The sequence below is a fragment of the Petromyzon marinus genome, unplaced genomic scaffold (genome assembly GCF_048934315.1).
Source record: "Petromyzon marinus isolate PM22_M1 ecotype Great Lakes invasive population unplaced genomic scaffold, UKy_Petmar_22M1.pri1.0 PM_Scaffold_26, whole genome shotgun sequence".
Classification (NCBI taxonomy): domain Eukaryota; kingdom Metazoa; phylum Chordata; class Hyperoartia; order Petromyzontiformes; family Petromyzontidae; genus Petromyzon; species Petromyzon marinus.
In genome coordinates, this window is record NW_027423235.1 from 221,605 (window position 1) to 293,693 (window position 72,089).

The window sequence follows — 72,089 nt, forward strand, 5'->3', positions numbered from 1 at the left end:
TAGTAGAGACTATGGGACGAAGGGGTGTATCTACTTTATGTATTTTTGGTAAGCCGTATAATCTTGGTGGCCTGGCAGCAGAAGGTTTCAACGAAAACTGTTTAGATTGATCAATTAATGCGGTTGAATCAGAAATTATTTTGTTGGTTTGTGTGACGAGGCTGTTGGTGGGATCTCTTTTTATTTTTGTATAACTACCATCGTCGAGTAATTCTTAAATTTTGTTGTTGTATTCTATTTTATCCATGATGACAGTAGCATTGCCTTTGTCAGCTGAGAGGACTACAATATCATTCCTCTTTTTTAATTTATATAATTCAAAACGCTCATCTTTGCTGAGGTTGCTAGCTGGCATCTTAGCGTTTTTGAGGGTTGCAGCGATTTCAGATCTTGCTACGTCTGCAGCGATGTGACCCAGGCCCCTGAGAGCAATGTCGCAGCCAGCCATCGGTGGCTGGCTGCGACACTCCCGCTACCCGAACGTACGACTGCACCGTGACGCCCCGGACGCCGTGACACCTCACCCGTCTGTCCCGTGGTCGGCAACGTCGGGCTCATCCTTCTGTCACTTGATGCGCGGCCACGCGGCTCTGTATGCAAGCCGTCGAACCCAAAACACGAACGGTGACACGGTGAATTGGAAGTCAGGGTGGATGAAGTGGCACCACTGTGATATTTTTTTGTTTGAAAGCATGGCAAACTCACCTGTGATTCAACCTAGGTTATTAAGGTGTTGTAAGTTGATAGTCTCAGCCCAGTCACCAATAACTGCACCAAAAACGATATTAAATTTGGTCGTGCACTTCGATTGTTTGATTTCCATCTCTGAGAAAACTACTGCGTTTGACTGCCATGTGATGAACATTACTTTGATTGGCAGAGTGGTTGGAAAAGCACTGCCCCCCTACAATTTGGACTGCATTTCACTTCAATGGATCTTAGAAGTAGCTCTGTTATGTCTGCTCCTGCATCAAAGGGACGATGGACGGGGCCATGTATAGTCAAATCTTGGGTGAGAACCTCCTTCCCTCAGCCAGGACATTGAAAATGGGTCGTGGATGGGTATTCCAGCATGACAATAACCCAAAACACACGGCCAAGGCAACAAAGGAGTGGCTCAAGAAGAAGCACATTAAGGTCCTGGAGTAGCCTAGCCAGTCTCCAGACCTTAATCCCATAGAAAATCTGTGGAGGGAGCTGAAGGTTCGAGTTGCCAAACGTCACCCTCGAAACCTTAATGACTTGGAGAAGATCTGCAAAGAGGAGTGGGACAAAATCCCTCCTGAGATGTGTGCAAACCTGGTGGACAACATGAAACGTCTGACCTCTGTGATTGCCAACAAGGGTTTTGCCACCAAGTGCAGAGGGGTCAAATACTTATTTCCCTCATTAAAATGCAAATCAATTTATAACATTTTTGACATGCATTTTTCTTGATTTTTTTGTTGTTATTCTGTCTCTCACTATTCAAATAAACCTACCATTAAAATTATAGACTGATAATTTCTTTGTCAGTGGGCAAACGTACAAAATCAGCAGGGGATCGAATACTTTTTTCCCTCATTGTATGTGAGGAGTCTGTGGGTCGCAACAGCACGTACGGCTGGAAGTAGGACATTCCAGACTAAGAGGGTTCATAATGTCCGTGTCAACGAGACTGAACCAGCCAGCACAAATCACTGCCAATAACACATCACGTAATTCACCCTTAAGCAATTGTTCAATCAATTTATTGAATCACTACAATTAAAATCAAAGAATATCCCAGAACAAACACTTCGCACTCTCCTCCGTCAGCTACCTGCATCCACAATAGAAACGCATCAGTCCAACAGTGGATAAAACCTGGTGTGGGAGGTATGGGGGGGCGGCTTACACTTGTGGTGGACAGTAGGGGGGTGGCTGCATGCAGTAGCCATCGCAGATCAAGCGGTAGAACTTGTCATCGACTGCCAGGCGCCAGGGTAAGGGGCCTCTCCTACACCCACACACATCACACACCGAGCGGTACACACGTTACACCGAGGAGCACGCACGTCAAACCAAGGAGCACGCACGTCACACACCGAGCAGGTTGCACAGGGCTCCTTTATCAAGACAAACGTGGAGCAGATTACAACTACAACTCTACGCCTGTCACAATGCCCCCCTCTCCCCCCCCCCCAGTTTATGGGGGGGCGCGGGCCTCACTCCCCCCTTCGCGTCAGCCCCCCCTAATAAATGGTCCGGTTGCATTGTGAATGCACCACTCGAATGACGTGCAGTCCCGTGGCGCACTGTAACGGGCTCGTGATTTACTCACTAAAATTCAATGTAAAAAAATAAAAACGATCCCAAGACATTATTTAAAATAAAGTATGGCCATCGTGTGTCAGCATCACAGGCGAAAATTGGCATCTAAAAAAAAACTTCACTGCGACTCACTCAATTGGGATTGCTCGCAGCAAACAGCACCTGACCTGCTTGCAGGTTAGGTGCTGAATAACCGTGTGTCACACAGAGAACAGTTGCCACTGAGGGTGCCCTTTTCAAATGCTTGAGATGAGATGTGATTATCGCGTGTAAATGTACACACTAAAATAACGAAAAAATTATAAGCGAACTATTATCGTTTCAGGTGTCAGGGTGGTGCAGCGGTGATCTTTGACCCTCGCAACAAGAAGGGCCTTGGTTAATTATCCGACTGGCACTTTGCGGAGTTGTCTACGTTCTCCCCTTTGTTCTGTATGGGTTATCCAGTTTGCTCACATAGCTTGAAAACACACAATCACAATGTAACTGAGTATTGGCCAAGCATCCCAATGCTAAAGTTACCTGCAAATTACTTCATTGGGATGACACTCGGCAGCAGAGGCGGATGATGGCATTGCTGGGGCCCTATGCCATTGTCAAGTTTAAGAGGCCCCTTCTATGAATGCCTGTATATTTTTGTCAGCAAAATGAAAATAACTGCTTTGGAGAGTCTTTTTTTCTCACCGATCTTTATTTTTTAAACAATTGTTAAAACTTCGAAACTTCGTGTCCATTTCTTGTTTCGTATTTGGAGCCCTCCCACCTCTCTTAATGCGAGGCCCTAAGCTGTAAGTGTAGCCGATGTGAGCTCGCCTGTGATGAATCACACGTATAATTGTGCACTCTTATTTTCTCTGGGTAGCCAGGATAATTTATTATTTAAGTGAATGCAATGGTGATCAGGGGATTGGACCCAGAGCCCCACGTACACAGTAGAGTACATGGGAACGCCCACAATACAGATTTGAGCTGACCTCCGGATTGAGAAATTGACTGGCGGTGTTGTGACGTAGAGGGTGTTTCTGATCGCTATTGCGACCGTCCTGTCCCGATGGTAGGAGAGACGACAGGGTGGACCGACTACATGAGCTTACTCTCCGGCACTGCACAGCAGCAACATCGCCTCCCTACTCCTGCAAAAAACTCGGAAGGACCCTCCTGAAAATAAAAGTCTTCGGAATCAGTGAGGCCTGTCCTTGGGAGGACAGGGGTTGTCTTGGTCGTCACAAGCAATCATTTGTTTCTCCACATTAATTTGTATCCCCGGGTTACCATCAGGGCTGGGCGCTGCAAGCTTAACTTCTGAGATCTGATGAGACTGGTAGCCGTTTTTCAAAAGGTAATTTCGGCATCTGGAGCCCAAGCACGCAACAACTTTATGCAATTAAAAATAATAGTGTAAGCTAAGACTAAAATAGTCTGTTGTGAGCATGTTCTGTACTTAGGGCCCCAAATGTTTGTGGCAAGTGAAAGTTTGTCTCAGCAAAATATAAGATTTCTCACAGTAGCACGCCGTATGACCACACGTCGCTCTGCACCTTGTAGAGCCCATGGAACATTCTTTCTGGAGACATCCACTTTACAGGCAGAGGCACCTAACGGACATGACCGCATGGCCACAAGCACAACAACAATACGTTCAGTAAATTCAGTTCAGGGCGATGCTTCGCGATTCGTCATACGTTTTTTGCGTGAGGCCACATATTCACTTGGCCAAATTAGCGTCATCTAGCCCTCCACTACCCTGAAGGGTTGAATGTGTAATGACATCACGGGATGTCACTGTGTAGTGCCGGGCCGAGAGAGGCACTGCGTGTGGTGTATTGACATCGCGGATACCACTCTGGTGTGGGTGTAGTACCGGCCCTAGAGGGGCTCGGTCAGTGCTGATTGATCAGCTGGATGGCATCACGCTTGGCGTGCAGTACCAGCCCGACAGGATAGGGTGTGGGAATGCCGGCCGTATGAAAGGGGTTACTAAAGGCCATGGCACTCTGGTTGACCCGAGAGGACACGTGACCGGTTAAGTCTACAAAGGGGCCCCAAGTGGGGGCTAGGGGTGGTCACGTGGTCGGGGTCCAGATCCTGCTGCTCGAGTTTTCTAGAAGGTGGTCGTGGCCAAGGGCGGAGCCAGCCACACCACAGAGAATATAAGCTGGGTCCCCCAGAGGGACTGGCGTTGTTGTTCATCTTGAAGAAACCTTTGTCTGCGTCTACGTTCTACCGAGTCTCCAACACGTGAACCTGGACCCGAGCTGTGGTCCCGGTCTGTCGTAGCTAGTCATGTTGTAATTAGTGTAGTTAGCCTGGTGGTCACCACCACAGGTTATTCTGGGCCAGAGTTACCCCGTGTACCACATGGTGGGGGGGGGGGGAGGAGGAATGCGATTTGTGAAATTGCCCCATATTTTAAACTGTTGGCAGAGCAGAGAGATTGAATCCAATTACCGACCTCTAGATTGCAAGTCTAGGGTGGGGGGGGGGGGCATTGCACCACCGTGTGTAGCAGCACCCCCCACTCTTTTTTTTCTTAGGGGCTGTGCAAAATAAAATAAAAACATTGAGTACAATTAAAGTGATGGGCCTTCTATCCCGATGATGGTGATGACATGGGCGATACTGATAATGATGCTGATGATGCTAAGTAAGGTTAGGACTCACATTGCCCTTCACGTATTTGGGGTCAGTGTGGACGTCCCGTTCCAGCCCAAAGTCGCAAATTTTGGTGATGTGTCGATGCGTTACCAGCAATTTCCTCGCAGCCAGGTCCCCTGTTGTATCTGTGTTAGTTCCCCCCTACGTGGGTGTCTTTATATACATCTGTGGTTATGTGTTTCCTCTCTCTCGTAAATTTAGCTCTTCTGTACCTGATGATGGCTGCTTGTGTTGCAATCGAAACGTCGTACGCTATTTTGTTATTTTATTATTTCTTATTTATACGTGACTTTACCGAAAAAACCAAAGAGTAATTCCTGCAGTCACGAAAGCTTCGAATCAAGTCTGAACTACCTCTACGGGGAGGTATGAGGTTTGTGTCTTTGTGTTGTCTCTGCTTGTGTATCTGCCTTTGTGTCTTGGCTTGGATTTGTGTCTCTGTGCTGTCTCTGCCTGTGTGTGGGCCTTGGTGTTTCCGAGTGTGTGCTGCTGCACCCCCTTTGCTCCATGCATACCTCATGCTAAATTGTCTCATTGTCTCTCAGCCTTACGTTCTCTGCCTATTTAAGGCGACTTCACTGTGTGCGTGTCTGTGCTGGTTCGCTCTACTTGGATGTCTATGTGTGTGTGCGCGGTCTGTATTTTAAATTTCATACTTAACTTGCAATTTAGCAATCTTTGAAATAGCGTAATCAACCAGACTATGCGTTAATTGTGTTTTGACCGACCGTCTGTGTTGCTTTATATGGTTTCCAAATTTTGCTAAACCCTGTTTGTTTGGTATGCTTCTCTCTCTGTGTCCCCTGTTGTATCTGTGTTAGTTCCCCCCTACTTGTGTATGTATATACATCTGGGGTTATGTTTCCTCTCTCTCGTAAATTTAGCTCTTCTGTACCTGATGATGGCTGCTTGTGTTGCAACCGAAACGTCGTACGCTATTATGTTATTTTATTATTTCTTAATTATACGTAACTTTACCGAAAAAAAAAACAAAGAGTAATTCCTGCAGTCACGAAAGCTTTGAATCAAGTCTGTAGTGCCTCTTGTTAAACAGTGCTTCAGTTAAACAGGAAAATTAATAAATCCAGCAGGCATGACTTGAAAAGTAACAAATTTACATTTTGGGTGGCACTCTAAATCGTCTGGTAAATCGTGTCGCCAATTATAATGTCTGCGTTTATCTGCGCGTGTCTGTGTACCCCCAGTGGAGGAATACGTGCGCAGCTTGCTGGACAACCCTGAGTTGATTGACCGTCTGGCACTGGCCTCGGAGCAGGTGAGACTCCGTATGCGTGCATCAGCTCTGCCCCCCCCCCCTTCATATTTATGGTGCGGGCCTGTATCCTTGTCCGACCCCTCACTTCCGCGTTGCATCCAGCTGCCTCACTGAAGAAAGGGACACTTGCCTTGCGCTGAGTACGACGTTTCACTGGTTGTAATCGCCAGGGAAACGATATACTCGATTTGTAAGTGTTGTGGGTTTACTCTCCAATACACTGGCGTGCTGCTGTAGTAACTAATTGACATGTTTTGTTTTACGTAACAAACCTTACTAATTGGCTGTACCGGGTTAACTACACACATTTACGCGCTCTTACCCAAAAAACCTTTATTATGGATAATATTGGTCGCAAGAGAATACGTGTTAAACAGCTCCCTTTTAGAGCGTCTCATCCTCACCAGCAATGGTCAATCAATCAAATAAATCCTAGATTTATAACGTGGCATATTTAGCAAAAAGCAGAGACGGAAGGGTGAAACTCTAGAGGTAGTTCTATCACATCCGCTTTTGTGGAACGTTCTCTTACACGGATGGCCGTACTGATCTGAGATAAATCAGACTGGATCCTTCGTCTCGTTACGTGATGGCGGTTGCAAAATTGTTGTTGACGCGTGCATGTGCCGTGCGTGTGCTGTGTACGTGTGCAGGATGTGGTGGAGTCCCGGGTAATCTTCCCCGAACATCTCCCGCTGTCCCAGCTGCAGCAAGGTGTGCGCTCCGGCCGGTTTGTCCAGGGAACCTTCCTTGCGAGTCGTGAGAATTACCTGGAGGGGACTCTGAGGGTGCGAGGGGACGGTGACAGTGATAAAGAGGTACACGTTTCACAAGCCTGCGTCTGGAAGGAACAATGCTGTTCGATCGTATCTGTGTGAGTTTTAAAAACAAATTTATAATGAAGCAGTAGCATAGCGTTCTTGGCATGAGCAGTAGCTCTTAACCTTTACTGCAAGGCTGCAGTAAAGGTTAAGAGCTACTGGGCTAAAATATTTGTATTTTGAACGTCTTTTGCACCCTACGTAGGTGTCGTAGTCTGGCTCCTGCCCCCCCGGCCTGTGGGTCCTGGTGCAGTTGCACTGCCTGCACACTCGATAGCTATGCCACCACAACCACAGTATATACGTTAATTGTGACTACTTTAATAATAGGGTTTTTCCCTTTTTTCTGGCAACAAAACTGAAACCTTTTACAAGGAATCATGTGTGCATTAACCACAATACTTGTGGTCAAAATGCAAACAAAAAACGCACTATGATAATATATGCATTGTCCTTGAGACTGATTGCTCCACACCAGGGACGGCTTTCTTTTGAGCCTCGACCCAATTGGTGCGAGACCAGAGGACGCCAAAAGGCGTACGCATATATTGCAAATATTATCAGTGTGTTTTTGTTTGCATTTTGACCACAAGTATTGTGGTTAATGCACACCTGATTCCTTGTAAGAGGTTTCAGTTTTGTTGCCAGAAAAAAGGGGGAAAACCCTATTATATTTTGGTACTGGCAAAGGAGGTCTAATGATGGTTGTGACTATTTTGTTAACAAAATGAATGGTCTATTTCCACCTCCAAAATGTAACGTTAAATAACAATTAGGTACATTGGCCCTTTGTTGGAAAAAAAAAAACCCAGTCTAGAAATTGCCCTACTTGAACATATGTTACTGAAAAACATTGGTTTCAGAAGATTCATGGGCTCATAGTCCTACATTTTAAATTGTTTATTCGTGGTATTAAAACTCTTGTACAGTAAAACCTTGGATTGCGAGCATAATTCGTTCCGGAAACGTGTTTGTAATCCAAAGCACTCGTATATCAAAGCACTCGTATATCAGTTGTGATCACGTGATGCTCGGCAGTACAAAGCTGCTCGTATTGCAAGACCCTCGCTCGTTTATCAAATTAATATTCATTAAAAATTTTGCTTGTCTTGTAAAACACTCGCAGACCAAGTTACTCGCAATCCAAGGTTTTACTGTATATGCTGCTCTCTAACAGCACTTTGCCCAGCGGTCTGTTAAGACTATACGGGGGATCTTTTTTGTCTGCGTGCAGGTGTTGATCCAGGGCCTGCAGCATTTAAACCGCGTGATGCACGACGACATCGTGTGCGTGGAGATGTTCCCCGAGGAGCGCTGGGTTGCCCCCTCCTCGCTGGTCCTGCACGATGAGGGCGTCGCAGGGGACGTTGCAGAAGAGAATGAAGAGGATGTGGTGAGTGGAGCGTCAACACTGCCGAACCAAAATCAAACCCAGACACCTGCAGTGTGCGTGTCTCTCTCCCCGTGGTCGCATGGATTTTTCTCCAGGTCCTCCGGCTTTTCCCTCCACAGTTACAATCTGACATGCACTTAGAGTATGTGGCTGCTATCAATTTCAAATGTGATAAGATACTTCACTGAACGATCATTTGTGGCCAGGTCACTTAAAAAGAGCTATAGAGCTCTCAGGGTCCTTACCTGGTAAAGTTATTTAGTTTATAGTTTTTAAATAGTTTTAATATAAATTTTGATTTAAAGCTTTCGTGACTGCAGTAATTCATATTCTTAGTTTTTTTTCGGTAAAGTCACGTTGAAGGGAAACAACAAAATAATAAAATATATAAAACAATAAAAAAATTCTCACGACGTTTCGACCATAACTCAAACGGTCGTCTTCAGGTGTGTTGGTTTGCATAAATTTATTTTTAAACGGCGCATTTATTTATTTATAAAAACGTTAGCGCCACGCGCAACGATTTGGCAGTTTATTTAGGACTAGCCCATCTATATTCTGAAAAGAGGAGGGGGGAGACAATTTTTTATAATGTATGCTGTCTGAAAGCCACTGTAAGCGTGAACAATCAATTAAGACCTGAAATGGTTTATCAAATCTTTCCAATGATTGCTAAGATAGAATCCATCTTCTCGGTTGAAATTGTCTCTGTGCTTGTATATGTGGATAGCCTCATGAACGAATCTCTCATGGAAGCCAGATGGCTTACAAAGAACCTCTGTCTTGGAAAAGTCAATGGCATGTGAGCCTACTGAATTAGAACAATGATCTGCCACGGCCGAGGTGTTGGTCCTACCGTGTTTAAGGTCTGCTTTGTGTTCACGAATGCGGTCCGAGACATGGCGTTTGGTTTCTCCAATGTAACTACTACCACAGAGGCAACTTAGTTTGTAGACACCAGGGTATTGTATGTCCGGAATCACATCTTTTACAGACGGAACCAGATCACGGATTTTATGTAATGTGTTGAAACGGACCTGGATCTTGTGTTTATTTAGGATTTTGGAGATCTTTTTTGTGACCCCCGCAATGTAGGGTAAAGTGATGGTTTTGAAAGGCTCCTCAAGAGGGTTCTTCTTCATGGTTTGAGTGATAGCTTTGCGGATTGTATAGTCGGAGTAACCATTAGCCCTAAGAGCTTGGTGTACGTGCTTGAGTTCACTGCTTATGTGTTCCTGGTCGGATATGCATTGGGCTCTATGATACAGAGTCTTGATGAGAGAATTCTTCTGTGATGGATGGTGGTGGGAATCCGGTTTCAGATAAGCATCCGTATGGGTAGCTTTCCTGTAGACAGAGTGGCTCATTGAACCATCAGGTCTCTTTTTAATTAGGACATCCAAAAAAGGTATCTTGCCATCTATTTCGACTTCCATGGTAAATCTGATGGCTGGGTGTATGAAATTGATGTGGTCGAAGAATTGGTCTAGAGCAAGCCGGCCATGTGGCCAGATGACAAAAGTGTCATCACGTACCTCTTCCATAAGGTTGGGCGCAGAGTGGCAGTCTGGATGGCGTCAATCTCAAATTTCTCCATGAAAATGTTAGCTATAACTGGAGAAAGGGGGGAGCCCATTGGGGTGCCCTCAGTTTGTTTGTAGAAAGTTCCATTCCAAGTGAAGTATGTATTGGTTAAACAGTGTCTCACCAGGGGGGGTACCTCAGTGTTTAGTCCTTGATGAACCAAGTCTTCAATGATTGCAATGGTGTCAGGTACAGGAACCTTGGTGAATAAGGAAACTACATCAAAACTGATAAGCAGGTCGTCTGGGGACAGGGAAATACCCTTGATTGTCGATACCAGGTGAGTCGAATTTTGTACCACAGAGGTGGTCTTTCCAGTGAAAGGACGCAGGATTTCAGACAAAAAACGAGCTAGTTTGTAGGTGGGGGAGCCGATAGTAGAGACTATGGGACGAAGGGGTGTATCTACTTTATGTATTTTTGGTAAGCCGTATAATCTTGGTGGCCTGGCAGCAGAAGGTTTCAACGAAAACTGTTTAGATTGATCAATTAATGCGGTTGAATCAGAAATTATTTTGTTGGTTTGTGTGACGAGGCTGTTGGTGGGATCTCTTTTTATTTTTGTATAACTACCATCGTCGCTCATCTTTGCTGAGGTTGCTAGCTGGCATCTTAGCGTTTTTGAGGGTTGCAGCGATTTCAGATCTTGCTACGTCTGCAGCGATGTGACCCAGGCCCCTGAGAGCAATGTCGCAGCCAGCCATCGGTGGTCTCAGCCCAGTCACCAATAACTGCACCAAAAACGATATTAAATTTGGTCGTGCACTTCGATTGTTTGATTTCCATCTCTGAGAAAACTACTGCGTTTGACTGCCATGTGATGAACATTACTTTGATTGGCAGAGTGGTTGGAAAAGCACTGCCCCCCTACAATTTGGACTGCATTTCACTTCAATGGATCTTAGAAGTAGCTCTGTTATGTCTGCTCCTGTGGGTCGTCCTTGACCACGAAGGGTTTGTATAGATTGCTTGTCTTGTGCGATACCATTAACACAATGAGAAACAAAATTGGTGAAAAGTTAAATATATTGTTAAGATGTATTCTTTGGGTTGTATCTTTGTTTAAACAGATGTCGGTTAATATTCTACATAATGTACGTTAGGTACAAGGTTGGCATTGTGGTTGTGCTTTTCATACCTATTTGCCACTGCACAACCGAGCGACACCATGGCTGGCACGGTTTAGTAGGCTGCAGGTTGTTTATCCACTGCAAAAGCGGATCCATGCCATGGACGGTCAATGCTTTGAACAAGGCTAGGCACGTGCAGATGACGCTGTGGTGCCACGTCCCCGCGGTGTACTGACTGCCGTCACACAATTAACGTGTCGCTAGCCCCGCCCCTGGCCCTGCTCGGCCCCCGGATATATTTGGATGCCTTGTGGGGCCAGCATACTACGGTTTGGTTCTGGTTCGACACGGCAAAAAGCCAGTGGGTGACCACAGACACTTCGAGAGATCTGCACTGTCTGGGTTCCATTGTACCAGTGGAAAAGGGATACCGGTGACGATTGGCCACGTATGTGCATATGCATGTTGAACTTCTTCCGTACCATACGTAGACAACCGTGCTAATCGTCGGTGTGCTTGTGCAGGGCCATTTTGTGCGCTCTCTGGGCGAATGTGGGGATAAGGAGACGGAGACGGAGGTGCTGCTGCTGGAGCACGACGTGCCACACCAGCCCTTCAGCCATGTCGTACTTGCATGCCTGCCCCCTCCCACGTTCAGCATCACAGCAGAGGTACGCATGAGACGTGTGACGATATGTCAAATCATCGATTGAGTTCAATTCTTACGCCTGCGGTGTGTTGGTGTGCTTGGTCGTGCATGTGAGAATCCTTTACTTCAATGTTCTTTATTACAAGGCCCACGGGCCACTGGTGGCCCCTGGGTGGCCTTTGGTGTGGCCCATGACGTGTGGCCCCCGACGTATAGGCCCCCGACAATAGACAAATGCGAAAACAGCCCCCATCATCATCATCGTGCTGTCAAACCTCAATAGTTTCAAGATGTTTGGCCTGCGTAGAATACCTTCTAGAGGACCTCTCTGGAGCTCTCCCTCCAGTCGAGGTCCTTCCGCTGCACTGGCATGAACGAGAAGCCACGGGGCTCTACACCTTTACCGCAGACCGTATATAGAAAAGCCGTCGACCTGAAAGAAAGTCGATGGCTCGGACACATCATCGTAAGAAGAGAGGAAATTCACATCGGAGGAAGGAAGGCGACGGACTTATGGAAGCACCAGGGCGGAGACCCGAGAGGCAGGCCTCGAGAGATGCGGATCAAAGTCGTGAGCCAGGATGTGGAGGACTCTGCAGTAGCCGTGGAGATGGTCCAGTACAGAAATGAATGGAGCAAGGGGACTACAGACTTTTTTCCTATAACGCTGTACTTGCGTTCCTGAAGAACACCGAATTGTGGAAAAATCGCATAATAAATAAGATAGGGTAAAGCACAGTCCGCGATAACACGTGAGATGCGTACGCAGGCTTAACAAAGACTTCGGGTACGTGAGTAGCATCTAGAAGCATCCAGAAGCATCCCACCTTGTGTGATGCTACACCGAGGCAACCGTACAACCGCTTATTCTGCCTCGCACAACGCAGTTCTGTTCACTCGATCGCCTTTTATCCAATTCGCATCCATGTTATGAAAAAAATGTGTTCCCTAATGCATTCATCGCATTATATCTAATTCACGATATGAAAACACGCGGAGTTATAGGAGAATGGACTGTACTTTCAAAATATTCAGTCGCCTATTGAGAAGCTAGAACGCCATTAGAATGAAGTTGGTTTACCCATGTATGGCTCACCCTGTGTTTTGTTTGTTGTAAGGCAGCGTTTTGTTGAACCTGGTGCTGTGTGTGTCCCGTACAAGGACCAGGCTGGCAGGGAGGACCTCCGTGTGTTGTCCATCTGCAGTGTGGATCCTCCAGGCTGCACAGACATCGACGATGCCCAACACTGCAAACCGCTCGACAATGGGAACGCCGAGGTATTCATTTGGTGGTGGTAATCGTGGTCACGGTCGGGGTAATTCGTGCCTATTCCTTTCATGGTTTTGTCAATGCTAGCGGAGGTGACAAGGGGAGTTTAATGACACAATGATAAGTGCACTGCACATTCATCCTGTCAAGCTGGTTTAGTTCCAGTCATGGCTAACACCGGTACAGAGTGATATCTAAAAAAACTGCCCAAGTTCTCCCCTTCACCACCTGCATTGACCATCGTAACAAAGCAAGGTCAAATGACAATCGCGACCCATTACGGCATGGAGAAGCCCTCATCCTGCAGTGGATTGACAAAGGGGTGGACAATATTCCTGTTTTTAAGTTTCCAAACATTGTTGCCTTAGTGCCCGTATTCTTGGTCTCTGCTCGGCTCAGGACTGACTTCAACATGGCTCGGTTCTGGCTTGATCTGCTCCGTTGCCTCCAAAGAAGCATGAGTGGCTCAGCTGTGCCTTGGCTCACGCTCAGCTCACAGAAATTCTGAGCGTGGCTGGGAGCATGCAGGGATATACGAGGAGGCACAAGGGACACAGAGGCTCAGGGCTGGAACCATGCTTAGAGGCAGCTCGGGTTTTAAGCATTGCTTTGATGTGGCTTATTGAGAATTAGAATCAGAATATTTATACTGGAGGAATCCGATGAGCTATAAAGCTATTTTTCACATGTCCAGTAGAGGCGGGTAAGAACGTTACAACAACAAACAGTACAAAACATAATAGTAGTGCAAAGTACAAGAAAGACAAACAAATAACCCAAACACAAACAAATACAACGAAACCATCCCCATCCTACCAGGCAAAGCCCACTGAGGTATTGATTTATTTTTGATTAGTGACCTGGCCACAAATGAATAGCTGAACAAAGTGGCCCATCATTTGGACATTTATAGCAGCCAAAATAATAGAAATAATCTCAATGCATGTTGCGCGAGAGCCAAGCCTGAGCCAAGCCATAGCTAAGACTCCACTGGCCTAAGTGTCCACGTCACTGGCCGAATGCCTGGTTCACAATGAATGCACCAGGTGGTAATGGGTGTGCATTTCATTTCACATTATTGTGCTTTGGTTGGAGTGGCTATGGTGGAGGTTATGCATGCATGTGTAGTGAGCAACTTCCGACAGACGTCTAGTAGAAGGCGTCTTATTTATTAGAAGCACACAGGGCGATACACTTCGTAACGCGGCTACACCTAGGCTGTACAAACACGCAGCCCATCTCCGTCCTGCGTAGCTACGCTGGTTGGTTGACGAGCGTAGCGGCGGAGACAGAGCTGCTCTTGCAGAAGAACCAGCCACGTGGTCGAAGACGAAGAGATGACGACGGTAGCGACGCAACCAGGACCCAGACCCCACGCTAACAGCCCCGAAGTTCTGATTCGGTGCTCTTTATATCTGCCTGGAGTGGCCAAGCTCCACCTCTGGCCACGCCCCCATTCTAGAACCTTCTAGGCCCTTCGGGATGGTTCCCGGAGCTTCTCGACTGACTCCGCCGTTGACCTTTACCCCAGATACGCCCCTTCATAATAAGGCATTATGTAATGCAGCTATAACCTTAATTACCCTTACAGGCCGGCAGGTATCACCCTGTCATTACACATCCATGCATGTGAGGGTGGTGACGGTGTATTAATGTGTGTTCTAGGTTGGGGTACACATCGCCGATGTGAGCTACTTTATCCGGCCGGGGAATGCCTTGGATGAGGAGGCATCTCTGCGTGGTACCACAGTTTACCTGTGTGAGAAGGTGAGATGTGGATTTCTTCTTGCCACAATATCAAGTGTTTTACAACCCGCCGATTTCATCCTTTCATTCTTAACTTTACGACATGATGTAAAATATTATGATGTAATGATCATCGCGGTACCAGTTTCCCCACAACTGTAATTGTAGTTGACATTTTCACCACATTTTTTTGTGTGCTTTTCAGTACTTACCGTATGAATAACAACAATGATAAATATCTCTCATGATGTATTAAACGAGGTGATTTTTGTGGATTTCTTATCATATGATGTACCGTCACATCATGAGCGACAGGCTATCGGCGCAGTGTAACACTCGTGCCTTGCAGCAAGGAGACGCTGGGTTTGATTACTCAACTCTTGTGCCTTTTTGCTTGCTGTTTTGTTTGTTCTCCCCCCTGTTAGTGAATGGGTTTCCTCTGGATTAATCAGATTTCCTCTAAATAAAACCCATACAATCTTAACTGGCATTCGCGAAAACATCCCCTTGCTGAACAGTTACATGCAGGTGATTTAATCATGTGTGGGTTTGCTTGCAAAACACTCGTTGAGTTGGTGCATATGTATTTGCCAGATTGTGTTTATTGATAGAGAAGTGGTTGCGTTTATGTGTTTTTGCACCTGCAGAGGATTGATATGGTGCCAGAGTTATTGAGCTCAAACCTGTGTTCCTTGAGATCCAACGTCGACCGGTGAGATGCACCAACAACTGTGAACTCGCGAGTGCGCACATTGCAACCCATACTCAGCAGCTAACGTGCGTTGTTGCCAGGTGCACATGTAATCCCATGATGCGTGGTACTGCAAAGCTTTTGCAGTCGAACAATGGTTGCTACGTATATATTCCAGTTGAGTAATTTGTAACAACCCAAACCGGTATTTGGCCAAACATCCCGCTGCTGAAAGAATGACTCGACTACCAAAAACTTGGCAAGACCCTCCTGAAAAAGAGTCTCGAGACTTTGCGAGGCTTTCCTGAGTGAACACCCTGCACCACTCCAATGTCGACGACTCCGCCACTCGACGGTGAATGGCGACGGTGCATGTGCTATGCGCGTGCAGGCTGGCGTTCTCGTGCATATGGGAGATGACTCCAAAGGCTGAGATCGTGAGCACACGTTTTACCAAGAGCATCATCAATTCCAAGGTGATTCCCTCCCCCCCCCCACAGACGTTCAGTTTTTGTAAAACTCTCGTTTGCTTTCACGTTTATTGTATCAGTGCCTTGCTATGTTAGTGCAGTTGAGGTTTCCGGATGGCTGAGAGGTCAGAGCGTTGAGCTTGCACCTCTGGGTTCACAAGTGGAGCGAGATGAACCGGGTTCACAAGTGGTAGTATGTATGTTGAACTTCTTTTGCACCGTATGTAGCCAACTGTGCTAATCGGAGGTGCGAGGTAGGACATGAAAGTAGTGAGTTGATGGTCTCTGTCCAGTCAACAATCACTGCACAAAACACAGAACATGCCAATTCGTCACGAGTACAGCACACCGGTGTGTTGTACCAGTGACGAATTGGCCACGTTCTGTTTATGTGACAACCCTTACTAGTCGGCTGTGTCGGGTGGTGGCGGGTTTAACGACACATTTATGTATTTACACAATCTAACCCAAAAAACCTGTATTATGGATGATATTGGTCACGAAAGCCTACGTGTTAAACTCACTGCACAAAAGACCACCAAATTACATTGCACTAAATTTGGTTAAATTCCAGCTTTGAGAATTCAAAAAATATAAATGTTACTGTCTTTGGGTGAGCATAACCCTCAGTGGTCATCGGGCGCCACGTAGACATCTGTTGAGTTCTGGCTTGGGCTTGGATCAGGCGTGGGCATTGTGTAATTGCGAGGACCCCATGGTTCACCCGTGGTGTGTTCATCGTATCCCCGCAGGCGTCTCTAACGTACACAGAGGCTCAGCTAATGATGGACGACGCCGGGCGGAAGGACCCGGTCACCAGCAGCTTGCGTGGCCTCAACTCCCTGGCCAAGATCCTCAAGCAGAGGCGCATTCAAAACGGGTAACTCATTTTCAAGATCCTCATCCCCTCCACCGCCTCTGGAGCGCTGAGCAGTATTAATGGGTGCACCACATTTAGTCGATCGGCAGGTCGCCTGTGGCGCGGTAAAGTGTGGTTACTCCCGTGTCTTCTAAGACATCCGGCCAGCGTGGAAGAGTAGGCTAAAATACATTGAGAGGGACTGTAAAAGGGTGTATCTCTAGAGGGGCCCCCTCTTATGGGAGCCCCCTTCCAGCAGTGGCTTGAGCAAGCAATTGCAAAGCTGCACCTGTAGGTTTTTTTGACCCCATGATGCATGAGGCTTGGGTGAATACCATGCACAAACAAGTGTTACAGGATTCATACTCTTTGTTTTTTTTTCAGTAAAGTCACGTAGGTAAAACTATAAAATAAAATAACAACTAAATTAAATCACGACATTTCGGGCGCAACACAAGCGTCCTTCTTCTGGTGGGACAACCACAGCCAGAAACAATTGCTGAAGTGGGCAAAAAAGGGCTGTTGTAACAGGCTATATAGGTAAGAGAGTGGGGGGGAGCAAGGGGGGAGAGATAGAGAGGGGGGTGTGGGATAGGGGAAGTGGGGTGCTGCTAGAGGGATTAAAGGGGCGAGCACGGCAAAATGCCGGGGGGGGTGGGGGGGAAGTGAGCGGGGCTGGGAGTGGGAGGCTGAAGAAGCTGGAGATGCGGAAATGAAGGCAACAATAAAGAAGTTAAGGTTTTACCTGGTTAATAACATCCTTCTAGATTGGAGTGTTACAGGCTGCTGCGGGGCTACATTGTGGGCAATAGAGGACAATGCAGTGACATAAATTGTTTTACTCTACTTAATGCTCCCATGTCTGTGCTCCCCCACCTTTGCCAGCGCGTACTGACCACCACGGTTTAGTACGGTAAAACCACCCCACGACTCGCATGACATGGGGGTGGCCCTCATCCAGCAGTGGATTGACTTAACGAGCTCTGCATGTTCAACTCAAATATCTGAGTTTGTGAAGTGTCTTATATTAAGATTCTGTGTTGTTTTGGCTGGACATGATAATCGCTCATGTCCCTTCTCCACCCGTAGGGCATTGACTCTGGCATCCCCTGAGGTCCGATTCCACATGGACAGCGAAACCCATGACCCGATCGACCTGCAGACCAAGGAACTCAAGTGAGTCTCGTCAAGAAGACACCTCCCATGACTGCAATCCGACTGTTGTGCAGACCTCTCTATCAGAATCAAAATATATATTTCTACTGGAAGAATCCGATGAGCTATAAAGTTCTTTTTTCACAGATGTCCAGTTGGGGCAGGTCACAACGTTACAACAACAAACAATATAAGCACACGTTAGGATTGCAAAGTATTGGAAAGGTAAACAAATAACTTAAACAAATATACAAATAAAACTAAACTATTTTTATCTTTTTAAAAAATCTTACCTGACCACAAATGATAGCTGAACAAAGTGGCTTATCACGTGGGAAATTTATTATCAGCAAAATAATCTAAGATAAAGATTCTTGACCCTTGTGATTGATGTGTTGTGGTGGCAGAAACTGGTGCGTGTACACAGGGAGACCAACTCGATGGTGGAGGAGTTCATGTTGCTCGCCAACATCTCCGTGGCAGAGCGCATCGTAGACGAATTCCCCGAGTGTGCGCTGCTTCGACGCCACCCGGCGCCTCCGCCTTCCAACTACGACATCTTGGTGAAGGCGGCGAAATCAAAGGTAGAGTTAGAACCCCTTTTAACGACCACCCTTGTTAACTAATCGCTTAACAACGGACCTCCATAGAGCTCAATGTGTAGGCTTAACCGACCATTTCCCTGTTAACGACGGGCTGTTGTAGGTACAGTAAATATGAATTAATGCCACGTAGAAGGGAAACAATAAAATAATAAGAATATAAAAAATTAAATTCTCACGACGTTTCGACTGCAACACAAGCAATCATCATCAGGTGTGAAAACCACAACAAGAAAATTTGAAAAAAGTGGCAGTTATTTTTAACGTTAGCACCACGGAGAGAGATTTGACAGTTTGTTCAGATGGACGAGTCCATCTATGTTCGGAAAAGAGGAGGGGGGAGACGAAAAATAATGGATGCGGTCTGAAAGCCACCTTGAGCGTGATCAATCAATTAAGACCCGAAATGGTTTATCAAATCTCTCTCCGTGGTGCTAACGTTAAAATAACCGCCACTTTTTTCAAATTTTCTTGTTGTGGTTTTCACACGTGATGATGATTGCTTGTGTTGCAGTCGAAACGTCGTGAGAATTTTATTGTTTTATATTTTTATTATTTTATTGTTTCCCTTCTACGTGAATTTACTGAAAGAACCAAGAATATGAATTCCTGCAGTCACGAAAGCTTTAAATCAAAATGAATTCATGCATTTATTAACAGTGTTTATTTTAATATGATGTGTTTATAATGTTAGTATCTTTATGTATTCATATCCATTGTTTAAATATTATAAAATACGTGTTTTGGGTGAACAAGGGAAACTTTCGATGCTCGTGTTCGTGGAACCAATTACCGTCTTTAAGAGGGGTTCTATCGTCTCTAGATTGCTGTTAACCTTCCTTCAATATCATCCTCCTCGCAAGGAATTCAGAGGTCGCCGGGTGGCTCAAATTTTTGTTTGAGGTCTTTTGGTTTAACCGGGTGAGAACTCAAGAGACCATAATAGTCTCATTTGCAAGGGTCACCTGGGTCACCCTATGACCCAGAGATTACAGCTGGGACCCTGGCTTCAAAATCCAGCAGCCGCATTGAACACACTGTGTTATCAAGTGTAGGGAGTTGAAGGACTCGGCTCGTTTCCCAGCTACTCCACAGAAATAAGCAACAAAAAACCATCACGATAAATGTAGTACTGTATTTAATTTTAGATAAATTCCAGCACTGAAATGTTGAAATATCAGGTCGACTTATTGTGATGAACATTGTGCTCAAAATGGGTGGGAATGTGCTACCCCCTACTGTGAAGCAGAGGTGCCTTGAAACGATGTCAGTATTGGCCTGAGCGAGCAATTGCAGGGCTGCACCTTTTACCTTTATCTTGAGATCTAGCCGTATAGGTTCCACTCGCCCTTAGAGGCAGAACAACTCAAAAGGTGTGACGAACCACAGACAACGCTGGAAGGCAGCCAGGCACTGTGCCAGATGTAGATTAATCCACTTGCTGTACTGCCTTCTCCTGGCAAGCCAGGTTATGGAAACCTGAATGCCCACAGGAAGTGCGCGCATCCTGGCCACGCGCTGCGTGATGCAGGCCATCTACTTCTGCTCCGGCATGGAGCCCGACACCCACCACTACGGGCTCGCCACCGCCATCTACACCCACTTCACGTCGCCCATTCGACGGTGACGTGCTCTGGCGTCAGGCACACGCGTGAAATCGACCTTCGCGATTATTGAGGGGACTATGTTGTTGTCTTGGTGTGGTCTGGGACTGTGTTGCCTTTCCCAAGTTTAGTAATTTATTAATTAATTGATGTACTTATGCAATGTTAATTTGTCATTATGGCACACCTCCGATTAGCACGATTGGCTACGTACTTGTATATCTTTTTTCTATTATTTACTTTTAGTGATTTGTTTACCTTTCCTATTCTTAGCACTCCTATCATCTACCTACTGGACATCTGTCAAAAAGAGCTTTTATCGCGAATCGGATTTCTCCAGGATAAAGATTCAGATTTTGACTTATTTTTCTAAAAGGTCCTTTAAACGGGAAGTTTGGCCAATTCCTTAAATGGTTGTTTGGCTTGTGTTGGAGAAAAACTAGAGGATTCGGAGAACACCGACGCCTACAAGGAGGGTGACAGTGTTCCACGTGCAGAATCAAGAATCCATTGCCGTGTTGCAGCGGCGGCCAAAAGTGAATTGCAATTCTGCCATGGATCGCTAACGATTTTGTTGTGGATCTTAAATAAGAACACAGATATGAGCAGGCAGCAATTTGCGTTACATCTGATGACAAATAAAAAGTCCTCAACAAAGAATTAAATTCATACATTAACAAAGATAATTTCCACCAGCAGATGGTGCTAGAACGTGGTATGGCCAGAGTACAGTATTCTATCAGGGTTAAATCCATCTGAGTCATTGTTTGCGTAGCTTTCTGGTGGATCGTGAAACCCGCTGAGATCCAACAGAATAAATCGCGGTGCTTGGTGGATTAATACCGCTGCTCCGTTGGCATCTCGTGGCCATACCGCAGCCTGTATCTACTGTAAATTTAATCTTCATATTAAATAGAGGCTACAACAAATGTGAATATTGTTGTTGTTGTCTCCCTGTACCGTTACAGATACTCGGATGTGATTGTGCACCGGCTGCTGGCCGTGTGCGTGGGCGCCGACCCCACGTACCCGGCGCTCACCGACAAGCAGAAGCAGCAGCAGCTCTGCAACAACCTCAACTACCGCCACAAGATGGCGCAGTACGCCCAACGCTCGTCTGTAGCTTTCCACACGCAGGTGGGAGGCGGAAGTGTGGGCCACGTGGAGCTTGCACGGCGTGTGCTTAGGCACCTGATAATGAGTCCATTCGTCTCTTGAAAACCATTTTTAAGGTCACGAAAGCAGGCATCGTATTGTGCGTGTAGTAAGAATCAATTGTTTTCTATTCACACGCTTACGTGTGGTGGTGCCGTGGCTGTACTGGTGGCTACACTTGACATTGCTTTTCAGCATTCTTCTGTGTTTGCTGAAAAACCTCGTCACTTGGCACATTTGCCCATGATGTGACAACTTTATTTGATTGGCTCTGTCAGGTGATGGAGGATTATAGTCAATACAATTGACATTGTACCTTCACGATTGAACTCAAAATAATCCCCATGACATGATGCCAATAGCACAACTGGAATAAATTAGCGGGGGGATGCGGAAAATTACCTTAAATTTTGTTAAGTAATTATGGGCTTGGTAAGTGATGCGCGTGTGTCTGCTCTTGGCCACGTAGCGGTGATTAACGGCTGTTGTTGTTGTGGTCTCAGTTGTTCTTCAAGAGCAAGGGAGTGGTGAGCGAAGAGGGCTTCGTGCTGTTTGTGCGCAAGAACGCCGTGGTGGTGCTCATTCCCAAGTACGGCTTGGAGGGGATGGTTTTCTTTGACTCCAAAGATCTCAAGCTCAACGTTACCTTCGACGAGGAGGTAGGGCATGTGTTCACTTAACCGGGAGGCATTGGCATTTCCCGAACGGCTGAATTCTGCATTTAAACCCAGGACTGGCTTAATGCACTGGGACCCAAGCCCACTGACCATCTCTCTACGATTAGGTTTCTATCAGACACACAGACACTTGGTTTAAGGTGGAAGAACGCAGTGAGATACGAAGCTCCGTTTTTTTTGCCATTTGGCAGTGTGGACTATTACAGAGGAAGTTACACCGGTGGATACATTAGAGCCGGATGGCTCACAGGGCTATACCAAAATAAACTGAAACTGAATTAAATGATGTAAATGCGTTTCAAATATAAAACGGTCACAATTAAATTTGCTTTGGAAATAACTGCCATGACTGAGCCCGTATTGTCTCGGAGAGGACATCACATTAAAAATACAGTAAAATCCCTCAGATCCGGAAGAATTATAGAGAAAATCTAATGCTTTCTGTAAACAATGAGAAACTCGAAGGGCAGAAAAGTACTTGTAGAATAAAAACAAATGAGGGAAATAGTAGTTGATGCAAAAAGTGATCTCTAGATGGCAAAAAGCACATTTGTGATCAGTGGATCCGGTCCTTTCCAGCATGCCTTGTATGCCGCATTACATTGTCACTCTGTGTGGATAATGCACACAGCCTAATTTGGACCAGAAGCTCAAAAGGGTCAACATTTGCAGCCATATTTTAGGTATGTTCTTAACTGCAATTGTACACTCCATATAACCTAAGGGGGGTTGCATCTACTCCTTAATGATGGCCAAATAAGGCTTTAAAATTTCTTGGCTGGCCCGCACATCACGATCCCTCGGTTGGTTTGGTCATTGCAGCCATCGGCTTCTCATGCCTGGTTTTCAGCTCGCGGTGAGGTGGCCCAAGCGGTATTGCATTCGCTGTGTGTTGTGGAGGTTTGCGTTTCAAACTCGGTGGCCACTCCGGTTAATACTGTGGTGTGTATTAAGCGTAAAATATTTACAGGCTATCCGCTTTAACAGTGGACGTTAAAAGATCCTGTAACGTTATTCGTGTGCCAGCATCATGGTCCAAGGTTGGCAAATTACATGCAAATTACTTATTTGGGGAGCACATATTAATCGTTCGCCTCCTTTTACAAAAACGTAGCAGTGACCTTGAATGCAAACGTTTTGAGAATCAGTGAGGCTTTTCTGAGTGACCCTTGTAATTGTATGAATAATAACGTTGGGTTCACGTCAATCCGTACTTGTATGCAGGGCACTTGGCAGAGAGCAGTCAGCGGTAGTGTAGCGGTTAGCGTTCTGTGCTACAATCCTGGCGACTTGGGTTCGATTCCTTCGCACGGTCAACACCAGTGATGATTATCTGAACCGGTCCTGGGCCTCCCCTAGGTTGACTCGGAACTCAATTGAATGCCTGGTGCGGTGTGTAAACATCGCCACTGGGGAGACAAAGGCGGCCGGGCATGGCGCTGGCAAACCACCCCCTTGTGTGCTGTGCCGGCCTTCATCTGTGCTCCTCGCCAACAGCACTTGCCCCAACAGTCTGTTAAGGCTACATTAGAGATGTCTTTGTGTTTTGTGTAGGGCCTCACACTGTGCGTGGAGGGCATCGCGCTGAACATGTTCGACCGCGTGCGCGTGTCGCTGGATTCGTCCAACCTGCAGCACCAGCGGATCCGCATGCACCTCGTCCGCCCGGAGGTACTCACCGTGCGGCGCGACGCGCAACCTCGGAATACCACCGATTTGTATTGTGACCATGCTGCTGTTGCTGCTTGCTGCGCCAGCAGTAGTGCACAAAAAACAAACGCTCGCCGCATCGGAACGTCAGCGGGCCGAAAATTAATGACACAAGCCACAGCATAGCGCTTGTTGCCATGCAACCCAAACTGTGGGACCGTATAGTAAACCCATAGAGACACAGAGATACATAGGAGATACAGAGAGACCCATTATGATTCCTAGAGATTCATAGAGACTCATACAGATACATAGCAGTGCATTAAAAACAAGCTCCTGTACGATTGTGGCCATGCAACCCAAACTATGGACCACATTTTACACCACTGTAGTCTGCGCTCCTTCAATGGAGGGGGTGGCAAGATGACACAAACTCTCTCCTGAGGCTCTCCCGTGGCTATCAGACCCATCCATTGGCATTTAGCCCCTGAACTTAATACCCTTATAACACAGGAATAAAATATAAACTCCGGTCTTGGATGGAAAAAATATATGTATAGCTAGCATTTTGAGCTGCAGTCTGTTGTCCTATACCTCCTGTAACTGGCAAATTGGATATAACGCGATGATGAATGTATGAGGGAACGCATTTTTTTTGTATAACGCGGATCTGAACTGGATTTAACTCGGTTGAATGAATGGAACTACGTCGCGCGATTAGGAATAAGCGGTTGTGTAACGGCTGCCTCGGCGTAGCATCACACAAGGCGGGATGCTGCTGGATGCTTCTAGATGCTACCCACGTTCCTTAGTCTTTGTTCAGCCTGTGTTACGCATCTCACGCGTTATTGCGGAATGCGCTTTACCCCATATAATATATTATTTATTATAACACGATTTTTCCAAAACGCGGTGTTCTTGAGGTACGCAACTACCGTATTATAGAACAGACTGTATATCCAAAGCCTATGGGATACTATCCCTACCTATATCAGTTGTGACTGTCCGTGTGTTTAAATCCAGCTTGAAAACGTCGTTATTAATTGGCTTTTCCTGGATTCTGATTGGTTATTACTGTGAGGGGAATCATTATGATTAGCTTTTATTACATTTTGCATGCTGTGTAAAGTGTCAGTATCACTGTCATTATTGTTATTATCGGCTTTTACTTTATTTCTATTGGCTTGTATCTATACTTGAGTAGTTTTTTAATGTCCAGTGCTTTTTTGAGATATTTCGATATCCAAGGTGCTGTATAAATTAGATTTTTATTATGGCCCTAGTTCATTACACAAGAAGGGCCATTATCTGAAACGTGACCTATTTAAATGATCGTTTGGGGCTGTTGTTGATGAATGCGAGTTCTCAAAATACCAAGCTAAGTCAGGGTATGGGAGCCTTGATAGATATCAGATGTCTTAACAAAACTCCATGAGTCTGTTCTGCATGGGTTTCCTCCGGGTTCTCTGGTTTCCTCCCATATCTAAAAAGAATCATGTGTTGAAACTGGTATTAAGGTAGTTTACGTATCGCCATGGGCGGCAGGGTGGCACATTGGTAAACCCTTGCGTCTTGCAGCAAGAAAACTGGGTTTGATTCCCAACTAGAGTGTTACTGTGTGGAGTTGTCATCTTCTCTCCCCCTGTTCCTCAAAAGTCTTCAGACTTGGCGAAGTTTTTCAGTGTTAATAAGTGTAATAATAACGTATCACTTGTGTTGGAAATACTCGCATGTGTGTGTGAGAGCATTGGTGTAGTGGTTAGCACGCTGCGCTATGAACCCGGCAACCCAATTCCCACTCACCGCCAACACCAGTGAGGATTATCTGAACTGCTGTTTTGCCTACCCAAGGTCAACTCTTTCTTAAATGAGTACCTGGTGCAGTGTGTAAACATCAGCACTGGGGAGAGGTGTTGGCCACTTACCCCCTCGTGGGCCATGCCGCCTAACAGCAGCACAGTCTGTTAAAGGCTTATTTGGGTGACTATCTTCGTTGTACGTTTGTGCCATTTGTGTGTCCGCTGTCACAGATTCCAGGCTACAACCCTGCGGAGTCCACCCCATGGGGCTCGCCTTCTCCCCGGCCTAAGAAACCCAGACAGCACTAGTGTATCGTGGATGCGGTGTCAACAAGATGTCGGAGGAGGTGCATGAGTGGGCACACACTCTGGGTTTTACATCTGCAGAGTTAATTAAGTGTACATTGTGCTCGCAAGCAGAGGTGAACAATTGAAAAAAAAGCAGTGGCGGTTATGAGAAATGTTACCCTGAAGTAACAGACGGTTTGCACTCTGAACTTGCAATCCAGAGGTCACCGGTTCTTCGTTCTCCTGTCGCAGCGGTTCAAATGGTAGTACAATCAGCCAATGAAGGTGTATACGCGTCAAGATGTATGAAAGGTTTAGGATATCTTATGCCCCACTTCTTTGCCAGCCAAGACACTGACCCCCTTGTGATGAAGGTGATTTCACAAAAATATTGGTTACTGAATCGGTGGTGTTTATTGACTAACGCAGCAGTGTCCAACCCACAAAGCACTGTGATCCATTCTGGTATATCTCAACATGTTCCGTGATCTACCAGCAATATATGACCAACAGTTACCCGGATGGATTTAACCGACTAATAGAACACTGTAGACATGCCAAGTGCTAGTGCGATCTATTGGTTTAAGATATATATTATTAATCCATTAATTCTTAGTCGGGGATTTTGTTTTGCCATCTGCTATAACAAGAATTGCTTTATATTAGAGGTGTTAATTCCTATTTGTCCAGAGATCCACAATCAAATCTTTTGCGATCATCCACCCATGGATCGCGATTCACATATCGGCTACCACTGATCTAACAGTTGAAAACCAGTTTAACACGTAGGCTTTCGCGACCAATATCCATAACACAGGTTTTTTGGGTTAGATCGCGTAATAAATATTTAAATGTGTCGGTAAACCCACCACCACCCGACACAGCCAATTCGAAAGGTTTGTCACATTAACAGAACGTGCCAATTCGTTACTAGTAACATCACACCGGTGTCTTGGAGAGCAAAGCCCCAACATTTATAATCTAAGTACAATGTTTCACCAGTAATTACAACCAGCTTCATCAGGCGACAGCCAGATTCGTGGCGAATCCTCGTTCCTTAATGCGCATGCATAATGTGTGTTGATTAACATATAAATAACCCAATCGGCAATGGATACCCGTAGTCATATGCATTCATTGATTCCCCTCCCAATTCGCGAAAGAAGTGCTCACAAGTGATGGCTGTCGCCTGATGAAGCTAGTTAGTGCTGGGGAAATGTTGTACTTAGATTGTAAATGGTGTGGCTTTGCTCTCCAACACACTGGTGGACTGTACTAGTAACGAATTGACATGTTCTGTTTATGTGACAAACCTTACTAATTGGCTGTCGGGTGGTGGTGGGTTCAACAACACATTTATATATTTAAACGATCTAACCCATAAAACGTGTATTATAGTTGAAAACCTACAATTGTGCCAAGTTTGGCCTGTCGGAGTAGGCCATTAGGGTGGCCACTCGGAGGGCAAAGCTCTGGGGAATCCGAGCAAGAGCTTCGAAGTATGATTGTGCACGGTGACACCCGCAGGGGTCTCGTGATGGATGGCAAATGGAAGATATTTTTTATCGCGAGAGGATTCCCTGCAAGGGATGTTAGGTTACTTATTCTTGTGAGGATGCCATTTACTGTATGAAGGGGCAGCGGTCAGCTGCATAGAACAGAGTATAAAATTCCCCGAGCTGTTGCTGTTTAAATCGTCGGTTTAATGAAGAATTTCACATCAGGTCTTTTTTACACAGCTACCCCACCCCTCATCGGACTCTGTGCAATCACACAAGGAATGTTTTTGGAAAAAATGTCGGTGTCAGAAAATTTTAAGGTTTAATCGTTTACAAATGCGCATTTCGTTACAGCTTCTCTTGTCCTTTAGACGTGCAAAGATAATTTCTGACAAAATATTGACACGTTTTCAAATTGTTTCGTAAATGGTTATAACTTTGCTCACGTATATACAGTACTTGGGCAATAATTCTGAGCTCCTGGAGTAGTGGTAAAGATTTAAGGGAGTTGATGTCTTTGCGACTTTGTGTAAATGTGTTTTACATTTTTTAGCTGAATCGTATATTCACAAGCATGTACACATGAGTTATACGCGTTTATATACAAAATTAAACCGATTTCTTTTCCATGCATCTTCTGTTATTTTGGTTACTTTAAGTTACGTTTTCCACTGCTGGATGAACATCTCGCCACGTGATGTTGGATGTCAGGTTTAGTTTGACCATACTTCACCATGCTGGTCACTGTTGGATGATAATAATGTCCACTTGCAATGCACCACCGCGCAGTATTCACTCGCCTTCGAATCGAGTCCTGCACCGCCGTTTCACATGCAAATTTGATTCTCAATCCCTGGGCCAACTTGCTCCTGATTAGCATGCGATTTGCCACATTTCGATCTCGGAGGTGATTAAATGCGCCGGCTTCCAGGCTTGTTGAGCCGCTCGGAGCCCAATTAACGAAAATTGTTGCCAAAGCAAAAGCGTGAGCTCGAATGTTTGTCCGTGTTATTTTCAAACCACCAGTCGAACGCCGGCCTCTGCCCACTCCGATTGTGCGGAGGCCCTGGCCGTCGGGGAGGCCCTCATGGTGCCACACGGCAAACGTGGGGCCTGGGTGGGCGCGTCGACGGTTGATCGCGTACAGGCGGTGCAACTCCCACAAATGAAACATCACACCTTGCTGATCTCGTGTCCAGGAGCATAAACGATCATCACGCAAACTCCGGTCATCCTCGCAGCAGCAGCTCTTGGCCATCGAACAAAGACGATCACCGCTTCCTTCCGATATTAGAAGCCACGAGCTATGAACGACTCGGAGGTTCGAGCAACCACAGCCGAGTGGGAAGGCAGCAGCAGCCCAGGCAGTGAGCCAGCTCCAAAATCCCCCAAGCACTGAAGTTCTCGATTTAGTACATTGAAAAACACGACGGTAAGTGAAACAACGTAAATCGAAACCAATTTTGCCATTCACTAGAGGGGCCGTCCATAAATGACGTCACGCAATTTTTGACCTCTCGTCACTCGGCGTCACAAAAAGTCAGACCCCCCCCCTCAAATATGACGTCACAAAGCTCTGCCCCCCCCCCCAAAACCATATTTCCATTTTGAAAATAAAACATGCTTCAACTATTGTCATTGTAGTGCGTGGCGCTGCACTGATGTTGTAGGAGTGTTATAACAATTAGTGTTATAACAATTCTATACTTAAAGTTGCGCATTTTGATGTGACGTCACATTTCTCAAACCCCCCCCTCCCCCTCGTCACAAATGTCTGAACCCCCCCCCGAGGTGCATGACCGCGTTACCGTGTTCATTCTGTGGTGAAGGGATGAGGAAAAGGAAGAGGGAAAAGCATCCAGTGTCGCCGCACGCAGGCAACGTGTTTATTACACAGTGGTCAAAATATAAAAATGCATATATATGTAGTGGGTTCCACGGACACTGGAGACGTCTTTAGAGGCAACACGGTTTATTTGTAACTTTGAACAGAACTCCCCTTAACTCCCACTATCTAGGGAGGTACAGCCTCCGGGCTAGCGTGCCCTCGCACTGATCAAACCTGGCTCTCAGCCCTCTGGCTATCTGTGCCCTAGGGGAGGCTAACTGACCCGACCCAGCCAAGGTACGGGTCCTGACCACTGGTCCGAGCTCGGCCCAGCCCTTACAAGGACGTCGGACTCGAGGTCCCAGGGTCCTAGCTAGGGAGGCTACTCTGACCCGACCCAGCCAAGGTGCGGGTCCTGACCACTGGTCCCCGCTCGGCCCCGACCCTTATAAGGATGTCGGGTCCCAGTGTCCTAGCTAGGCTGGTCTTCTGTTCTTCGTCTTCGGAGCACTGCCCCGAGCTGTCCCAGAGGTGCCCCTTTAATACACCTCTCGGGGGCTCTCCGCCCCCGGTACCGCCCCCTCTCTAGAACCTTCCAGGGGGCTCTGGAAGAACCCCCCAACCCCTCACCTGGGGCCTGGCTCAGGGTGGCACCCCCTATGGGCTTGTGCCCGCAAATGCAGGTAAGTATACCGACGGTATAGGATGTGCATTTATGACGCTACATATATGCGAGAGAGTTTGTGGACAAGAGTCTGCTCTGCGGGAAGCAAGCATTGCCATACGAATGAGATGAGCTCGCGTTTGATGCGGGCAGTCTTGAGGACGACCGTCGACAGGCACGTGTGGAGGCACGCCGTGGTCACAGCGCAGCGCCGACTCGTGTAGGTGGTGATGGCCCAGTTGTAGAGAGGAATGCTGGAGCTTGGAGCAGATGTAGCCGAATGTAGGATAGAGCATCTTGAGGAGCGTTGCCCTCGACCCCCTCCGGGAGGCCGTATGGTTTACTTGGCACTCCCGTCCCTTAGAGTCCAGTCTGATGTAAGCCTCCTCAGGTTCCAGCAGCCTGGCTTCGTAGGTCTTCATTGCACCGCTCTGCTCGTCTAGCATAGTCTAAAGGGTCATATGTGGCTGCCTCCTGAATCTTCACCGTCCTGCAAACCTTACTCGACATCTCGTTGAGGACCCGAAGAAGGGCAGTATTCTCTTTGTTTTTGTTTTTTACAAAAGGGCTTGTAAGAGCTCTCGTTCCTCCCACCGCGATCTCTGGTGTCAACTTGAACGGGGGGGGGAGGGGAGACAAAGCTATGGCTTTTTTCCCAGGGGATCTGTCTTCCATGGAGCACAAAGATACAGGCGGAAGGTCCCCTTGGCCTAGCCATGAGGTCAGGCTCGAGTTGCTTACTGAGGACCCTACACCTAAGGAGGCTGTGGATCGTCCTAGGAAGCTCCAAAGTAGAAAACCAGCTTTCCAAGGCCCCCTATAAAGTGCCTGAGTCCAGGTAGAAAAATAGGAAAACTATCAAACAGGAAAGCGAGTGGTTATGTTGGGTCGAAAAAGGTAATGTTCTAATAATGTAGGGGTTGGAGCGGTCATTGCTGCTTACTCGGCCATGACGTCACTGCAACTCGTTTGATTAACACTTTTAAAATAAAAAATCACGACGCGTACTGAACATATTATTCCGAATCGGTTTTACCACCACTACCACCATGACACAGTGGCAAGGCTGGCACATCGCAGTGCAGCTGCTACGCTGAATCATATGAATAAATATAATCAAATCTAGAAATATCCTTTCTGTACCCAGGAGAGCCACATTGAGTCTCGAGACTCATTATTAGCTCCGTGCTGCATTGAGATGTTTGGACAATTTCAAGCATCAGGGTTCGGCACGTAGGAGGAAACCGGAGAAACGCGCAAATGTTGTGAAGCTGGCTTGGTGGTAGAAGTCAGTCCAGAACATTTGGCCCCACACCTATCACTGTAACGAATCAGTGTTCTACGGGGGCATTCTAAGCGAGGACTGATTGTATTAAAATCTACTTTGATCTACGAATCGTAATGTATCAATAATGTTAACGTGTAACATGCCCCACGGTTTTTCTTAATCTGGAAGGAGAGAACAACGGATGATCTGTGTGCTGATGATGTTGGTGATGATCTCGTAATGGCTGTTCACTTCGAGGAGTGGGAGAGTCTGATGGTGAACCTGGATCGTGCCAATAAGAGGTAGGGCCTTACCATTCGCCCTACCAAATAAATCAAAGCAGTACCTGCCTTGATATTTTGTATGTCTTCAAGGACTCCACCCCCTCAACTCCGCATGATAGGTAGTTGTGGAAAGAGTGGAGGTATTCCCATATCTGGGCAGTTGTTCATGACCAGCTCCAATTTCAGAGCGAAGGTCTTACTCTGAATTAGTTCAATGGCATATCCTTTTTTCAGCTGTTTAGCGCCGTATAAAAGTTACATGGCCTATCACTTCATACAAAGCTCTGGTTCTTTTCTGCCAAACTTGTCCTCTCCCTCCCAGCTATAACCTCCCGAAAGCAACATGTGACCTTTGTTTTGGCGTGACAAACACCAGTGAAAGCAAAACACCGAAAGTGTAATGACTACACATAATGCAAGAATCTCAATTGTATTTCTCAACGGGTATTGAATATGAAGTCCCAGGAGTGGTGAAGGTGCATCAGCCTGCAGACCCACAGGTGGCAGCGGTGGATTGGCTTGCAGACGTTGGGGTGGTGGTGGATTGGCCTGCAGACGTTGGGGTGGTGGTGGATTGGCATGCAGACGCTGGGGTGGCAGCGGTAGATCGGCCTGCAGACGCAGGGGTGTCGGTGGTGGATCGGCCTGCAGATGTAGGGGTAGCGGCGGTGGATCTTCCAGCAGTAGCCGACCAGTGAAGTTCTCGAATAAATTTACGCAATTTGCCGAACCTGGTGGCATTGGCACAGGCGGTGGTGGTGGTGGATCTCCCAGCAAAAGCTGGCGAGGCAGTGGTGCATCTGCCAGCATGAGCTGGGTTGGGATGACAGCGTTGGATCTCCCGGCAGCAGCCGGGGTGGTGGTGGCGGTGTTGGAGATGCCAGCAGCAGCCGGGGTGGCAGCGCTGAATCTGCCAACATCAAGCGCCATGGCGGTGGGGGTGAATAATATGCCAGAAGCAGTCGGGGTGGGGGTGGCGATGCATCTCCCAACAGCATCCCTGGTGGTGGCGGCGGAACTGCATGTGGCTGCCAGGATGGCGTTGGAGGCAGTGGTGGTGTTGGTGGAGACCGTGGCCGTGGCTTTCTCCAGCTCCTTGAGCTATCGATGCATCATTTCCAACTGCAGATGGCGCTCCACATTCTCCCGTTTGTATACTTGAGTGCAGGGAAATCATCGACAGTTTGGTCAACATTAGCCCCTACACGAGCCTTCTAATCATCGCAACTCTTCAAACTATATCGCTTATATAATGTACATAATTTCAGTCACAACAAAAATTACATATAACACATCGGGGCTGTGAAAATTACGGCTTCGTATTGTCATGCGAACGGTGAGGAATCAGCCCAGAACTACACGGGAGGATCTTGTCAATGATCTCAAGGCAGCTGGGACCATAGTCTCCAAGAAAACAATTGGCAACACACTACACCGTGAAGGACTGAAATCCTGCAGCGCCTGCAAGGTCCCCCTGCTCAAGAAAGGTCATATACATGCCCGCCTGAAGTTTGCCAATGAACATCTGAATGATTCAGAGGACAACTGGGTGAAAGTGTTGTGGTCAGATGAGACCAAAATGAAGCTCTTTGACATCAACTCAACTCACCGTGTTTGGAGGAGGAGGAATGCTGCCTATGACCCCAAGAACAGCATCCCCACCGTCAAACATGGAGGTGGAAACATTATGCTTTGGGGGTGTTTTTCTGCCAAGGGGACAGGACAACTTCACCGCATCAAAAGGACGATGGACGGGGCCATGTACCATCAAATCTTGGGTGAGAACCTCCTTCCCTCAGCCAGGGCATTGAAAATGGGTCGTGGATGGTTATTCCAGCATGACAATGACCCAAAACACACGGCCAAGGCAACAAGGGAGTGGCTCAAGAAGAAGCACATTAAGGTCCTGGAGTGGCCTAGCCAGTCTCCAGACCTTAATCCCATAGAAAATCTGTGGAGGGAGCTGAAGGTTCGAGTTGCCAAACGTCAGCCTCGAAACCTTAATGACTTGGAGAAGATCTGCAAAGAAGAGTGGGACAAAATCCCTCCTGAGATGTGTGCAAACCTGGTGGTCCAACTACAAAAAACGTCTGACCTCTGTGATTGCCAACAAGGCTTTTGCCACCAAGTACTAAGTCATGTTTTGCAGAGGGGTCAAATACTTATTTCCCTGATTAAAATGCAACTCAATTTATAACATTTTTAACATGCGTTTTTCTGGATTTTTTTGTTATTCTGTCTCTCACTGTTCAAATAAACCTACCATTCAAATTATAGACTGATCATTTCTTCGTCAGTGGGCAAACGTACAAAATCAGCAGGGGATCAAATACTTTTTTCCCTCACTGTATGTGAGGAGTCTGTGGGTCGCAACATCACGTACGGCTGGAAGTAGGACATTCCAGACTAAGAGGGTTCATGATGGCAATGTCAACGACACTGAACCAGCCAGCACAACTCACTGCCAATAACACATATCACATAATTCACTCTTAAGCAATTGTTCAATCAATTAATTTAATCACTACAATTAAAACCAAAGAATCTCCCAGAACAAACACTTCGCACTCTCCTCCGTCAGCCACCTGCATCGACAATAAAAACGCATCAGTCCAGCAGTGGATAAAACCTGGCGTGGGAGGTATGGGGGGGCGGCTTACACTTGCGGTGGACAGCAGGGGGGTGTCTGGATGCAGTAGCCATCGCAGATCAAGCGGTAGTACTTGTCATCGACTGCCATGCGCCAGGGTAATGGGCCTCTCCTACACCCACACACATCACACATCCAGCGGCACGCACGTCACACCGAGGAGCACGCACGTCACACACCGAGCAGGTTGCACAGGTCTCCTTTATCAAGACAAACGTGGAGCAGATTACAACTACAACTCTTCTACGCCTGTCACAATGCCCCCCTTTCCCCCCCTCCCCAGTTTATGGGGTGGCGCGGGCCTCACTCCCCCCTTCGCGTCAGCCCCTACTAATAAATGGTCCGGTTGCATTGTGAATGCACCACTCGAATGACGTGCAGTCCCGTGGCGCACTGTAACGGGCTCGTGATTTACTCACTAAAATTCAATGTAAAAAAATAAAAACGATCCCAAGACATTATTTAAAATAAAGGATGGCCATCGTGTGTCAGCATCACAGGCGAAAATTGGCATGTAAAAAAAACTTCAATGGGAATCACTCAATTGGGATTGCTCGCAGCAAACAGCACTTGACCTGCTTGCAGGTTAGGTGCTGAATAACCGTGTGTCACACAGAGAACAGTTGCCACTGAGGGTGCCCTTTTCAAATGCTTGAGATGATATGTGATTATCGGGTGTAACTGTGCACACTTAAAAAATTATAAGCGAACTATTATCGTTTCTGGTGGCAGGGTGGTGCAGCGGTGATCTTTGACCCTCGCAACAAGAAGGGCCTTGGTTAATTATCCGACTGGCACTTTGCGGAGTTTTCTACGTTCTCCCCTTTGTTCTGTATGGGTTATCCAGTTTGCTCACGTAGCTAGAAAACACACTATCACAATGTAACTGGGTATTGGCCAAGCATCCCAATGCTAAAGTTACCTGCAAATTACTTCACTGGGATGACACTCGGCAGCAGAGCCGGATGATGGCTTGCTGGGGCCCTATGCCATTGTCAAGCTTAAGAGGCCCCTTCTATGAATGCCTGTATATTTTGTAAGCAGAATGAAAATCACTGCTTTGGAGAGTCTTTTTTTCTCACCGATCTTAATTTTTTTAAACAATTATGTTAAAACTCGAAACCTTGAGTCCATTTCTTGTTTCGTATTTAGAGCCCCCCCCCTCTCTTAATGCGAGGCCCTAAGCTGTAAGTGTAGCCGGTGTGAGCTCGCCTGTGATGAATCACACGTATAATTGTGCACTCTTATTTTCTATGGGTGGCCAGGAGAATTTATTATTATTCAAGTGAATGCAATGGTGATCAGGGGATTGGACCCAGAGCCCCACGTACACAGTAGAGTACAAGGGAACGCCCACAGTACAGATTTGAGCTGACCTCCAGATTGAGAAATTGAACTGTGTTATGACTTGGAGGGTGTTTCTGAACGCGATTGTTACCGAACCGTCCCGAAGGGAGGAGAGGGGACAGGGTGGACCGGCTGCATGAGCTTACTCTTTGGCACTGCACAGCACAACATCGCCTGCCTACTGCAAAAAACTCGGCAGGACCTTCCTGAAAATAAAAGTCTTCGGAATCAGTGAGGCCTGTCCTTCGGAGGACAGGCGTAGTCTTGGTCGTCACATTTGTTTCTCCACATTAATTTGTATCCCCGGGTTACCATCAGGGCTGGGTGCTGCAAGCTTAGCTTCTGAGATCTGATGAGACTGGTAGCCGTTTTTTAAAAGGTAATTTCGGCATCTGGAGCCCAAGCATGCAACAACTTTATGCAACTTCTTGGTTCTTTCGGTAAAGTCACGTAGAATGGAAATAAAATAATAAAAATAAAACATAATAAAAAATAAAATTCTCACGACGTTTCGGCCACAACACAAGTAGCCTTCTTCAGGTGAAGGAACAGACCTGTCGGGACGACAGCGCTTCAATAACTGCTGCTAAAATTCGCAGGGTCTTTTAAGTTAGGTGGGAGAGGTAAAGCGCCTTGACAAAGGAGTTTACATATCAAACAGGATAATTTAGCATTGAAATAGCTGTGTTAAAGTGTTGGATCAGCAGGGTGTTAAAGTCAGAAATTAGCATGTAACTGGGAGATTAGCATGATGTTAATGTGAGGGATTAGCATGCGACTGGTCACGGAAATAGCTATGTTAAAGTCAAAGTTTACATATCAACAGAGGCATTTAGTATATGGACGCTAAAGGACTGCAACAACCCAACTATTATACAATGAAACCGATGTGAAAAAAAACTAAGTATAAACTACATCAATATAATAAATGTACTCAATATATTCTTCAATAAGTTGAGCTATAAACATAAAGTAACTGGGTATACACTACACTATATAATGAATACCATATAGTAAACGAATTAACAAAACTAAAATATAAAATAACAAAACTAAAATATAAAATATAAACTACATCAATGTTATCAATAAACTCCATATACTCTCCAATCAGCTGAGCTACTAACAATAAGTCATTATACATTACAATGTCCTATGGCGAAAAAATTGGTGGCGTTTTTTTCCTTCTTTCCAACGTTAGCACCACGGAGAGCGACGAGCCTCGTTCAGACGGACGAGTCCATCCATGCTCGGAACGGAGGAGGGGGGAGAAACAGCCACGATGCGCTGCTCTGTCCTGTGTTGCGTTACAACCATGCCATAAACTAGACTACTATACATTGTAATGTTATACCTTCCAATCTAAACTACATTGTATTATATCGTATACACAGCCCAATGTAAGCTCTAACATTATGCAGTATATTGATATGTCTCCAACTAAAATTTTCCAACATTACACGACTATTCACCATAATATACACTACCATAGACAAACCCACCCTTGAATTATAAAATGCGTTACTTTACACTAACCTATACTTTAGACTGTAAAATGTTAGACTTGTAATATTACACTATGTATTATTCTACCAACCCTACTGTATACCACACTGCTGTATATTCACTATACAATTACGATACTATATATTGCCTTATGAATTATGTTAAACATTACAATGTTATACTATTTATTATTATATAACATGCTATAAACCATACCATTGACCGTCGTGTGAAAGGTATTAAGAGGCAGTGCCAGTGAATGGACTGCGGTCTGAAAGTCACCATAAAATACAATCAATTAAGAACCGAAATGGTTTATAACATCTTTCCAATGGTTACTAAGCCAGAATCCATCTTCTCGGTTGAAATTGTCTCTGTGTTTGTATATGTGGATGGCCTCATGAACGAATCTCTCATGGTAGCCGGATGGCTTGCAGAGAACGTCCGTCTTAGAGAAGTCAATGTCATGTGAGCCCACTGAATTATAACAGTGATCTGCCACGGCTGAGGTGTTCGTCCTACCATGTTTCAAGTCTGCTTTATGTTCACGGATGCGGTCCGAGATATGTCGTTTGTTTTCTCCAATGTAACTGCTACCACAGAGGCAACTTAGTTTGTAGACGCCCGGGTACTGTATGTCTGGAACCACTTCTTTTACAGACGGAACCAGATCACGCATTTTATGTACTGTGTTGAATCGGACCTGGATCTAGTGTTTATTCAGGATTTTGGAGATCTTTTTTGTGACCCCCGCAATGTAGGGTAAGGTGATGGTTTTGAATGGCTCCTCAAGAGGATTCTTCTTCATGGCTGGAGTGATGGCTTTGCGGATTGTGTAGTCGGAGTAACCATTAGCCTTGAGAGCTTGGTGTACGTGCTTGAGTTCACTGGCAATGTGTTCCTGGTCGGAAATGCATTGGGCACAATGGTATAGAGTCTTGATGAGGGAGTTCTTCTGGGATGGATGGTGGTGGGAATCCGGTTTTAAGTAAGCATCCGTATGGGTAGCTTTCCTGTAGACAGAGTGGCTCATTGAACCATCAGGTTTCCTTTTAATAAGGACATACACAAAGGGTAGCTTGCCATCTTTTTCGACTTCCATGGTAAATCTGATGGCTGGGTGTATGGAATTGATGTGGTCGAGGAATTGGTCTAGAGCAGGCCGGCCATGTGGCCAGATGATAAAAGTGTCATCCACGTACCTCTTCCATAACGTCGGGCGTAGAGTGGCAGTCTGGATGGCATCAGTTTCAAATTTCTCCATGAAAACGTTGGCCCCCGTGGTGCCTCACCACAAACGTGGGGCCCGGTCAGCCGCGTCGACTGTCGTGATCGCGTACAGGTGGTGAAACTGCCACACATGAACCATGATACCTTGCTGATCTCGTGTCAAGGAGAATAAACCAGCAGCCCGTCGTTAGAAATGGGAATGATCGGTAAGGGAACACATTGGTCTCTACAGAGGCACTCCACTATTATACACCACTACTATACAGTAAACATTGGGCTCTATGGAGGCCTATCGTTAAGGGATTACCCGTGAACATGGGGTGGTCGTTAAGAGGGGTTCTATTGTATATAACAAGTTTAAATATTTAATAAGTTAATAGAGAGTACTCAACTGAGATGGCGGAGGAGTTTGCTAAACTCACAATACAAAGGCCACTGTCCCAGCCTCTGTGGTTGGACCATCTCTAGCTCCACCCACCTACCTTGATGCACCTATCTCAGGCCTATATAAGACCTTGTCTCAGCAACTTTCTCTCTCACCTGACCTGAAGACGATTGCTTGTGTTGCGATCGAAACGTCGTGATATTTTTATTATTTTTTATCTACGTGGCTTTACCAAAGGACCCATAGAATATAATCATAAACAGGTTACGTCCTCTACATGGACCCCCCCCCCCCCCTCATTATTAATCATGAGCAGGTGACGTCCTCCAAATGGACACCCCCCTCCATTGATAATAATTAGCGGGTGACATCACTCCACATGGGGGGGGGGGGGGGGGCGAGGTGCCTCCTCTCCCCTCCTAAGCGTCAACTTATCAACTCACTACAAAGGCAGAACCCTCACGTAACGCGATCTCCATAACGCTATTGAGACATCTAAGTAAAAAGAACGTCATGATGAACAAGGGATTATAACCTTTAAAGGAAATAGGTCTGTCACCACGGCCTTACAAATTGCACACAAATGGATGCAATTAATATCACTTTGCGGTCTGCTTTGCGCTTGCAAGTTTCAGATTTACTGCAATACACCCATGCTTGGACGGGCAAAAGGCTAGTAAACAAATAATCCCCTCGCCCACTCCCCACCACGATATCACACAATGATATAGTAATTCCTTGTACAGTATACCCAATAAAGACCAAATCTAATCCCCATGATAGGTAAATTGATATACAAAGAGCTTGCCGGCGATAGGTCTAAACCACGAACTATGAACTCGTGATATTCAAGGGTCTCCCGTATTTGGAATTTGCATGTTCTCCCCATGGTCACGTTGAGATAATGACTATGAATTTTCACATAAGCCACCTCGTTGAGCAATCATATGTGGCCAGGCTGCTTCTGGAAAAGAGCTATATATCTCAGTGGGCCTTACCTGGTCAAATAAAAATAGGTTGCTTACAGGAGTTGAATGGATTGCCACATCACAGGGATGTGAGGAATCACAGCATGGAGAGGGCTTCATCCAGCAGTGGATTGAGTGTTCTTGTTGAAACGTGTGTATTTAATATTTCTCTGATGTTCTTTTAGTCTCGTGCTGATCATTCGTCCTGTTTGCCCAAGATAACATTTGCCACAAGTGCAGTGAATCCTGTACAAACCTTCTGTTGATAGCTTAGGTAATACATATTTTATACCAGAAGTCGAGTTCAAGAAACATAAGTACGTTTTTATTTCAACTGAAATGTATATATACATATATAAATATACATGTCCATACAACCATGTCTCAATGTCTATGTCTGGGAGAACATGCTAGTTTCTCCCTCTGTGGAGTCTCCACCACTTCTCTTTCTTCTTGTTTCCCAGCTCCTCGTCTTGGTGCTCCTTCCCTCTGTCTCCTCCTCGTTCATTCTCCTCTTCATCTTTCTCCAGCTGCCGTGTGCAGCACATGAAGCTCCAAATTGCCCAACGCCAGAAACTGTTCTTTCTCTCTCCCTTAGTAGATGGGATGTGCTTAATCTCTTTCTTCTCTTCCTGAACACTCTCTGCCCTCCAAGATTGCTCACATCTTCCTTCCTCATTCACCACTTCCTGCTTTGTATCGTCTTCAATCGTGTCGACCTCCTTCAGCTCTACCTCATTTGCCTCTAACTCAATAGCTCCTACTTCTTTTGCGTCTACCTCTATTGCCTCTACATCATTCGCCTCTACCAAAATCGCCTCACTCTCCTCCACCTCAAAATCCCCTACCTCCACTTCTACCTCAATCACCTCTATGTCATTCGCCTCTAACTCATTCGGCTCTACCTCCATAACCACCTCCTGCTTGGCCTCTCCCTCAATCTCCTCTACCTCTTTTGCCACTTCCAGGATGGCATCTACTTCATATGCCTCGACCTCATTTGCCCCTTCCTGCTTTATTTCCTCCACCACGTTCTCAACTTTTTTTGCCATTTCCTGTTTGGCCTTTAGCTCATTCGTGTCTACCTCATTGATCAAGACCTGCATGGCCTTTTCTTCGATCGTGTCGACCTGAATTGCCTCGACCTGTTTCACCAATTCCCGCTTTGTATCTCTCTCAATCCCTTCTACGACATTGGCAACAACCTCTTTCACCACTTCCTGCTTGGCCACTGCATCTACCTCAATCACCGCTACCTCTACCTCACTCGCCACTTCCTTCTTGGGCTCTACATCATTCCCCTCTCCCTCAATCTCGTTTTCCTTCATCTCTTCTACTTCCCGAAATTTCATCTCAGTCCTTCGTAGCTTCCTATTCCTACGTTTCCTCTGAACACCATCCTCTCCTTCTTTCTTTGTCTCCACAACATTATCAACTTTCTTAGCCACTTCCTGTTTGGCTATTCCCTCATTCCCATCTACCTCACTTGCCTCTACCTCTTTCCCTAAGTCCTCCTTGGCATCTCTCTCAATCCCTTCTACGACAATGGCCACTACCTCTTTCACAAATTCCTGTGTGGCCACTGCATCTACCTCAATCACCGCTACCTCTACCTCATTTGCCTCTACCTCACTCGCCACTTCCTTCTTGGGTTCTCCATCATTCCCCTCTCTCTCAATCTCGTTTTCCTTCATCTCTTCTACTTCCCGAACTTTCATCTCAATCCTTCGTAGCTTCCTATTCCTACGTTTCCTCTGAACACAATCCTCTCCCTCTTTCTTTGTCTCCACAATATTCTCAACTTTCTCCGCCACTTCCTGTTTGGCCATTCCCTCATTCCGATCGACCTCATTTGGCTCTACCTCTTCTGCTAATACCTGTTTTGCATCTCTCTCAATCCCCTCTATGACATTGGCCACTATATCTTTCACCACTTCCTGCTTGGCCACTGCTTCTACCTCAATCACCGCTACGTCTGCCTCATTCGCTAATTCCCGCTTGTCATCTCCTTCTAATACCTCTACCTTATTCAACTCTACCTCATTCATCACATCCTCCAAAGCCACTGCCTCAATCATCTCTACCTCAATCGTCCCAACCTCCACCACTTCCTGCATGGGCTCTCCCTCAATCCCCTCTCTCTCAGCCACCTCTTCTTTCACTGTCTCCAGAACTTTCTCCTTGTTCTTGTGTTTATTCCTATTCCTACGTTTCCTCTGAACACCATCCTCTCCCTCTTTCTTTGTCTCCACAACATTATCAACTTTCTTAGCCACTTCCTGTTTGGCTATTCCCTCATTCCCATCTACCTCACTTGCCTCTACCTCTTTCCCTAAGTCCTCCTTGGCATCTCTCTCAATCCCTTCTATGACATTGGCCACTACCTCTTTCACAAATTCCTGTGTGGCCACTGCATCTACCTCAATCACCGCTACCTCTACCTCATTTGCCTCTACCTCACTCGCCACTTCCTTCTTGGGTTCTCCATCATTCCCCTCTCTCTCAATCTCGTTTTCCTTCATCTCTTCTACTTCCCGAACTTTCATCTCAATCCTTCGTAGCTTCCTATTCCTACGTTTCCTCTGAACACAATCCTCTCCCTCTTTCTTTGTCTCCACAATATTCTCAACTTTCTCCGCCACTTCCTGTTTGGCCATTCCCTCATTCTGATCGACCTCATTTGGCTCTCCCTCTTCTGCTAATACCTGTTTTGCATCTCTCTCAATCCCCTCTATGACATTGGCTGCTATATCTTTCACCACTTCCTGCTTGGCCACTGCTTCTACCTCAATCATCACTACCTCTGCCTCATTCGCTAATTCCCGCTTGTCATCTCCTTCTAATACCTCTACCTTATTCAACTCTACCTCATTCATCACATCCTCCAAAGCCACTGCCTCAATCATCTCTACCTCAATCGTCCCAACCTCCACCACTTCCTGCATGGGCTCTCCCTCAATCCCCTCTCTCTCAGCCACCTCTTCTTTCACTGTCTCCAGAACTTTCTCCTTGTTCTTGTGTTTATTCCTATTCCTACGTTTCCTCTGAACACCATCCTCTCCCTCTTTCTTTGTCTCCACAACATTATCAACTTTCTTAGCCACTTCCTGTTTGGCTATTCCCTCATTCCCATCTACCTCACTTGCCTCTACCTCTTTCCCTAAGTCCTCCTTGGCATCTCTCTCAATCCCTTCTATGACATTGGCCACTACCTCTTTCACAAATTCCTGTGTGGCCACTGCATCTACCTCAATCACCGCTACCTCTACCTCATTTGCCTCTACCTCACTCGCCACTTCCTTCTTGGGTTCTCCATCATTCCCCTCTCTCTCAATCTCGTTTTCCTTCATCTCTTCTACTTCCCGAACTTTCATCTCAATCCTTCGTAGCTTCCTATTCCTACGTTTCCTCTGAACACAATCCTCTCCCTCTTTCTTTGTCTCCACAATATTCTCAACTTTCTCAGCCACTTCCTGTTTGGCCATTCCCTCATTCTGATCGACCTCATTTGGCTCTCCCTCTTCTAATACCTGTTTTGCATCTCTCTCAATCCCCTCTATGACATTGGCTGCTATATCTTTCACCACTTCCTGCTTGGCCACTGCTTCTACCTCAATCATCACTACCTCTGCCTCATTCGCTAATTCCCGCTTGTCATCTCCTTCTAATACCTCTACCTTATTCAACTCTACCTCATTCATCACATCCTCCAAAGCCACTGCCTCAATCATCTCTACCTCAATCGTCCCAACCTCCCCCACTTCCTGCATGGGCTCTCCCTCACTCCCCTCTCTCTCAGCCACCTCTTCTTTCACTGTCTCCAGAACTTTCTTCTTGTTCTTGTGTTTATTCCTATTCCTACGTTTCCTCTGAACACCATCCTCTCCCTCTTTCTTTGTCTCCACAACATTATCAACTTTCTTAGCCACTTCCTGTTTGGCTATTCCCTCATTCCCATTTACCTCACTTGCCTCTACCTCTTTCCCTAAGTTCTCCTTGGCATCTCTCTCAATCACTTCTACGACATTGGACACTACCTCTTTCACAAATTCCTGTGTGGCCACTGCATCTACCTCAATCACCGCTACCTCACTCGCCACTTCCTTCTTGGGCTCTCCATCATTCCCCTCTCCCTCAATCTCGTTTTCCTTCATCTCTTCTACTTCCCGCACTTTCATCTCAGTCCTTCGTAGCTTCCTATTCCTACGTTTCCTCTGAACACCATCCTCTCCCTCTTTCTTTGTCTCCACAACATTATCAACTTTCTTAGCCACTTCCTGTTTGGCTATTCCCTCATTCCCATCTACCTCACTTGCCTCTACCTCTTTCCCTAAGTCCTCCTTGGCATCTCTCTCAATCCCTTCTATGACATTGGCCACTACCTCTTTCACAAATTCCTGTGTGGCCACTGCATCTACCTCAATCACCGCTACCTCTACCTCATTTGCCTCTACCTCACTCGCCACTTCCTTCTTGGGTTCTCCATCATTCCCCTCTCTCTCAATCTCGTTTTCCTTCATCTCTTCTACTTCCCGAACTTTCATCTCAATCCTTCGTAGCTTCCTATTCCTACGTTTCCTCTGAACACAATCCTCTCCCTCTTTCTTTGTCTCCACAATATTCTCAACTTTCTCCGCCACTTCCTGTTTGGCCATTCCCTCATTCCGATCGACCTCATTTGGCTCTACCTCTTCTGCTAATACCTGTTTTGCATCTCTCTCAATTCCCTCTATGACATTGTCTGCTATATCTTTTACCACTTCCTGCTTGGCCACTGCTTCTACCTCAATCCCCGCTACCTCTGCCTCATTCGCTAATTCCCGCTTGCCATCTCCTTCTAATACCTCTACCTTATTCAACTCTACCTCATTCATCACATCCTCCAAAGCCACTGCCTCAATCATCTCTACCTCAATCGTCTCAACCTCCACCACTTCCTGCATGGGCTCTCCCTCACTCCCCTCTCTCTCAGCCACCTCTTCTTTCACTGTCTCCAGAACTTTCTTCTTGTTCTTGTGTTTCTTCCTATTCCTACGTTTCCTCTGAACACCATCCTCTCCCTCTTTCTTTGTCTCCACAACAGTATCAACTTTCTTAGCGACTTCCTGTTTGGCTATTCCCTCATTCCCATTTACCTCACTTGCCTCTACCTCTTTCCCTAAGTTCTCCTTGGCATCTCTCTCAATCCCTTCTACGACATTGGCCACTACCTCTTTCACAAATTCCTGTGTGGCCACTGCATCTACCTCAATCACCGCTACCTCTACCTCACTCGCCACTTCCTTCTTGGGCTCTCCATCATTCCCCTCTCCCTCAATCTCGTTTACCTTCATCTCTTCTACGTCCCGAACTTTCATCTCAGTCCTTCGTAGCTTCCCATTCCTATGTTTCCTCTTAACACAATCCTGTCCCTCTTTCTTTGTCTCCACAACATTCTCAACTTTCTCCGCCACTTCCTGTTTGACCATTCCCTCATTCCCATCGACCTCATTTGGCTCTACCTCTTCTGCTAATACCTGTTTTGCATCTCTCTCAATCCCCTCTATGACATTGGCCACTATATCTTTCACCACTTCCTGCTTGTCCACTGCTTCTACCTCAATCACCGCTACTTCTGCCTCATTCGCTAATTCCCGCTTGCCATCTCCTTCTAACACCTCTACCTTATTCAACTCTACCTCATTCATCACATCCTCCAAAGCCACTGCCTCAATCATCTCTACCTCAATCGTCCCAACCTCCACCACTTCCTGCATGGGCTTTCCCTCACTCCCCTCTCTCTCAGCCACCTCTTCTTTCACTGTCTCCTCCAGAACTTTCTTCTTGTTCTTATGTTTCTTCCTATTCCCACGTTTTCTCTTCATACCATTTCTCTCCCCCACTTTCTCCATCTCTTCAATCTCGTTCTCAACCTTGTTGCTATTCTGACATGTCTGCTTCACATCCTCATTATTGGTGCTGACTCCTGCCTGCTGCTGCTCTTCTGCCTTTTGCTGCTGCTGGTGGTGGTGGTGGATGATGAAGCTCTTCAGCTCGGTGCTGTTCTGGAATTGCAGCAGCTCCCGCTGATATTTGGCCTGCTGCTGTGCACAATGATCCAGCAGGATCATCTCAAGCTCCAGAATCTGGCGCTTAGCTTCTAGTCTTGTGTCAACGAGGAACCTCTTTCGCTGCCCCTTCGAGCGACGGTCTGGGGAGTCACATGGGGAGGAGAGAGCAGCACCACAATTGATTCGTTAATGGGTATTTGAGTATTTCCTGTATGATAATAGGTTTTTCCCGTTTTTACTGGCAACAAAACAGGTGTTAAGATGTTAAAACACCAAACTGAAACCTTTTACAAGGAATCATGTCTGCATTAACCATGATGCTTGTGGTCAGAATGCAAACAAAAAACATACTCTGATAATATATGCATTGTCCTTGAAACTGATTGGTCCACACCAGGGACAGCTTTCTTTTGAGCCTCGTCTCAAACGGTGTTAGACCAGAGGACGCCAAAAGGCGTATTTCCTGTATGTTATTTTGGTAAAGAAACTTGGCACCATTGACAGGAATCTAACTTAACTTGAGACCGATGTAACAATGATAACACTGTAGGGAGGTCTGGAGGTTGACTCATGTGCCGGAGACACCTCCTCCTCCAAATAACTTCATTAGGATTATGGGCTGGTTGGGGAGGCCATATTAAGTTTGCGAGGTCTGGAAACTCCACGGCAAACATAGATAAACTTCCGTTATCTCAGAAAAAGTAAGATGGATTGATGGGCAAGCTGTGGAGGTCTGGCTAAATTTATAAGATGTCCATTGTTTCACAAGAGAGAACATGAATTGGATAAGAAATACACTATTAATTCTTATACACTGGTCCATTCATACAATTAGTATATTAGTGGGCTACGTTAGAGAAGATAAAGGGAGGAGAGGAGAAGAGGAGGGCCGGGGTGCCCGGAGCCCAGAGAGTGCCCAGAGGGGCCAGAGAGCCAGGGGCAACCCTGATGTTTCTGTTGGCTGGATAGCATGTGCTCCCGTGCATGTGAGGTTGCTCTCAACAGAAGTCATTCCTTGCACGAGAATGGCTGAAACGCTGAGTAACCACTCAGAGGTATAGTGGTTAAGCAGTGGAGATGGTATAGTGGTAAAACAGTGGAGATTTTAAAAGCAAAGTTTAAGATTTGCATTTGTCAATTTATATTGAGCCGATACATATGGCAAGTGAAATTAAGAAGACTTAAAGTGAGTTTTGCAGAAAGAGAGGATACATGTGTGTCTCTTGGAGAAGGAAAGGCATTGCTCAAAACTGTGCTGCAAGGTCACGTGCCATGAATCACATGAGTTTAGAAAAAACGTGACTGTAAACCAACAAGCCTGTGAATAATTATCATGGTGAAGACACCTCTATACGTTGGATACTGAAGGAAATCCATCGTGCTACACATCGTCAAAGCCCGACAACACCTGACATTCGAGAAAGAAGTACAATTGCATCGTTCTACACATCGTCAATACCCCACCACATCTGGAGAGTCACCAGCTGCATCAAGCACCTGACTGTTGTATTGTTCGAAAGACACTGTGTGTAACGACTTTACATCCGCCGGCACTGCGGGTTTCTAAACGCCTGCCATGTCACCTTCTCAACACTAGCGTCTGAGACCGTCTGATACAGACTGAAAGCTTATTTCCTTTGTTGCACTGTTTGTCTTTTCATGAATGTCATATTGTGCACTGGGTTATGCCTTATTAACCTAAATTCTGAATTTAGCTATTCATGTATTTCTATTACAGTATCACATATTCTTTGGACCAAGTGTCAATTGCCTATTTGATGACTGGTACTCTGATTCTTTTTTTTACAAATCAGGGACTTGTTTTAATTAAAATGTGTCTGTGTGTGTGGTTGAACGGTGTAACAAATCCATGCGTTACATGTGTAGTGTTGCAGCGCCGACCTGGTCAAGGCCTATGATACAATCAGTAGGCCAGGGCTCTGGATTGTTACTCGTATTTCCGGAGTCCCTAACCCTCTGCTCACAATCATTAAGGACCTTCACGATGGTGGGCAGGCCCGGATAAAGTTGCGTGCCCAGGAGTCAGAGCAATTTCCTGTTTACAGTGGGGTGCGACAGGGATCTACTCTGGCTGACACATTATTTAGCATCATCTTCGACCACATAGTTCGAGAAGTTTTTTTTTATGGCTGTACCGGTGGATTTTTTAATATTTGCTACAGATACAATGGGAGGCTGATTGATGCCTGGGTGAGGTCAAGGGATGGCTCCCTACTGGTCAACCATGTTATGTACACTGATCATTTGGAAGTTGATGCTCACACTGAAAAATAGTTGGAGGTTCTGCTGCTAAGCCTGGAGCGTGTGACAAAGAGGTGGTGCCTTACCATCAGCCCCACCAAAACTAAGCACCCGCCTGAGTATTTTGTGTAATTTAATACTCCGCCCCCTCAACTACTCTTGAGTGATGGGGTAATTGTAGAGAGAAGTTTACGTACCTGGATAGTGTGCTTATGCAAAAATTCTGGTTTGGCAGCAGAGGTCTCACTCCGAATCGGTCAAGTGGCATATTTTCATCAGCTTCGTAACACTTTGGGGTATCTACCTGGTCTGTCACTCGACACAAAACGCTGGGTCTTCTTGGCCAATGATAGAATAAATGAAAAATCTGAACCAGCTTTACACTTTCAGACTTGCCTGCCTACGATCCACCCTGGGTTTAACTAGGCTGGAATGTGTGAACAGCTCACAGTGAGCTCCACTGGTGGGCAGGGCTGCATTGCCTGGGTCATGTAGCCTGCTTGCTCAGCCACCGCATCCCCAAGCAGCCTCTGTTTTTCCAGATAGAGGGGGCTAAATGGGCGTGGCACGGCCTGGAGAAGAGATGGACTGATGCAGTACACGAGGATACGGAACTAAGTGGACTTGCCAAAGACTGGTACCACTGGTGTCAAGATCTGCCTCTATGGAGGAAGCTCGTGAAGGATGCTTATGGGAAGTTGGTGGCAGTTGCCCTCAAGCAAAAAAGGAGGGTGAGAGGAGCGACGCTCACAACAACAGACGGTGCACTGGATGACTAAAACGCAGCAAGTTGGCACAGTAGGATGCAAAGGTGGTGCGTCTGCCAGTCATCTCAGTCAGTCAACCCATCGCACTGGGGTCTGTCCCCTGATCTCCTGTCGGCAAGCCTTCGACACTTCAAGTGGCCTCGGAGTGCACCAGGCCTGGCACAAGCGCCATGGTGACGTCTCCGTCACTTAGTGGCGAATGAGGGCTGTTGTTGTTATCTGAGTCGGTTAGGGGCCTCCCCTAGGTCCACTCAGCCTCAAATAAGTATCTGATACGGTGTGTAAACATCGCCACTTGGGAGACAAAGACGGACAAGTGTGGTGCTGGCAACCCACCCCTCGTGTGCGGTGCCGGCCGTCATAGGTGCTCACTAACAGCACTTGCTCCTACAGTGTTTCAAGGCTATACACAAGATTTATGTCTTTGTTTGTGTCTATGTGCAGTGTCTGTATGAGTGGTTGGGAGCAGTTGTGTCTGTGGGGATCGACCTGAGTTCGATTCCCATTCACAACCATCAGTGACTAATAAATAAAACCGGTCGTGTGCGTCCCCTACATCTACTCAAACTTAAAATAGTACCTCGTGCAACGTATAAACATCAAATGTGGGGAGACAAAGGCATCCGGATGCGGTGCTGACCACCCACCCCATCATAGGTGCTAACTCGCTAACAGCACTTGACTCAATAGTCTGTTAAGGCTATACGGGGATCTGTCTTTGTATACAGGTGCATGTGTCTGTGTGTATGTCTGTGTGTGGAATTACAGTACTCACTTCCCGTCGGCTTGCTCATCTCTCCACCCTGCAACAAAATCACAGCAGCGCACGTGAGACTCTAATCATATCACAGCTTACAACCACCACCACCATCATCATTACTGTCCTCATCATTAAACATTTCGAACAGACACACATTCACATATAGATGTTCTCTCAGATTAATGTTATCCTGATACAGCGCGCGTGTGGATGTACTCACGGAAGACATCGCCTTGAAGGCAGAACGAGAAGTCACGGATGGTCACGTTTTGTCAATAGATTTCGTTAACTGTGTTAATGAAGTGTTCAACCTCACGGATGTTTGTCAATGAGGTTTACCAAGTAATTTAACCGCGTTATCGATGTTCACTGACGACGTTGTCGAAGTGTGCTCCCGAATGCGATCTTTAAGCACACAGAGCGCGCGTCCACCTCCGTCTGTAAAGATCGACCGTTGCTAAGGAAGTGACGTCACTTGTTAAGGTAACGAACCCCGGAAACCACGTGGTCCACTGTATCCTCCAGGCCTGATTAGTTACACGACTGTCAAATTTTTACTTTAAACTTTCGTAACTTGCAGGAATTCATAATTTTTGGTTCTTTCGGTAAAGTCACGTAGATAGAAAATAACATTTTAAGTGAAGGCAAAAAACCCACGAGGTTTCGGTGGCAACACAAGCGGTCTTCATCACGTGTTGCGATCGAAACGTCGTGGGTTTTTTGCTTTTATTTTAATTTATTTTTATTTTATTGTTATTATTTTCTATCTACGTGACTTTACCTGAAAGAACCAAGAATATAGTAGCGATTGTACCCTGGTCGCCACGGATGAAGAGGCCGAGCGGGCTCGGTTCAACTGTTGCCAGGTACCTCCACCACTCAGCTCGCAGCACACACACACACACAGTGTCCACTATGTAAAAATCAGGCTAAACTAAACCTTTCTAGAAGCTACTAAAATAATGCTATAAAAACAATGCAACAGTGATCATAAGAAATGTGATTGAAAGTTAACAATAGCGACATATATAACATATATTACTAAACCTAGCACCCTTCGCTAGCTGCTTGAGTCAATCCATAATAGCAGGAGTAACAATTATGTATGTTGATTAACTGCGAATAACCCAATCAATAACAGATATCCATTGTAATTTACATCAATACATTACCCCCCCCCGTCTTCGTATCGGATCTGCTTACAAGCGACGACGTCACATTTATCCCCCGTCTACGTCTATTAAAGACCGAAACAGGGGAAGGATTTCACCACAACTCTGGCTGTCACCTGACGAGGCGGGTTGTTGTTGTAGTTACAGGCGAAACGTCACGGTACTTGAATTGTAAATGTTGTGGGTTTACTCTCCAACACACCGATGTGCTGAATTAGTCACTAATTGGCATGTTTTGTTTACGTGACAAACTTGACTAAGATTTACGCGAGCTAACCCAAACAAACAAAAACACCCTCTAATAAGTAAATATTTGTATTAATTCCACGAATGGACCTTGGCCTGGGACTGTGCGGATTGAGAAGTTATGGATGCAGCTTCTGTTTGTGCTGCCATCAGAATGACCAACAAATAAATAAATAATACACACGGATTGGTGACTACAGTACTAGACCCCCAGTGCTTTTATATTTAAAAGTGTATGTGCTTTGTGGTTGCTTTATTGCGCATGTTGTTCATAGTGTGTAACACTTGTTTGAACGCAGGTGATGGGGTTGTCCATGTTGGGTGTCATTACAGCCAAAAACAAGCAGCAGTACGAAGACCAGGACGCCGTGGCCGACCATGAGGACGGAAATTGGCCTCGCCCGGTCACAACGTACGACAGCAGTACAGGTTTCCCTCCACACATGCACACACCTACGAGTTTCCCACTACAGAGACGAAGATCCCCCATATAGCCTTAACAGAGTGTTGTGGCAAGTGCTGTTCGCAAGCACCAATGAAGGTCGGCATGGTATACCAGGGGGTAGGTGGCCAACACCACACCCGGCCGCCTTTGTCTCCCAAGTGGTGACGTATACACACACCGCTCCAGGTATTCATTTGAGATTGAATCGAACCAGGACCAGTTCAGATAAATAATCGTTATTGGTGTTGGCCATGAGCGGGACTCCAACTCGCATGTTTACGGGGTTCGGAGCGTAGCGTACTATCACTGCGTCACTGCTACCCTCACATAACGCACACAGAAACAACACACAGGGACCCACACGCACGGACACACAGGGGCCTGCTCAACATTGAAATGTGCAGCCCTTGTGTGGCGGCCTGCATTGAATTGGGCGTTCATCTCGTCACCCATACAAAAGGTCTCGACACAATCAATGGCAGTCCCCCTTGCCCTGCCTGGCACGCACATCGGGCCAGTCACCCCACGCACAGCGCACACAACGTGCGCGTCGCGTATGCCAAATCAAGAGTTGTCCCCGAGTGTCCGACAAATTGGACCGACTATCCCGGGTCCCGCACTTCGGGGGAGGCCCCACGTGTAGACATCAGTGTCACATGTAATGCTTCCGGTTTAGTTTGAAGGCATCGGGGGGGGGCCCACGCACCCCCTATGGACGGCCCTGGTCAAAGCACACGGCAGCGCGGAGCACGCGCGTCACGCGCACGGGCCACGTGCGTCACGGGTACGTGACATCTACAAGGCAAGCACCTGCATCGCGTGGTCATCACTTGTAAGGCATGCCCTTTGTGCATGGGACGTGCGTAGTGTGTGCAACACGTGGCACATGTATGTCACACATGCACATCGCAATGTGATGTCATGTGTACGTGGACATTTGAATCGCATGTAGCTGTCTGGTGGGCAGGACGGATCTACGCGTGGGCAAGTAAGGGGGTGGCTGAGTAAGACTGATACGGAGACACGTCAAGCCACACACTCACCACACACTCACCGGCACACTCACACACACCACATTCACCGCACACTCACTTACCGGCACACTCGCACACTGGCACACTGGCTGCACACTCACACACCGCGCTCACCACGCACTCACTTACCGGCACACTGACTGCACATTGACACACACTCACCGCACATTCACCGCACACTCACCACGCACTCACTTACCGGCACACTGACTGCACTTTCACACACACCGAACACTCACCACGCACTCACTTACCGGCACTCTGACTGCACATTCACCCACACTCACCGCACACTCACCGCACACTCACCACGCACTCACTTACCGGCACTCTGACTGCACATTCACACACCCTCACTGCACACTCACCACGCACTCACTTACCGGCACACTGACTGCACTTTCACACACACCGCACTCACACCGCATTCACACACACTCACACACACACCGCACTCATTCACTCACACACACTCACTCACACACACTCACACACATTTACACACACTCACCGCACACTCACACACACTCACTTACACACACCGCACACCGTCACACTCACCGGCACACTCGTGTGCAAGCACACTAGTGAGCTTCCACAAAATGTTCTGCACATTAGTGAGGCCACACACCAAAGAGCACACACCAGCAGGTTTACACATCAGTGAGCTTACACACTAGTGTGCACACACACAGTCGTAAGCTTACAGATTAGATAGCTTACACACCAGCTCACCAGTGAGGTGAGCTACACACTGGTGAGTTAACACACCCACCTGTTTGCGTGCGCAAAGCTCTTAACCCTAAAACTAATATATCCCAAATGTCATGGCTAAAGTTATTTTACATACGCACGTGCATACACACGCACGTGCATACACGCATGCGCATATGAAGGCATGCATGCACACATACGTGCACACAAACACACATGCACGCACATGTTTAAACATATACAATTCCATGGCGTTGGACTTGAGACTCCCAGAAGTGGAATCAGGACTCCTGAGTGTGCGATATAGCTTAGTGGGCCTTACTTGGTAAAATTGAAATAATTAATTTAGTTTCAGGATGTAGGGTTCTGAAGATATTTCATCTTTCAGTCCTTTCTGACCGTTTGAGTGTGGGTGAGTGAGTGACAACTACTTATGCATTTTTTTTTATTACAAATACAAGCATTTCCAGCTATTGACATGAAATGTATTAACTCTGGAAGATGATGGTGATACAGGTGGTGGGTAGCGGTAGTGTAGCGTTTAGCACGCTGCGCTATGAACCCGGCGACCCGAGTTAAATTCTCGCTCATGCCCAATGCAGGTAACGACTCTCTGAACCGGTCATGGGCCTCCCCTAGGTCGACTCAGCCTCAAATGAGTACCTGGTGTGGTGTAAACATCACTACTGGGGAGACAAAGGCGGCCGGGCGTGGCGTTGGCCACCCACCCCTCTTGTGCCATGCTGGCCTTCACAGGTACTCGCTAACAGCACTTGCCCCAACAGTCTATTCGGGCTATAAGGGGGTCTTTGCTTTGGTGGTGATGATACAGATGGTGATTGATTATACAGATGGTTGGGATGATGATAATGATACATTTGGTGATGATGGTGGTGATGATGGGACTGTAAGAGTGGTCCTTGAAGATATTTACTGTGTAATATTAAGACACACTAATCTAAAATGTAATCATTAAAGCACAATATATAACATTTGTAATTTCTGTTGAAAGCATGTGCTTATAATGGTCACATGTATTTGTACGTGGTTGTGCATGAATGCACGTGTTTTTTATTTTCTGTATTAGGTGCTTGACGACAGCACTTGGCCCAACATTCTATATTGGTTGTACAGCAAATCTTTGTGTTTTGATTTGCGAATGTTCCATTCACGAAATTTAGTGAAAACGAAATTGACAAATTAAGGATACTTTTCGACTTACGAAATAGAATTTCAGCGGAAACAATATATCACATGGCACGTGCCATGAGATCATCAAGCAAGAAGCTGTCATCCATCCACGACAGTGTCACGGTATCCCCATAGTGCAAAAGTAACGCCTCGTCACCTCTCCAGTCACTCCAACATGCAGATCTTTTGGTGAGTTCCTTGAAGATGTTAATTATTTTTGTCTTAAATTGATTGTTATTCAACCGTTATAATATTTGTTCTTAATTATTTTTTGTATTGTGAAATATTGGTGTATATTTTGGGTGTAGGAGCATAGCAGAAATGACTGTCTGAAACACATCGCAAGTTTTTCGTATTCAATTAATGGGAAAGGCCATTCCGATTTACGATATTTTGTTTTGCGTGCGTTTTCAGAAGAACGCATCCCTTTCGTAAATAGAGGCATACATGTACAGGAATCCATTTCCAACCGCGAATTTACCAACCACGAGATTTTAGTAAACACGGATTGACTACTGGACACCTGTTTACTAAACACGAGCATCTCGCTTTGAGTATTCGCGAGTTGCGCCGAGTCGTGAAATCAAAACAACACGATGTACCTTATGGGGGGGGGGGGGGGGGGTTCTTGTATTTGTTCTTGTATTTGTACGAGCTGTTGTTTGTTTATGTTACCGATGTTTACGGGGAGCGTTAGTGCAGCGGGTTAGCGAGGTGTACTATGAAGCCATAAATCCTGGCATAATTCCTGCTCATGGCCAACACCAGTGGCAATTATCTGAACCATTCCTGGACCTACCCTCGGCCTCAAATGAGTACTTGGTGCATTGTGAAAACATCAGCACTGGCAGAGACAAACCCCATATGCTGTGCTGGCCTGCATAAGTGCTCATAACGGCACTTACCCAACAGTCTGTTACATGGGGGGATCTTAGTCTTGGCGTGTATGTGAGAGTTTGTGGACTTTGCATGTTCTTCCCCTGTTGTAATCTCAGCTCGTTACCTGTATCAAAGACATCTGGGAGCCAGAAATCTTTCTGATTGAGAGGGGGTCAAATACTTATTTCCCTCATTAAAATGCAAATCAATTTAATAACATTTTTGACATGCGTTTTTCTGGATTTTTTTGTTGTTATTCTGTCTCTCACTGTTCAAATAAACCTACCATTAAAATTATAGACTGATCATTTCTTTGTCAGTGGGCAAACGTACAAAATCAGCAGGGGATCGAATTCTTTTTTCCCTCATTGTATGTGAGGAGTCTGTGGGTCGCAACAGCACGTACGGCTGGAAGTAGGACATTCCAGACTAAGAGGGTTCATAATGGCCTTGTCAACGAGACTGAACCAGCCAGCACAACTCACTGCCAATAACACATCACGTAATTCACCCTTAAGCAATTGTTCAATCAATTAATTGAATCACTACAATTAAAATCAAAGAATATCCCAGAACAAACACTTCGCACTCTCCTCCGTCAGCCACCTGCATCCACAATAGAAACGCATCAGTCCAGCAGTGGATAAAACCTGGTGTGGGAGGTATGGGGGGGCGGCTTACACTTGCGGTGGACAGCAGGGGGGTGGCTGCATGCAGTAGCCATCGCAGATCAAGCAGTAGAACTTGTCATCGACTGCCATGCGCCAGGGTAAGGGGCCTCTCCTACACCCACACACATCACACACCGAGCGGCACACACGTCACACCAAGGAGCACGCACATCACACACCGAGTAGGTTGCACAGGGCTCCTTTATCAAGACAAACGTGGAGCAGATTACAACTACAACTCTACGCCTGTCACAATGCCCCCCTCTCCCCCCCCCCCCCAGTTTATGGGGGGGCGCGGGCCTCACTCCCCCCTTCGCGTCAGCCCCTACTAATAAATGGTCCGGTTGCATTGTGAATGCACCACTCGAATGACGTGCAGTCCCGTGGCGCACTGTAACGGGCTCGTGATTTACTCACTAAAATTCAACGTAAAAAAATAAAAACGATCCCAAGACATTTAAAATAAAGTATGGCCATCGTGTGTCAGCATCACAGGCGAAAATTGGCATGTAAAAATAAACTTCACTGCGACTCACTCAATTGGGATTGCTCGCAGCAAACAGCACTTGACCTGCTTACAGGTTAGGTGCTGAATAACCGTGTGTCACACAGAGAACAGTTGCCACTGAGGGTGCCCTTTTCAAATGCTTGAGATGTGATTATCGCGTGTAAATGTGCACACTAAAATAACGAAAAAATTCTAAGCGAACTATTATCGTTTCAGGTGGCAGGGTGGTGCAGCGGTGATCTTTGACCCTGGCAACAAGAAGGGCCTTGGTTAATTATCCGACTGGCACTTTGCGGAGTTTTCTATGTTCTCCCCTTTGTTCTCTATGGGTTATCCAGTTTGCTCACATAGCTAGAAAACACACAATCACAATGTAACTGGGTATTGGCCAAGCATCCCAATGCTAAAGTTACCTGGAAATTACTTCATTGGGATGACACTCGGCAGCAGAGCCGGATGATGGCATTGCTGGGGCCCTATGCCATTGTTAAGCTTAAGAGGCCCCTTCTATGAATGCCTGTATATTTTTGTCAGCAGAATGAAAATAACTGCTTTGGAGAGTCTTTTTTTCTCACCGATCTTAATTTTTTTAAACAATTATGTTAAAACTCGAAACATCGTGTCCATTTCTTGTTTCGTATTTAGAGACCCCCCCCTCTCTTAATGCGAGGCCCTAAGCTGTAAGTGTAGCCGGTGTGAGCTCGCCTGTGATGAATCACACGTATAATTGTGCACTCTTATTTTCTATGGGTGGCCAGGAGAATTTATTATTATTTAAGTGAATGCAATGGTGATCAGGGGATTGGATCCAGAGCCCCACGTACACAGTAGAGTACAAGGGAACGCCCACAATACAGATTTGAGCTGACCTCCGGATTGAGAAATTGACTGGCGGTGTTGTGACGTACAAGGTGTTTCTGATCGCTATTGCGACCGTCCTGTCCCGACGGGAGGAGAGAGGACAGGGTGGACCGGCTGCATGAGCTTACTCTCCGGCACTGCACAGCACAACATCGCCTCCCTACTGCAAAAATACTCGGCAGGACCCTCCTGAAAATAAAAGTCTTCGGAATCAGTGAGGCCTGTCCTTGGGAGGACAGGCGTAGTCTTGGTCGTCACAAGCGAACATTTGTTTCTCCACATTAATTTGTATCCCCGGGTTACCATCAGGGCTGGGCGCTGCAAGCTTAGCTTCTGAGATCTGATGAGACTGGTAGCCGTTTTGTAAAAGGTAATTTCGGCATCTGGAGCCCAAGCATGCAACAACTCTATGCAACTTCTTGGTTCTTTTGGTAAAGTCACGTAGAATGGAAATAAAATAATAAAAATAAAACATAATAAAACATTAAATTCTCACGACGTTTCGGCCACAACACAAGTAGCCTTCTTCAGGTGAAGGAACAGAACTCTAGGATGACAGCGCTTCAATAACTGCTGCTAAGATTCGCAGCGTCTTTTAAGCTAGGTGGGAGAGGTAAAGCGCCTTGACAAAGGAGTTTACATATCAAACAGGAGAATTTAGCATTGAAATAGCTGTGTTAAAGTGTTGGATCAGCAGGGTGTTAAAGTCAGAAATTAGCATGTAACTGGGAGATTAGCATGATGTTAATGTGAGCGATTAGCATGCGACTGGTCACGGAAATAGCTATGTTAAGTCAAAGTTTCCATCTCAACAGAGGCATTTAGTATATGGACGCTAAAGGACTGCAACTACCCAACTATTATACAATTAACCGATGTGAAAAAAACTAAGTATAAACAACATCAATATAATAAATGTACTCAATATGTTCTTCAATACGTTGAGCTATAAACATAAAGTAACTGAGTATACACTACACTATATAATGAATACCATATAGTAAACGAATTAATAAAACTAAAATATAAACTACATCAATGTTATCAATAAACTCTATATACTCTCCAATCAGCTGAGCTACTAACAATAAGTCATTATACATTACAATGCCCTATGGCGAAAAAATGGGTGGCGGTTTTTTCCTTTCCAACGTTAGCACCACGGAGAGCGACGAGCCTCGTTCAGACGGACGAGTCCATCCATGCTCGGAACGGAGGAGGGGGGAGAAACAGCCACGATGTGCTGCTCTGTCCTGTGTTGCGTTACAACCATGCCATAAACTAGACTACTATACATTGTACCGTTATACCTTCCAATATAAACTACACTGTATAATATCGTATACGCAGCCCAATGTAAGCTCTAACATTATGCATTATATTGATATGTCTTCAACTAAACTTTTTCCTACATTACATTACTATACACCGTAATATACACTACCATAGACAAACCCACCCTTGAATTACACAATGCGTTACTTTACACTACCCTATACTTTAGACTGTAAAATGTTAGACTTGTAATATTACACTATGTATTATTCTACCAACCCTACTGTATACCACACTGCTGTATATTCACAATACAATTACGATACTATATATTGCCTTATGAATTATGTTAAACATTACAATGTTATACTATTTATTATATAACATGCTATAAACCATACCATTGACCGTCGTGTGAAGAGGCAGTGCCAGCGAATGGACTGCAGTCTGAATCTCACCATAAAATACAATCAATTAAAAACTGAAATTGTTTATAACGTCTTTCCAATGAAATTTTGATTTAAAGCTTTCGTGACTGCAGTAATTCATATGCTTAGTTCTTTCGGTAAAGTCACGTTGAAGGGAAACAACAAAATAATAAAATATATAAAACAATAAAAATTCTCACGACGTTTTGACCATAACACAAACCAATTCCTCGACCACATCAATTCCATACACCCAGCCATCAGATTCACCATGGAGGTCGAAAAAGATGGCAAGCTACCCTTTTTGGATGTCCTAATTAAAAGGAGACCTGATGGTTCAATGAGCCACTCTGTTGACAGGAAAGCTACGCATACGAATGCTTACTTAAAACCGGATTCCCACCACCATTCATGCCAGAAGAACTCCCTCATCAAGACTCTATACCATAGAGCCCAATGCATTTCCGACCAAGAACACATTGCCAGTGAACTTAAGCACGTACACCAAGCTCTCAAGGCTAATGGTTACTCCGACTACACAATCCGCAAAGGCATCACTCCAGCCATGAAGAAGGATCCTCTTGAGGAGCCATTCAAAACCATCACCTTACCCTACATTGCGGGGGTCACAAAAAAGATCTCCAAAATCCTGAATAAACACAAGATCCAGGTCCGATTCAACACAGTACATAAAATCCGTGATCTGGTTCCGTCTGTAAAAGATGTGGTTCCAGACATACAGTACCCGGGCGTCTACAAACTAAGTTGCCTCTGTGGTAGCAGTTACATTGGAGAAACCAAACGACATATCTGGGACCGCATCCGTGAACATAAAGCAGACATGAAACACGGTAGGACGAGCACCTCAGCCGTGGCAGATCACTTATAATTCAGTGGGCTCACATGACATTGACTTCTCCAAGACGGACGTTCTCTGCAAGCCATCCGGCTACCATGAGAGATTCGTTCATGAGGCCATCCACATATACAAACACAGAAACAATTTCAACCGAGAAGATGGATTCTGGCTTAGTAACCATTGGAAAGACGTTATAAACCATTTTGGTACTTAATTGATTGTATTTTATGGTGACTTTCAGATCGCAGTCCATTCGCTGCCACTGCCTCTTAATACCTTTCACACGACGGTCAATGGTATGGTTTATAGCAGGGGTGTCCAAACTTTTTTTCCCGAGGGCCACATACAGAAAAATATACGAAGGATTGGGCCACTCACTAGACGTGAGGTATACTGCCTCACTTCTCATGCACTAATATTGTCAAAATCAATCAAATGCAGGTCAATTACGTTTGATTATTGAACATGTTTGAAGAAAAAAAGCCTCCATCATAGCTCTTCATTAGTAGATATTAATTTTATTTTTTACAAAAAGGTTGGCAGGTAATTCTCTCAGTGACAGCCTCAGATTGGTTCTTAGGGTGCTGATCCCCCTTCATTGTCCATATGAAGGGAGAGACAAGAAGACAAATAGGGGATGTGGATATTTCAACCTTATTACACAAATAAATTATTGGGCTTGTTAACACATCAACTAACGTTTGTTAAAACAATTGTCATCAACTTTAATTGACTGAATTTATGAAGTAATTGGGCTTATTAACAAATGAAAACGGTGTGTATATTTTTAACTCACCTGTAATGGGAATAATGTTACGCTCAGTGGGAGCAGTGATGCTGCACTTTGGTCTGAAAGATAGCTGGCAGGTCAGGAGTAAGTTTGGTGGTTGAGATGCGAAGGACGTCACGGAGATGGCTGTCGGTCGTTCTGGTTCTCAGCCTGCTTTTGTTCAGCGTTAACAGAGAGAATGTCTGCTCACTTATGTATGTTGAGCCGAACAGACTCATCATTCGTTTTGCATGGCGTCTCGTCGGAGGAAACTTGGCCTTTTCCAAACTCCGGTAGAAGTCAGGTAGGGAGAGAAGCTGATGCTGATTCTTCAGAGAATCATCACACTGAATTTCGATCAGTTCTAATTGCAGACTCTCCTCCACTTCTTTTGCATCCATTGAAAACGGAGCCGCAAACAGTGTGATTTCCTTCTCAATGACAGAAAAATCTTGGAAGCGCTGACTGAATTCTGTCATGAGAGATGTGATCACAGACACATATTCTCCCATTTTTGCAGAGAGCTTGGCATTTGGAAATGCGCATTGATTTCGGTCAGCGTGGGGAAGTGCGCTACATTGAAGTTGCGCAGTTGTGACTCGAAGAGACGGAGCTTCGCACGGAATGCTTTCATGTGCACATACAGCTGTGGTACCAGCTGCTCTTTGCCTTGTAGTCTCGTGAGATCAACTAAAAAAGCCAGGCCTGCCAACCATAAAGGGTCACTGATCTCATGGAGAGGTCTGCCCTTTTCTTTCAAAAACTTGTCGATATTTGATCTCAGGGAATAAAACCACTGCAGCACGGAGCCGCGACTGAGCCAGCGCACTTGGGAATGGTAGAGTAGGTCCCCGTATTCAGCATCGACATCAGAGAGGAACGCTTGCAATTCTCTGTGGTAAAGCCCTCGGGCCATAATTTTTTGACATTTTTCACAACTGTGTTCATCACATCGCCAAGCTGGATTATCTTGGCACAGAGGGCTTCTTGGTAGATGATACAGTGCATTTTAACAGTCTCACCTCCGCTCTCCTGCACCTTGGCACTCACCATAGAAGCCATTCCTTTGCGCTCGCCTGTCATTGCTGGAGCCCCATCCATTGTAATTCCACACAGCTTGTCCCATTTAAGTCCAGCCTGGTTAATTGAATCTGACACAGCTTCAAAACATATCCTTCCCAGTTGTTGTCCCCTTTAGACTCCGAAGATCAAGCAGTTCCTCCGTAATGCAAAAATTCTCATCAACTCCCCGCAAAAAAATTAACAGCCGTGCAGTGTCCGTGGCATCTGTGCTCTCATCACATGCAATCGAGTAAAAATCGAAAGCACAAGCTTTATCTGACACTTGCTGTTTTAAGTTAGCCGACAAGTCTTCAATTCGCCGCACAACCTTATTTCTGGACATACTAACATCGTTAAAATCCTGCATTTTCTCCAGGCACATTCCCACGACTTTAGTGAGGCACTGTTTGATGAAGTCACCGTCTGAGAAAGGTTTCCCGTGTAGGGCAATGAGTTGAGCTACTTCATTGCTGGCTATTGTTGCATTTTCTTGAGCTTTGTTAGCACGGAAAAAAAACCCTGCTGCTGCGTTAGCAGGCTAGCTTGCCATTTGCTTTACCTTCTCTCTCCGCTCGGCGCCAGTGTAGGACGTGAAGGTCTGATGTTTCGTTTCATAATGCCGTCATACATTGTACTCTTTCATCACGGCAACACTCTCATTACAAATCAAACAAACACACTTCCCCTTGGTTTCTATGAAAAAACATTCATTTTTCCACCGAGTCTGAAATTTTCTGCACTCGCTTGCAATCTTGCGTCTCTTCGGTTCCGGCATTTCTGGTGACCCTGAGCAAATGTTTTCTTCGATTGCTTGCTTTGTGGAGACGCTGCCTTGTTCAAGACAATAGCGCCATCTAGTGTTTAAATTAAGAAATGCAATACAGTGGGCCATAGTCCATTATATTTTTAAACTTTGATACGGGCCCATTAAAAATGGATGGCGGGCCGCAGTTGGCCCGCGGGCCGTAGTTTGGACACCCCTGGTTTATAGCATGTTATATAATAATAAATAGTATAACATTGTAATGTTTAACATAATTCATAAGGCAATATATAGTATTGTAATTTTACAGTGAATATACAGCTGTGTGGTATACAGTAGGGTTGGTAGAATAATACATAGTGTAATATTACAAGTCTAATATTTTACAGTCTAAAGTATAGGGTAGTCTAAAGTAACGCATTGTGTAATTCAAGGGTGGGTTTGTCTATGGTAGTGTATATTACGGTGTATAGTTGTGTAATGTAGGAAAAAGTTTATTTGGAGACATATCAATATAATGCATAATGTTAGAGCTTACATTGGGCTGTGTATACGGTATTATACAATGTAGTTTAGATTGGAAGGTATAACATTACAATGTATAGTAGTCTAGTTTATGGCATGGTTGTAATGCAACACAGGACAGAGCAGCACATCGTGGCTGTTTCTCCCCCCTCCTCCGTTCCGAGCATGGATGGACTCGTCCGTCTGAACGAGGCTCGTCGCTCTCCGTGGTGCTAACGTTGGAAAGAAGGAAAAAACCGCCACCCATTTTTTTCGCCATATGGCATTGTAATGTATAACGACTTATTGTTAATAGCTCAGCTGATGGAGAGTATATAGAGTTTATTGATAACATTGATGTAGTTTGTATTTTAGTTTTTAGTAGTTTACTATATGGTATTCATTAGATAGTGTAGTGTATTCCCAGTTACTTTATATTTATAGCTCAATTTATTGAAGAATATATTGAGTACATTTATTATATTGATGAAGTTTCTACTTAGTTTTTTTTTCACATCGGTTTATTGTATGATAGTTGGGTAGTTGCAGTCCTTTAGCGTCCATATACTAAATGCCTCTGTTGAGATGGAAACTTTGACTTTAACATAGCTATTTCCGTGACCAGTCACATGCTAATCCCTCACATTAACATCATGCTAATCTCCCAGTTACATGCTAATTTCTGACTTTAACACCCTGCTGATCCAACACTTTAACGCAGCTATTTAAATGCTAAATTATCCTGTTTGATATGTAAACTCCTTTGTCAAGGCACTTTACCTCTCCCACCTAGTTTAAACGACACTGCGATTCTTAGCAGCAGTCATTGAAGTGCTGTCGTCCCGACAGTTCTGTTCCTTCACCTGAAGAAGGCTACTTATGTTGTGGCCGAAACGTCGTGAAAATTTTATTTTTTATTACGTTTTTTTTTCCATTCTACGTTACTTTACCGAAAGAACCAAGAAGATGAATCCCTGCAGTCACGAAAGCTTTAAATCTGAACTTTACGCAATTAAAAATCATAGTGTAAGATAAGACTACAATCGTTGTCTGCTGTGAGGATCTTCTGTACTCAGAGCCCCGAATGTTTGTGGCAAGTGAAAGTTTGTCTCAGCAAAATATAAGATTTCTCACAGTAGCATACCGTATGACCACACGTCGCTCTGCACCTTGTAGAGCCCATGGAACATGCTTTCTGAAGACATCCACTTTACAGGCAGAGGCACCTAATGGACATGACCGCATGGCCACAAGCACAACAACAATACGTTCAGTAAATTCAGTTCAGGCCGATGCATCGCGATTCGTCATACGTTTTTTGCGTCAGGCCATATTCATCTGGCCAAATTAGCGTCATCTAGCCCTCCACTACCCTGAAGGGTTAAATGTGTAGTGACATCACGGGATGGCACTGTGTAGTGCCGGGCCTAGAGAGGCACGGCGTGCGGTGTATTGACATCGCGGATACCACTCTGGTGTGGGTGTAGTACCGGCCCTAGAGGGGCTCGGTCAGCGCTGATTGATCAGCTGGATGGCATCACGCTTGGCGTGCAGTGCCAGCCCGACAGGATAGGGTGTGGGAGTGCCGGCCGTAGGAAACGGGTTACTAAATGCCATGGCACTCTGGTTGACCCGAGAGGACACGTGACCGGTTAAGTCTACAAAGGGGCCCCAAGTGGGGGCTAGGGGTGGTCACGTGGTCAGGGTCCAGATCCTGCTGCTCGATGATTCTAGAAGGTGGTCGTGGCCAAGGGCGGAGCCAGCCACGCCACAGAGAATATAAGCCGGGTCCCCCACAGGGACCGGCGTTGTTGTTCATCCTGAAAAACCTTTGTCTACGTCTACGTTCTACCGAGTCTCCAACACATGGACTGGGACCCGAGCTGTGGTCCCGTTCTGTCGTAGCTAGTCATGTTGTAATTAGTGTAGTTAGCCTGGTGGTCACCACCACAGGTTGTTATTCTGGGCCAGTTACCCCGTGTACCACATGGGGGGGGGGAGGAGGAAGGGGATTTGTGAAATTGCCCCATATTTTGAACTGTCGGCAGAGCAGGGAGATTGAATCCAATTGCCGACCTCTGGATTGCAAGTCCAGGGTGGGAGAGCCATTGCACCACCGTGTGTGGCAGCACCCCCCACTCGCTTTTTCTTAGGGGCTGTGCAAAATAAAATAAAAACATTGAGTACAATTAAAGTGATGGGCCTTCCATTCCGATGATGGTGATGACATTGGCGATACTGATAATGATGCTGATGATGCTAAGTAAGGTGAAGGACTCACTTTGCCCTTCACCACGTAGTTGGGGTCAGTCTGGACGTTCCGTGCCAGCCCAAAGTCGCAAATCTTGGCGATGTGTCCATGCGTTACCAGCAAATTCCTCGCAGCCAGGTCGCGGTGGATGCACTAAAAAAAAGAAAAAAAAATCCCTGTGTGGCCTTCAACAAACTTGGGGCAACTTCTGTGAAGGTCGGCCACGGTACACGACGGGGTGGGTGCCCAGCACCACGCCCGGCCGCCTTTGTCTCCCCAGTGTAGATGTTTACACACCGCACCAGGTACTCATTTGAGACTGAGTCCATCTGGGGAGGCCCAAGGCCGGTTCAGATAATTGTCACTGGTGTTGGCCGTGAGCGTGAATCGAACTCTGGCCATTGGGTTCGTAGTGCAGTGAACTAACCACTGAGCGACCACTCGCCACCCAGACAGACATATTAAGGGCAACAAAGACGTGCACCACAGACACAGTCACATACAAAGACACAGTTAAACACGCACAGTCACAGAGATACAGTTAAACATACTCTTTGGTTCTTTCGGTAAAGTAACATAGGTATAAAATAAAACAAATCACGACGTTTCGGGCGCAACACAAGTGTCCCTCATCAGGTGGGAAAGCATGATCTGCTGCTGAGGCAGACTGTTTTAAAAGGTTTGAAATAGGTGTAGCCCAAGGGTCATAAAGAAGTGGGCGGGGCTAGTGATGTTAATGTGAGAAATTAGCATGTAAATGTAAGATCGGAGAGCAGCCTCCTCGACGAGGGCTTCAAATCAAGACAGTTAAACACGCGCAGTCACACAGATGGTCATGGCCCTGTAGGGATAGAGACAGACAGGCACGGAGATACATACAGAGAGACACAGAGACAGGTTAAAATCATCACGTATTTTCATCATTATGTTCCACCACTCTTTTAACCGAGGAGAGAGGCTCACTGCTGATTCACTCCTCTCGCGACTCACGTTCTTGTGAGCGAGGAAGGCCATACCGCTCGCGACCTGCTCCGAGAAGCTCGGGAGGTTGTCCACCCCGGATGGAGTAGAGTCGCTCACGATCGCTTCTCTCTCCGACGACGACGCGTCCCAGCCTGCGGCGCACAAGGAAGCCCGGACGATTCAGAAATGCCCTAACTATAGAGTATCTATAGTAGATCATCGATTATTCGGCGGCTACGGGGGGGAAGGGGACGCCAAATTTTTTAACAACGCCGGATATTCACTACATAATAATTTTAAAAAGCTAATTTTTTGCACATTCTTGCATAGCATTGTTTTTAAATGTTGTGAATGTTTTGTTGTCTTTTAAATTAGTTTACTATATGAAATTGGTGTGAATAAACATACAAATACACAGAAATAAATATCCTACTGTAAAATGTAACCTATTTACTGTACCGTACTTACCAATCCAATCTCGAAGACTCTGAATGGAGTGATGTATATACGTGCAGTATTGTCATTTTTTAAAGTTGTATTTAGTGTATAATGTACCGTCCGTAATATTTAACACTGAAATGAAGTCGGTGGCCGCTCTGGTTAATAACGCGGTCTACTTCGCAGTAGACACAGTTAGAGCGAACACGTACATGATTAGAAAAAGAGAGTCGGCCAAGTGTTGTGTGGTGTAATTACCCAAATTTGAGAAATTTACTCGCAAATTATACCATCGGGGAAGCTGCCTAATAACATCACAAACCCACTTGGCAGGGTAAAGCCCGCTTGCAAGGCTGTGGCTGCACAGGGGCAGCTGCCCCCAGTCCATGGAAACTGGTACTGATGTAGTTTACGAATCGCCATGGGCGGCATGGTGGCACATTGGTAAGTAACCCTTGCGCCTTGCAGCAAGAAAGCTGGGTTTGATTCCCGACTCGGGCGCGTTTTGGCGTGGAGTTGTCATCTTCTTTCCCCCTGTTCGTCAGAGTGTGTAAGTGCAATGAAGTGTTTGAGTGAGTGTGTGAGCGAGTGAGTTAGCGTGAATGTGTGAGTGTGTGAAGATTGTATGTTCTCCCCCTCTTCTGGGTCTCCTCCGTGTTCTCGAGTTTCCTCCCATAGTAAAAAAAATACCCAATACAACGAGTCTGGCATTGGGCAAAACATCCCAATACTGAAAAATCACCTGCAAATTACTCAATTGGGACTACACAGTGACAGCAAAAACTTCGCAGGACCCTCATGAAGAAGTCTTGAGTTTTTGCACAGTAAACAAATGTAATAATAAATCTTGACTTAAAGCTTTTGTAACTGCAGGAAGACATTCTTTGGGTCTTTCGGCAACGTCACGTAAATAGGTTCAAATGAAATAACCAAAAATAACAAAAAACTACGACGTTTCGATCACAACACAAGCTTTTGTCATCAGGAAGAAAAAAAGAGAGGGGGACAGCTGCTGAGGCAGACAGTCTGCCTTATCTCAACCGGTGTTGTCCCTATCCTAGGTAAACTCTGTCTTAAATGAGTACCTGGTGCAGTGTGTAAACATGAGCACTGGGGAGACAGAGGTGGCTGCATGCGCGTAGTGCTGGCCACCCACCTCCTCGTGGGCCACGCCGCCTAACAGCAGCACAGTCTGTTAAGGCTTATTTGGGTGATCTTCATCTTTGTTGTACGCTTGTGCCATCTTGTGTGTCCGCTGTCACAGATTCCAGGCTACAACCCTCCGGAGTCCACCCCATGGGGCTCCCCTTCTCCCCGGCCCAAAAAACCCAGACAGTACTCGTGCATCATGCATGCGGTGTCAGCAAGAGGTAAGAGGTGCATGAGTGGGCACACACTCTGGGTTTTACATCTGCAGAGTTAGTTAAGTGTACAGTGTGCTCGCAAGCAGAGGTGAACAATAAAAAAATCAGTGGCGGTTATGAGAAACGCTACCCTGAAGTAACGGGCGGTTTGCACTCTGAACTTGCAATCCAGAAGTTACTGGTTCGTTTTCCCATCGCAGCGTTTGAAACAGTGGCGCAATTTTCTTAAATTTACAATTTTTACCTTGCCAACCAGTACAAACAGCCAGGTGAGGTGTATAAGCGTCACTATATATGAATAGTTTAGGACATCTTATGCTCACAAACTCACCCGTTCACGCACTCAACCACCAACTCAATCTCACTCAAATCACCAACTCACTCTCACTCAAACCACCAACTCACTCAACCATCAACTCACTCAACCCACCATCTCACTCAAACCACCAACTCACTCAACCATCAACTCACTCAACCCACCATCTCACTCAAACCACCAACTCACTCAAACCACCACCATCTCACTCAAACCACCAACTCACTCAAACCACTATCTCAAACCACCATCTCAAACCACCAACTCACTCAAACCACCATCTCACTCAAACCACCATCTCACTCAAACCACCATCTCACTGAAACCACCAACTCACTCAAACCACCAACTCACTCAAACCACCACCATCTCACTCAAACCACCATCTCACTCAAACCACCACCATCTCACACAAACCACCAACTCACTCAAACCACCATCTCACTCAAACCACCATCTCACTCAAACCACCATCTCACTCTAAAAGGTTGAAGGTTAAGGTGCAGGCAGCCCTGAAAATAAATTGGCTCGTGCCACTGCAAGCTCCCTTCTGGAGGATATGTTGTTGAGCCAGACGTTTGGAAGAGGTGGGAGTAACCCACATTTTACCCCACCACACACGACCTGCCGATGGACTACCCATTGACAGTGCAGAGTGGACAACGGCAGGGCCAGTGAGGGGGGATTTAAGAAACGGTTCAATCACCTGCCGCGCTTGGAGGATGAACCGGCGGCATTTGGGTTGCCAAGCCCAGTGTGATAACCGTCACATTATGGCAGCATCATAATCTGAATATTTTTCCTGGATCAATCCGATGAGCTATAAAGCTCTTTTTCACAGGTGTCCAGCACCACTTCATCATATGGATGAGGGGTTCCTGAATCAGGTGAGAGACAGATTTGTCCTCCTCTACCAGGTGAGGTCAGGCAATTTTACTTCTCACTTCACCTTCCTCACCTCAACTGGTAAGGTAGGAAAATCATTGCTCCTGAACTAGGTGAGAGCCCAATCAGGTGTGACCCGTGGTGCATAAGGGGACCACACCAATGATAAAAAAAAATACTAAACTATTTTTTATTTTCTTGGTTCTTTCGGTAAAGTCTCGTAGAAGATAAATAATAAAAATATAAAACAATACAATTCTCACGACGTTTCGACTGCAACACAAGCAATCATCATTCCTTCTACGTGACTTTACCGAAAGAACCAAGAATATGAATGCCTGCAGTCACGAAAGCTTTAAATCAAAATGTATTTTTTATTTATTTACCAAGGTCACATCTATAACAGCAGCCACTATACCTGACCAGTGTTACTCATTTCTACTGTTACCTATTATTATGATTAGTGTGTGGACCCACCACAAAATTTCATACTTAACTTGCAGTTCATCAATCTTTGTAATAGCGTAATCAACCAGACTATGCGTTGTGTTTTGACCGACCGTCTGTGTTGCTTTATATGGTTTCCAAATTTTGCTAAATACTGTTTGTTTGGTATGCTTCTCTCTCTCTGTCCCCTGTTGTATCTGTGTTAGTTTCCCCCTACTTGTGTGTCTGTATATACATATGGGGTTATGTGTTTCCTCTCTCTCGTAAATTTAGCTCTTCTGTACCTGATGATGGCTGCTTGTGTTGCAACCGAAACGTCGTACGCTATTATGTTATTTTATTATTTCTTATTTATACGTGACTTTACCGAAAAAAAACAAAGAGTAATTCCTGCAGTCACGAAAGCTTTGAATCAAGTCTGTAGTGCCTCTTGTTAAACAGTGCTTCAGTTAAACAGGAAAATTAATAAATCCAGCAGGCATGACTTGAAAAGTAACACATTTACATTTTGGGTGGCACTCTAAATCGTCCGGTAAATCGTGTCGCCAATTATAATTTCTGCGTTTATCTGCGCGTGTCTGTGTACCCCCAGTGGAGGAATACGTGCGCAGCTTGCTGGACAACCCTGAGTTGATTGACCGTCTGGCACTGGCCTCGGAGCAGGTAAGACTCCGTATGCGTGCATCAGCTCTGCCCCCCCCCTCATATTTATGGTGCGGGCCTGTACCCTTGTCCGACCCCTCACTTCCGCGCTGCATCCAGCTGCCTCACTGAAGAAAGGGACACTTGCCTTGCGCTGAGTACGACGTTTCGCTGGTTGTAATCGCCAGGGAAACGATATACTCGATTTGTAAGTGTTGTGGGTTTACTCTCCAATACACTGGGGTGCTGCAGTAGTAACTAATTGACACGTTTTGTTTTACGTAACAAACCTTACTAATTGTCTGTGCCGGGTTAACTACGCACATTTACGCGCTCTTACCCAAAAAACCTTTATTATGGATAATATTGGTCGCAAAAGAACACGTGTTAAACAGCTCCCGTTTAGAACGTCTCATCCTCACCATCAATGGTCAATCAATCAAATAAATCCTAGATTTATAACGTGGCATATTTACCAAAAAGCAGAGACGGAAGGGTGAAACTCTAGAGGTAGCTCTATGATATCCGCTTTTGTGGAACGTTCTCTAACACGGATGGCCGTACTGCTCTGAGATAAATCAGACTGGATCCTTCGTCTCGTTACGTGATGGCGGTTGCAAAATTGTTGTTGACGCGTGCATGTGCCGTGCGTGTGCTGTGTACGTGTGCAGGATGTGGTGGAGTCCTGGGTAATCTTCCCCGAACATCTCCCGCTGTCCCAGCTGCAGCAAGGTGTGCGCTCCGGCTGGTTTGTCCAGGGAACCTTCCTTGCGAGTCGTGAGAATTACCTGGAGGGGACTCTGAGGGTGCGAGGGGACGGTGACAGTGATAAAGAGGTACACGTTTCACAAGCCTGCGTCTGGAAGGAACAATGCTGTTCGATCGTATCTGTGTGAGTTTTAAAAACAAATTTATAATGAAGCAGTGGCATAGCCTTCTTGGCATGAGCAGTAGCTCTTAACCTTTACTGCAAGGCTGCAGTAAAGGTTAAGAGCTACTGGGCTAAAATATTTGTATTTTGAACGTCTTTTGCACCCTACGTAGGTGTCGTAGCCTGGCTCCTGCCCCCCCGGCCTGTGGGTCCTGGTGCAGTTGCACTGCCTGCACACTCGATAGCTACGCCACCACAACCACAGTATATACGTTAATTGTGACTACTTTAATAATAGGGTTTTTCCCTTTTTTTCTGGCAACAAAACTGAAACCTTTTACAAGGAATCATGTGTGCATTAACCACAATACTTGTGGTCAAAATGCAAACAAAAAACACTCTATGATAATATATACATTGTCCTTGAGACTGATTGGTCCACACCAGGGACGGCTTTCTTTTGAGCCTCGACCCAATTGGTGCGAGACCAGAGGACGCCAAAAGGCGTACGCATATATTGCAAATATCAGTGTGTTTTTGTTTGCATTTTCACCACAAGTATTGTGGTTAATGCACACATGATTCCTCGTAAAAGGTTTCAGTTTTGTTGCCAGAAAAAAGGGGAAAATCCTATTATATTTTGGTACTGGCAAAGGAGGTCTAATGATGGTTGTGACTACTTTGTTAACAAAATGAATGGTTCTAGATTTAAAGCTTTCGTGACTGCTAGGATCCATACTCTTTGGTTCTATTGGGTAAAGTCACGTAGGTGAAAATAAAATAACAAAAAATCACGACCTTTCGGCCACAACACAAGCGGCCTTCATCACGTGAAGGGACGAGCCTGTCTGGAGAACAGCGCTGGAGTGGAAGAAGCCACGCTTAGATCACGACATTTAAGCTGTGTGAGAAGAAGAAAAAGACCACGCGCTTTGACAAAGGAATTAGCATATAATTTAGCATTGAAATGGCTCATTGAAATAGCTAAGTTAAAGTATACACATCCGCAGAGGTGCCCGTTGACAAAGGAATTAGCATCGAATTTAGCATTGAAATAGCTGAGTGATTAGCTAGTAACTGGTCACAGAAATAGCTATGTTAAAGTTAGAGTATATACATTCACCGAGGCACCTAGTACTCATCAAACAGGAGAATTTAGCGAAACACAACCACGCTCAGACATCGGACCTGTGTGCGAGCCTACAAGGTGTTCTGACAAAGAGATTAGCATAAAAATTAGCATTTGATTGGCGGATTTTAGGAAAGAGGTGGTGTACGTGCCGGTGGACTTGCAGTTTGGCGCGGGGGGGGGAAGGGGGGAGGGGGATGTTCTGTTTGAGAGGAGACCTGATGACTCA

General features: G+C 45.8%; 2 protein-coding genes across 2 annotated transcripts; both read left to right on the plus strand.

The window, feature by feature from the left end:
- The first annotated feature begins 6,812 nt into the window (after positions 1–6,812).
- LOC142923058 (exosome complex exonuclease RRP44-like) lies at positions 6,813–11,804 on the plus strand. The gene is made up of 4 exons (XM_076063997.1): positions 6,813–6,818; positions 6,877–7,041; positions 8,279–8,437; positions 11,616–11,804. The coding sequence occupies exons 1-4, from the start codon at positions 6,813–6,815 to the stop codon at positions 11,802–11,804; spliced, it is 519 nt and encodes a 172-aa protein (XP_075920112.1).
- Positions 11,805–17,870: 6,066 nt separating this feature from the next.
- LOC142923059 (exosome complex exonuclease RRP44-like) lies at positions 17,871–21,332 on the plus strand. Its single transcript, XM_076063998.1, has 5 exons — positions 17,871–17,952; positions 18,339–18,515; positions 20,027–20,156; positions 21,106–21,287; positions 21,325–21,332. The coding sequence occupies exons 1-5, from the start codon at positions 17,919–17,921 to the stop codon at positions 21,330–21,332; spliced, it is 531 nt and encodes a 176-aa protein (XP_075920113.1). The 5' UTR covers positions 17,871–17,918.
- Positions 21,333–72,089: the final 50,757 nt, after the last annotated feature.

What these genes read in the sequence shown, in the direction of transcription:
- LOC142923058 (XM_076063997.1), top strand. An exon ending in ACGGTGACAGTGATAAAGAG is followed by an intron (nt 7,042 to 8,278) that starts GTACACGTTTCA and finishes GTCTGCGTGCAG; the next exon opens with GTGTTGATCCAGGGCCTGCA. An exon ending in AAGAGAATGAAGAGGATGTG is followed by an intron (nt 8,438 to 11,615) that starts GTGAGTGGAGCG and finishes GTGCTTGTGCAG; the next exon opens with GGCCATTTTGTGCGCTCTCT.
- LOC142923059 (XM_076063998.1), top strand. Translation starts at nt 17,919, where the DNA reads ATGACCCGATCGACCTGCAGACCAAGGAACTCAA. An exon ending in TGAAGGCGGCGAAATCAAAG is followed by an intron (nt 18,516 to 20,026) that starts GTAGAGTTAGAA and finishes GAATGCCCACAG; the next exon opens with GAAGTGCGCGCATCCTGGCC. An exon ending in TTCACGTCGCCCATTCGACG is followed by an intron (nt 20,157 to 21,105) that starts GTGACGTGCTCT and finishes GTACCGTTACAG; the next exon opens with ATACTCGGATGTGATTGTGC.